The sequence below is a fragment of the Heloderma suspectum genome, chromosome 6, assembly GCF_057233095.1.
Source record: "Heloderma suspectum isolate Gila_16-S chromosome 6, 16-S_ref, whole genome shotgun sequence".
In the NCBI taxonomy this organism is placed as follows: Eukaryota; Metazoa; Chordata; class Lepidosauria; order Squamata; family Helodermatidae; genus Heloderma; species Heloderma suspectum.
The window spans coordinates 114,747,115-114,800,191 of record NC_139463.1 but is presented as its reverse complement, the minus strand read 5'-3'; the positions used below and the strand labels follow the sequence as shown (position 1 = coordinate 114,800,191).

Sequence of the window (53,077 nt, the reverse complement as noted above, 5' to 3'; positions counted from 1 at the left end):
TCCAAATCCAGGCCTGAAGCCCGATTGAAATGGATCTACTTAATCAATTTCATTCAAGAATGCCTGGAGTATTGTGTTGCTTTATTGTCATTTTTATTGCTATTTTTATTCCATTGTATCTTATATTCATGGCTTTGATACTTTAGTGAAAAGTGGTTTATGATTTGAATAATAAAGAAATGCAGTGCTTCAGCAAGAAAATGTTAAACTCTGGATACAATGGTCTTATGTCCCCCCCCCCCCGTCCTTTGGGGCTATGTGTATTGCTTAATGATGGCCACCAATTCTGATGAGGATTGGACAAATTCCTGGAGAAGGCTATCAATGGCTATTAGTCCTGATGGTGATGTGCTACCTCTAGTATCACAGGCAGTAGGTCTAGGTACACCATTTGCTTTGGAACATGGGCAGGAGAGTGCTGATGCACTTGTGTCCTGCTTGTGTATTTCCAGTCAACAGCTGGTTGGTCACTGTGTGAACAGAATCCTGGACTAGATGGACCTTGGCCTGATCCAGCAGGGCTCTTCATATGTACTTAACATCTCTCTCTCTCTCTCTCTCTCTCTCTCTGTGTGTGTGTGTATACACACACACACACACACAGAAATCTCTCTGTGTGAGACTACTCTGGACTTACTCTTGAACCTATGTTTTGATTCTTTGATTTGATAGGCCATGTAGCATGGAGATTCCAACAAAGATTTCATGTTCAACTAGAACTCTGCATGTGTGGATTTGTTGAGGACTTTTTCTAGAACCCTTGTCTTTGATTGCCTGGGATGGATTATGCCTGGAATCATTCAAGCCCCTTGCCTGTATTTTGTAAACCCTTGTCATGAAATGCCTGGGATGGATTACAGCAGGAATCTTTCCCTTGCCCTGTATTCTGAGCCTTAGAAATTGCAATGGGGAAACCACGTCATAAGGATCTGTGACCCGGTTATAGTTATTAGCTTTTGACTGTTCTGGAATTACATAGAGCCTATAGCTCACAGATTTCGCTGTCCTGTGCCAGAATGCCAGACTGTGCACTTGAAGGATTGGGCCAATGACAGTAACCTTGAGATGTTTGAAAAATGGAAAGTCTGCTTTTTCCTAAATTGTCATGTAAGCAACAATAATTGAGACCATCCTTGAACGTGAAACTCTGAACATTAGAATGGATGTGGATTTCTCTCTGCCATGGGCATCTTCCAGCTAAGGCTGGGGAAGACTGGAAGACCATCTTCTGGATTGGCATTTTCCAACCCTTGTTCTCCTGTGGCAGTCTGCATGTTTGAAATATTATGGTGGTATTTTGTCTCTTATGCCTCATCCCCAACTTACTTCTTTGTAGAACCACATCCCCCAGATTTCACACATACAAACATACACAGCAATGCACATTTGATCAATGAGTCCTGTAGATATTGAGACCTATGAGCACTTGAACAATCCTTCTGAACACATATTAAACACACTGTGTTAGCTTGAGAGATAGTTGAAGGAGACCCACTGAAATCAATGGGCCTACTTCAGGTATGACTAAATCTGGATCAACCTCAGAAGGTTTGGAACATTCCACTTCTCATACAAAGATCTGGAAACCCATATGGTATTTCAATTGCAACTCCATGTATTTCAGCTTCCTTTCCTTCCCTCTCCCTCTGTACCACTCCATCCTGACAAATCATCAAACTGCTACCAGTAAGAGAGGAGAAGTGTGCATTACAGGGGAGTTTGGGGAATCACCATGTGCTGATCCTACCTGTGGAACCTTGTAAACAGGTAAGATGTCTGCCATGCATGAGGAGATATCAGAGCTAAGTCCCCCAATGACTCCTATGACATTTTTCTGAAAGCCACATTTATAGTTGGGGAGAAACTGAAGGGAGTTACAGAGAAAGTCCAAAGTGTTGCGATAGGTCATCCTTGAATCAGTGTAGCTGTCATAGATGTGGAACCCGAGAGTGACATTGGGCAAGATGTTGGGATTATCATTGATCTCGTCAATGGCAAACACGAAAGCCAGGATGTGCTGGTAGAACTTTGTCACCACCCTGCAAAACAAATGATATCATATTTCATGGGAGAGTTAAAGGATGCACAAAATCATTTTATGTCAGTACAGATCCACTTGAGATCTGAAGTAGTCAGCTGCTTATTTATTAGGAGAGGACATAACCAGCAAATTTCGTCAAGAAATAAGTTGTTTTGGAAAGAAGGACAATGTGGCTACATTTTGCTGGATTGTCGTTTTAGGCTTGTATAGCCTCATATTAGGCACGTCCAGGTCAATGTTCAGCTCAGATCATATTTTTAATGTCTCAGATCACATATGTTATGGAGACATCTAGGTAGAATAGATCAAACATTTTCTTGGATTTCACTGTTTTCACTTTCAGTATTTATTTCCATGTTGTTCTCTATTAAACATTATATATTTTCAGCTACAAACAACCACTGTGCCACTGCATTATGTGCCAGTTTTTTTTAAACCATTGCCACATTCTGAGTGCTCCCAAAACTGCATCTGCTTCATACACTTTGAGAACTCTTTGTACCTTCCGCATCCAGCTTTTCCTAGTTTTTAATGAATGAACCTAAGAAGGGATATCAGAAGTTGGCCTATACAGATGTTGCAAAGATATCTGTGTCATCATCCAAGAACATTTTGTGAATGGTAACTGCTAGGGCAATTGTGATTGTCCTTTTCTGCTTGTCAATTCTGTTTGACAACACAGTATTCTGCTCCCCCACCCCACCCCCCACATGTGTGTATAGATTTGCCAATTTGAGGTTTACACTTTATCCACATGATAAGGTATACCGTGTCTGTGAAAGCTTATGGCAACATAAATATGTTCAGTTTGAAGGTGCTACAAAACCCTTTTGTTTTTGTTTTTCCTATAGCAGACTAAGTCAGCTACCCATCTGGAAAGCAGAGAAATGTTATTTATGTGCTTCACCAGTGAAGTAATACAGATGGACATCTACAGGGCTCCCCATAAGATCATTAAGTCTAGCATGTAAAACATCCTAGCTCCACCGCTGTGAACTTTGAACTTAATAAGGTCTTGCAGATCTACTGTATATTCACATTCCTTCTTTTCATTTAAGAATGGACGATGAAGGTTCCAACTTGTCACATCACCCTATGGAAGAGGCAGCCCGTCCAACATCACCCCATTTTTCTATTTCTTTAAAAAGATCTACTTTATTTACCAAGACCATAACTACTTTGTTGTCAGTCATAAAAATATGAAGAGCCACTAAAATAAAAATAAATATTTCAGTGCATGTGTGTGTGTGTGTGTGTGTAGAATTCCTCACATGGGTAAGTTAATCTTCTCCTGAGAAGGATGTCTGATGAATATAACTTTGGGGGGAAAGTATTGGAGATGAGACGTCATCCCACCGATGAGGAAGTCACCCAGCTGATACCACTGATGTGGAATAGATGGAGGCTCATCTCCTCTGCACTCAAAAGCATGCACTTTCCACACTGCATTTGACAGTAACAGCAGCAGCACCATCCTCATGGCAAATTCTCCAGTACACATCGGATCTCCTGTGTCTCTCTCTACATCAACATCATTAACGTCACCAGTCTAACTTGAACAAGGTGTATGGCCGCTGATGCTGAAAACGCAACTTAGAGAAGAGACTGGTGTCCTCTGTATCCATAAGCTCAACAGGATAACAAAAGCAAGCCTTCAGTGCCAACTGGGAGTCACCATCTGATGCTTGAGGTGTACAGTGGTGGAGGGAACACAATAAAAGTGACAGAGCCTTTGTTGCCTTTTCTCATGATTCTTAGCAATCAGGGAGCAATCTGGAGACTTATAAATATGTCAGACTTGCCCAATTATTTTCTTTTTCCTAGAAAGCTCTTTGAGCAAGTTAATCAATCATTGCCATTTTGATAATTACAGAGGAGAGCAACACTTCTGCAATGTTTTTGGATTCCATGATGCAACGTCAGTAGGAGATGTGGTGAAACAAACATGTTTGTCTGATCTCCCTACTCCATTCTGCTGTTCTGTAATGGCAAGGAAGGAATAGCAAGTAAAATCATGGAGCTGGAAGGGACATCAAAGCTCATGTAGTCCGACCCATGCCAATGCAGGAAATCTGCTGTACTTTCCTGTGTGTGTGTGTGTGTGTGTTTGTGTAGAGTTCACCTAAGTTATGATGAGCCACAGTGACTCCTAGAATGGAGTCAATGTGGAGATGTGCATGCTTGGAATAGAAATGCCACTCATTCAACTGACCTCTTCCTCTCTTTGGAAATATAAAACAAGTAGCAACTATAAAACAAGACAAAAGAACAAGAGAAATATAATAGAACTTTATCCTAATCCTGCATGTGAACTGACATTAAATAAACAACAACCCATTAATTTCTTCGATGCTTGCTTGTAGGTTTATGCCAGGAGAGGCACTCTTTCACAAAGTGCAGTCCTGCACCATGTAAGGCTTTATAGGTCAAAACCAGCACATTTTATGAGGCTTGGGGCTATTCAGGCCAGCCATTGAAGTGGGCCAGAATTGGTGTTATACATTCAGAACTTCTGGTCCCTGCTATCTATCTGGCTGGAGCATAGCTGGGCCATTGGCCAAAGTTGATAGAAGCTACTCCATGTCAGTGAAGCCACCAGAGCCTTAAGTGACAAGAATGACTCCAGGAGATCCCCCAGGTTATGAACCTGCTCCTTAAGGACGAGTGCAATCCTATCCAGAACAGGTTGAACTCCCACCATCTTGTCAGAAGAACCACCTACTAACAGTAACTCAGTCTTGTCTGGATTGAGCTCCAGTTTATTAGCCCTCATCCAGTCCATCCAGACAAATGGAAGTGACTGGCTCACCTGCCCACTCCCCCAGCCCCATCACACACTTTTTTGGAGCAAACACTGCTGGGGTCACTGTACTTCAGTGAATTTATTCAAATCTCCCCTACAGGTCTTTTAAATAAAAGCCTTATAAGGTGGCTGTGTCTTGGAGTTTAGGAAATAGCTGATCTTGCTTTATTGGACTTGCTGGGAAGACATTTTAAAAAAATGTGAATCCAACTCTCTTAAAACAATATAAGACGTCTTATTATGAAATGAAATACCAAATGTTAATGAAAAATAATTAAGAATTTGAAAATGTAAATAAGTAAAAGTATTTTATTAAATTCTATTAAAGAGAAGCCAACACAGAGACACAAGTAAGTTCACAAGGAATTCTGGGTAACTGGCATAAAAATAATAGTCAAGAGGACCTGGGTGGTATCCAAAGAGAAAAGGTTGATTTAAAACCCTAGCACTTGGGTCAAAAAGTTATTTGAGTAATGAACAGGTGTAAGACTGCAGTATGCCAGGTCAAAAGTGTACTTAATGTTTTTGCTTATTCATCAATGAGCAAAAAATATTTTGTAGTGTATATACATGAGAAAGCTTGATATACAGATGTCTAGAAAAAATATAGAGTTAAATTTAAATGGCAAAAGTATAATTCAAAACTGATCTTATGTAGCTTGAAAGCTGCACGTTGTAAGCCTTTTATTTATGTTCTAATTTTTAAGAACGTTTAAAAACAATGAGATAATTAAGACTGTGAGCCCTCAGTTATGGGACAGTAGATAATATTAGTTATGAGGAAATTTCTGCACAAAAAGGTACGAATATGTGCTGATTTTAGAATTTATGAGCTTTTTATTAGAAGCTCGCCAGGCCTGTGTTCCTGTCAGCTGAATAGTCTATTCAGAATTGAACAGGGAACTTGGTACTTAGAGTGAGAGCTCCCTTTTCAAGGTATTAAGACTAAAAGTCTAAGAAAAAGAAATGTTGAGGAAATTGTATTTCTTTTTGGCTGTTAAGATCTAGGGATCTTTACCAAAGCTCTGTTTAACAACAAAAACTGTTTTTATATGCACAATATATTTTGATGTGATGTTACAAGCATACCGTATTTTTTAAAAATAAAAAATGAGAAATAGATCAAAAAGATTTTCCTTTCCTAATTCATGTTAGTACAAAACCCAGACTGGAACACACCAAGCAATCTTAGGCGTACACTTTGTTGAGAAGTATTTTTATCTGCTATAGGGAGTAAACAGGCAGCGAAAGGCTCCCAAGGTACTGAACTATAGACAGATAGCTCAGACAATGTTAAACCATAACAGCTGAACAGGACAAGTGAGTGTAATTACTTCTGGCATGGGCACCCCACTGTCAGCTTCATCAGGACGTGGGGAGGAGTCAAAAGGGGTGAAGACACTGACAAGTGTCAGGTCAAGGCACAATAGCGAGAGGACGGCATTGCCAAGTGGGAGGGATTGCCCCCATCTTTGGCTCAACTTTTTGAACTTGGTGCACTTTTTTTTTTTTTTTTTTACTTTTTCAGCTCTTCTGAATTGCATAATGGGCTCATACTTTCACTATTTGTGTCCCTTGGTCCCTTGCAAGTACTGTAGCTAAGTCTATGTGCAGTCTTGCCTCATCAATTACCTACTGACCAAGAAAGAGATCTTGGGATTGTGGTAGAGAGCTTGATGAAAATGCTGACCCAGTGTGCAGCTGCTGTGAAAAAGGCAAATTTCATGTTAGGCATAATTAGGAAATAATTGAAAATAAGTTTCAATTTAAGTTTATTACCTACTACACTTCAAGGCTTCCCTCTACAGTTGTATCATACAAGAAAATAGACAAGGTGAGATGACACGTAGAGAACAGGCGAATCTGCGCACTTGTGAAGACTGGAAAAAAATACTAACAAAAAAATTCTGGACCCATTTGTGTACTTCTGAAACACCCCCTCCCCCCGGGTGGCCCCTTAATGGTTGGGACTAGGTTTTCTGAAGGATCGCCTCCTCCCATATGTGTCTGTCCAGACCTTAAGATCATCATCAGCGATCCTTCTCCTTGAGCCCCTGTCAAAGGAAGTGAGGCAGGTGGCTAGTAGGAAGAGGGCCTTTTCTGCAGTGGCACTCCAGCTGTGGAATGAGCTCCGTAGGGAGGTTCGCCTGGCACCTACGTTGTATTCCATCCAGTGCCAGGTGAAGAACTTTTTATTCTCCCAGGGATTTTAATATTTCAGCTTTCTAGTCCTTTAGCTTTGGTGCTTTACATCTGTGGTTTAAATCTCTGCATTGTTGCTAGGTTTTATTCTGGTTTTATTCTGGTTGTATTGATACACTGTGGTTTTAATGCTTTTATATTTTATATTGTTTTATCCTGCTTTTTTTTTGGTGTTAGTTTTTGTGAATCACCCAGAAAGCTTCAGCTATTGGGCGGTATAGAAAACAAACAAACAAACAAACAAACCAACCCTGAGTTCTGGTCCTTCTACAGTGCCATTTCAGTGTAAGTGGAAGAGCAGACATCACTGTCGAGGGAAGAGGAAGGCTGGAGGTGGCACTGGTGAAACTGTGAGGCACAGCATGGACTTTTTGGTGCTCTTTCCAGGCAACTCTATAGCTGCTTGGGACTAGCCACAGTGCCAGGTTTGGATGTCATAACAAGCCACTGTGAGAGCAAGCCACCCTCAACAACCCAGCAACAAGCCGTGGGTTCTCAGGTGTCTCGTGTGTGGTTAACCAACCACAGCGAATAAGACATGTTGAGTTCACACATCAGTGTAAAACACACTGACTAACAAGGCTAGAGATGTGAGAACTCCCCACTGCTCACCTCTCCTCCTGTTCAGCGAAGCACTCAAAGGAACGACCATCACTGATGACCACCCCCAAGAAAGGATAGCATCTCCGACAATTTTTTTTGACTCAGTGATTAATATGTGCAAAAAGGGGGATGTTCACACACAAAGCCTCGAATTTGCGCACTTTTAAATCTCTGAAATGCGCACTCTCAGCTACATCTGTGCAACATTTGTATACAGTATTGCTCAATCATCCGTTCGCCATTGCAGTGACTTTGAGGGGAGGGAACACGAGGAGTGTTGAGTTGTTGCTGCGATGTGCTAATTTTGTTTCCCGATCAGACAGATGATGTGAGTTAGGTCCCCGTGTTTCCCAATTAAACAATGATCTTTCCATGTAGTGAATGAATCTGACCATTTTTCATTCTGTAAGCCATTAGCATGATGAGTCATCTCTATGACTCACTCACTGATTCTGCCATGTCTCCTCCCCTTTGTTTTGCTAATGCATTGACATTTGACAAGGAGCCTCTGGGACACTGGGCACTTCAGTCTTTTGTTGCCTGAGAATATGCACAATTATGTGCTGGAGGGAGGGCTCAGGGGTCAGTTCAGTTTAGTGCTGTCGCAGATTAGCAGACATGGGAATTTTTAGAATGAAGCTCACTGGGTGACTTAGGGCCAGTCACAGACTCTCAGCCAACCGACCTCACAGGGTTGTTGTTGTGAGGATGAAATGGAGAGGGGGAGGTTCATTAGGTAGAACATGGGAAGACCCACTCGCTCAGAAATCAGCAATACTGCTCATCTGCTAACTGAGGGCAACAAGCAAAACCACCTCTCCCTCATTTTAAGAATACATTTCCTTGATAAAGGACGGGCCGGGGCAGGTGACTGAGTACCTCATTCATTTAGCTGACTGCCTGGGGATATAACTGAATGTCTATCGACTACGGTCAGTCAGAGATTCAGTCACATGCCTTGCTGTGGACAGGGCAGGGGGCAGGGGGACTGATTTAGGTGCATGCTGGTGCTGCTGTGTCTGAAAATGGAATACTTCTGGTCCAGAAGATGTGTGGGTTGCAATGCACACTAGCTCCTGTCTGCACAAGAGGGCTTCAGCCAAGAAAATATATTGCTTTCATTTGTTGGGAGGAGGATCTTACAAATTGTTGCTTCCTCTCCACCTACCCCTACTTTTCCTTCTCTGTGTGTGCGTGCGTAGGCTTCAGGCTACAGAACTTGGCTGCTTATCCCTATTAAATGTCATTCTGTTGTTTTCTGTCTTCCAAAGTATTAGCTATCCCACCCAATGTTGTGTCATCGGCAAATTTGATCGGCATTCCCCCGTCCTCCAGGATTTCTCAAAGACAGTAGACAGTGGTTCTGAGAGCTCTTCTGCCTGTCCCTTTATTATGCTAGGCGCAGATGCAGAGCAAAGAGAGAGAAGGCAGGGGCAGAACTTAGATGGTCTATCTGATTGGCCTTGTGTGAGAAGCTGCTCTCAGAAGCCTCATGGGAGAGAGGTTCCTCCCCCCCTTAAATTAGGCTAGTGAGACTGACTTTCCCTTCAAACAGCGGACAACTCTGAACTACCTTTTGAATTGCGCTGAAGGCATTCCTTTGTAGACTGAGAGTCACTGAGAATTTACATCTATATGACACTGTGAAGTAATTGGATTAAAAGCTGTAGACCGAAGCCTTTCATCTGTGTTTGACTTCGGTATTGAAATAAAGTGGGGGCTAAAGGAATCCTGACAAAATGGGAATCAAAATGGCAAATGCAGTTCAATTAAAGCAAGTGGGAAATCATGCACATTGGGGCAAACAAATCCCAACTTCAAGGATGAGCCGATAGGATTTGAGTTAGCAGTTACTGACCAAGAAAGAGATCTTGGGATTGTGGTAGAGAGCTCGATGAAAATGCTGACCCAGTGTGCAGCTGCTGTGAAAAAGGCAAATTTCATGTTAGGCATAATTAGGAAATAATTGAAAATAACACTACTAAGATCATACCACCCTTATACAAACCTATGAAGTGACACCACTTTGAATAGTGTGTACAGTTCTGGTCACCACACCTAACAAAGGGAATTGCAGAGTTTGAAAAAGTGCAGAAAATGGCACTTAAAATGATTAAGTGGATAGAGCCACTCCCCTATGAGGGAAGTTTACAACAGCTGGGATTGTTTAGCTTAGAAAACAAGCTGAGTCATGGGAGACATGATAGATGTGTAGAAAAGTATGCATGATGTTGAGAAAGTGGAGAAGAAGACATTTTTCTCCCTCTCTCTTATAATACTAGAACTCAGGGTCATCCCATGAAGTGGATTGGTGGGAGATTCTTGATGGATAGAAGGCAGTACTTCATACAGCACATAGTTAAACTATGCAATTCGTTACCTCAAGATGTTGAGATGGCCACAAATTGGGATGGGGGTTGGAGAAATTCCTGGCGGAGAAGGCTACTAGTCCTGCTGGCCATATGCTGCCTTCACTATCTGAGGCAGTATGTCTCTGTATACCAGTTGCTGGGGAACATAAGGGGGGCGCTATTTCACTCATCTCCTCCTTGTGGGATTCTCACGGGCAGCTGTTTGGCCACTGTGTGAATAGAATCCTGGACTAGACAGACTTTGGCCTCATCCAGCATAGCTCCTCTGATGTTCTTATCTTCTCAACACTGATCTTTATATATATTTTTTAAAATCCTATGAAATCTCACTGTGTGTGAGATTACTCTGGACGTTCTCTTGAACCTATATTTTGACTTTGGATTTGATAGGCATCCTATCCATGCTACCCATCCATGCTACCCATGGATGACTTTGACTTATTTTGACTTTTGACTTTTAATTATTATATTTTGACTTTGGATTTGATAGGCATCCTATCCATGCTACCCATCCATGCTACCCATGCATCCATGCTACCCATGTAGCAAGGGTTTCCAACAAAGATGTCAAGGTTGGACTAAATCCCTGCATGTGTGGATTTGTTTAGAACTTTTTTAGCATCCTGGACTTTAATTGCCTGGGATGGACTATGCCAGGAATCATTCAAGCCCCCTGCCCTAAATATTGTAAATCCCTGTCTTTCATTGCCTGGGATGGATTTTGCCAGGGATCTTCTGAGCCCCTCGCCTTGTATTCTGAGCCTTGGGGATTGCAATGGGGAAACTGCATCATATGGATCTGTGACACTGTTATAGTTATTAGCTATAACTATAATGTTTTTCATAATTTTTGTGAACCGCCCAGAGAGCTTTGGCTGTTGGGCAGTATAGAAATTGAAGTAAATAAATAAATAAGCTCTTGACTGTCCTGGAGTTACATAGAGCCTATAGCTCACTGACTAGGGTTGTACTGTGTCAGAATGCCACACTGTGTGCTTGAAGAATTGGGCCTATGAAAGTAACCTTCAAGTGCTTGTAAAATGGAAAATTTGTTTCTTTTGTATATGCCCCCAAAATGGAGACCCTCCTTCAACATATCTCAAAAGAACTGGAGATAGAAGGAAACTTTGGACACAAGATATTCCAATTCAGACAAGGAAAGGGAAGTAATGCTGGGGCAAACAGGAACAAGTAATAAAGATGAATAAAGAGTGTCAAATTTAGATGGAAAATTTAAGAGGACATGCATCTATAAATGAGGAGTTCTAGCCAGTAGGTGAAAGAAACAGAATGGATGTGAATTCCTCTCTGCTATGGTTCTCTTCCAGCTAAGTCTAGGTCAGGCGGGAAGACAATCTTCTGGATTGGCATTTTCCTACCCTTGTCCTCTTGTGGTAGTGTTCATGTTCAAAATGTTATGTTGTGTATTCTGTCTCTTATCCCTCATCCCCACCTTACTTCTTTGTAGAACCACATCCCCCAGATTTTACACACACGAACATACACAGAGATGCACCCTTGGTCAATGATTCCTCTAAATATTCATTCCGATCACCACTGGAACCATCCTTCTCTACACATGTGAAACACACAGTGTTAGCCTGAGTTTTCAAAGCACACACACTGAAATCAATGGGTCTACTCTAGGCATGGCTAAATCTGGATCAAATCCACAAGGTTTGGAACCTCCAACTTCTCAAACAAAGATTTTTAAAACCCATGGGGTATTCCAAATGCAACTCCTTATATTTCAGCTCCCATTCCATCCCACTTCCTCTGTACCACTCCATCCTGCGAAATCATCAGATTGCTACTGGAATGAGTGGAGGAGTGTGCATTATGGGAGAGTTGGGGGAATCACCATGTGGAACCATGTAAACAGGTAAGATGTCTGCCATGTGTGTGGAGGTATCAGAGCTCAGTCCCCTGATGACTCCTATGACATTTTTCTGAAGGCCACATTTATAGGTAGGGAGAAACTGATGGGAATTAAAGAGGAAGTCCAAAGAAGTGTGATAGGTCATCCTTGAAACAGGGTAGCTGTCATAGATGTGGAATCTGAGAGTAACGTTGGGCAAGAAGTTGGGATTCTCACTGATCTTATCAATGGCAAACACCAAAGCCAGGATGTGCTGGTAGAACCTTGTAGCCACCCTGCAAAAGAAGTGACATGCTGTTTAATGGGAGAGTTAAATGGTGCACAAAATCATTTCATCACCGTACTGGTCCAAACTAGATCGAAAAGATTCCGCTTCTTGTATATTAGGAGAGAGCATTATCAGCAAATTCAGTCATCAACTAAGGCCTTTTGGAAAGGACAATGTAGGGATGTCAGAGAAATCCGCTCAAAAGTCAAATGGGACTGAATTCAGACACATTCAGCCCGCTGAACCCTCCCCCAGGACAGGGTGCCCCGGTCTACTCGAACTGGAGTTCACTCGGTACTTTTTTTGTTTTCTCTGCCGAAACTTTTAGGAAGGTATTTATGAAAGAAACTTCGCAAATCAGGACGAAAGAAGGCGAAAGGGATTTTACGAAACTATTTAATAAATATGCAGTTTCCTGCTATGACGCGGCTTTCTTTTGCTGGGAGGGACGGGGTCACGAAGTGCACGTAGCCTGCCTGAGGCTGAGTCATGAACTGCACGTAGCCTCATCTTTTTTTTATTGTCTGTGTGTGAAGGTGAGGTCAGGTTCAGGTCAGGTGAGGTCAGGTGAGCAAGATGCCTCCAGGCCACCCCCCCACCCCACCAGGAAGATAACGTCATGGACAGCACGGGAGGGAATTCATCGACATTTATCCCGCCTTCACATAGGACGGCGGTGTGTCCAGCAGCCTCAGTTGCTCCAGTCCAGACTCCACAGTCCAGACTAGAGAGACCAGAGGTGCTGCTGCTGCAGACAGAGTGTCCGTCTCCAGCAGCTGCAAGGAGTGTGTTTCTGCATTCCCCCGTTCTACAGCACTGCAGTTCAACGTTTATTACAGTGAAGGTATGTTTACTTTACCTGAATGTGCCCCTATGCTTAGTGATTTTGGGATGGGTTGGAGGAGCAGGGGGAACTGGGAAGGCATCCTCCAGCAGCCTTTATTAGGCCTGCCAGGAAGGACTCCATCCTCCATCCTCCTGGGCTTTCCAGGATTAATCCATGTGCTTTTCACCTCCATGTGTGTGTGCCCCTATGTATTTCTGAGTGGGTTGGGGTGGGGGGAACTGGGAAGGCATCCTCCAGCAACCTTTGTTTAGGCCTGCCGGGAAGGACTCCATCCTCCATCCTCCTGGGCTTTCCAGGATTAATCCATGTGCTTTTCAACTCCATGTGCATGTGCCCCTAGTGTTTCTGAGTGGGTTGGGGCAGGGGGAACTGTTAGGCCTACCGGGAAGGATTCTATCCTCCATCCTCCTGGGCTTTCCAGGATTAATCCATGTGCTTTTCAACTTCATGTGCATGTGCCCCTATGTATTTCTGAGTGGGGTGGGGTGGGGAGAACTGGGAAGGTATTCTCCAGCAGCCTTTGTTAGGCCTGCTGGGAAGGACTCCATCCTCTATCCTCCTGGGCTTTCCAGGATTAATCCTTGTGCTTATGTATTTCTGAGTGGGTGGGGTGGGGGGTACTGGGAAGGCATCCTCCAGCAGCCTTTGTTAGGCCTGCAGGGAAGGACTCCATCCTCCAGCATCCTGTGTGTACTGTAGGCTTGTGTTTTTCAGGCCACATGGATGGACTACATCCTCCATCCTGGGCTTTTCAGCCTAATCTGCTGTACAATATGCCCCTATTTATTTAGCATTGGATGGCTGGATTGGTGGGTATCTACTTCTACACTGCACTGTATCTGCGATTGTAGGCTGTTCACATGATTTCAGCTTTGCCACATGCATTTATGTCTCCTTCTGCCCAGAGACATGAACATGGAGAAAAGAGGAACCCGTAGTCAATCCAGCACTCAAAATAGGCGTGTATGCCCGGTGAGAACATACACCGCTGAGGTTGCATTTCAGCGGTATTTTAAGAATGAGATGGAAGAGGAGGAAGCCCAAGGTGTGACCAGCAGTGACAGCAGACCCAGCCCCAGTCCACCCTGCACCCGTAAGCAGTGCACACCACCAATTTCTGCTACAGAAAGTGGCACAGGCACAGCCAGCCACAACTCCAGAGGAAGAGGAAGAAAGTTCATGGATGATGAGCGGAAGGGCAGTGTCTCCAAAGCGGATGAAAATGTTCCCAAGGAGACTCTACAGCGGCGGAATGAAAGTCAAGATATCTATATCATTCCAAAGGATGAATCTGGTCAGACTCTGTCATCACAGGTGCTTGTAAATATCTGGATACAAATAAATATCTTCGAATATTTGAATAGTCCCTAAATTAGCCTTCTGCAACCTGCATCCTTCCAGATGTTTTGGGCTACAACTCCCAGCATTATTGACCATTGGTCATGCCGGCTGGGCCTGATGGGAGTTGAAGTCCAAAACCTTTGGAGGGGACCATTTGGGGAAGGGATCTTCTTCTTCAACATGACAAAACATACACGACTGTTTTACATTCATTCATATTCATTGCTGTGAACATATTTCATATTATTTAAATGTTACATGGTACTCCAGTACTAAAGAAAACCCCAACCCTTTAAAAGAACTGCAATACTTTCTCAAACGATACACCTTTTCGGTGGGAAAACACTTCAGTGTTTTGTGCTTGCTTTGTTTCCAAAGCCATTCATCATAGTTTGCTGTCCTGTTTAGCCTTGATCTCTTTTAACTAGAGCTGCAATGTGAATTGATTAAGCAATTACATTTCTGAGGATGGTTTTTAAAAGAGGGCCTGACTAATCAGGCACTGCTCCTGGGGGACCACCAATTCACCCCGGAAGAAGGCGGAGGGATTTGCCAAGTATGTGCTCAGGACCAGCCCTATCATTAGGTAGCAGCGAGGTGTTGGGGCACAGAACTGTGGGTGCTCCTCTGACTGCCTTGTACCTCCTCAGCCAGCTTGTTGTCCTCTGGTGTGGTGGAAGAGGCTCTCCCATTGTCACTGTTCAAGTAAGATTCAGCTATCGCTCTATGTAGGATGGAGGGGTGCCATTTTATCCTTTGCCTCAGGAAGCAAAATGCTTTGGGCCAGCCCTGTAGGTGCTGAGTCCCACGCAGTGGTATAATAGAGCTGATGCAAAGGAGTGGACCTTGCAAGGGAGCCAGATATCTCCTCCCCCATGCTTTTCAGACATTCACCAGTGAGGACACGTTTAGATAACTCTCGTTGAGTTTCGAAGTCTGTACAGTACATTTTTTTTGCACCTTGTGTCATGTGTTTTCGCAGTGCTAGCTAGTGCAGTAGTAGCTTACATCTGCACCTTGTGTCATGTTGATTGATCGCAATTCCAAGCTATGTTTCATAGATTTCTACAACTACACCGTTTTATTCTCTTGCTATTACTCATGTGTAAAAGTTGCATTTCTCATGAAACTCTGCTTCTATCTATTTTGAATCTTTACAGAGACGCCCACAACCATCCTCCCTGCATCAGATAGCGGAAGTGGAACAGGTGAACCATGTCCACAGCTGCCTGCTGATAATCACCTCGTGGGTGGCGGCTCATGTGTTTTTGAAAAAAAGGCCAGAGGACTTAGTGTCATCAGTGATCCGGACAGCGAAGATGATGAGGAGCCCTTCTAGATCAACGATGTCCCTGCTGAGACTGGGTCTGACTCTGTTTTCCACTTCCAGCCATCTGGGTTCTTTGGGAGCAATCCCAAAACTCAGGAAGAAACATCCCCTGCTAAGCATTGGTCAGTGCCATCAACAACAACAACAACAACAACACCATCCACAGATGAGCAGAAACATGCAGCTCCTGATGCCACCTCATCTGGAACCGAAGGCCCCATTCCCCAAAGAAGAAATGGTGGTGGCAGGGTGAGCTCCTATGTGTGGTGCTTCTTCAAATATGCAGAGAATGACCACTATGTCGTCCTTTGCGATATTTGTAGAAGCCGTGTGCGGCTAGGAAAAGAAGGGGGCTGTGCATGAGTGGGCACGTCTACCATGAGGCGACACACAGGAGGTGCATCATCTGCTTCTTGTGCCCAAAGATAGCAACGGGAAGCCACAACCATCCAAAAAGAACAGTACCGCCTTCTTTGCCTCATTTTCCAAAGACCTCACGCAAAGTGGTCCGGGTGAGAAGTAGGGATGGCGGAGAATTTCTCCATGAATCTTTGGGAGGCCGAGCACCGAGGCATTCAGCCCCCCCCCTCGAAAGTGTTGGGGAAATTCTCCGCCAGCCCCCTGCCCCCCCCGGGATGGGACTTACTGTGGCCAAATGTCCCTCTCGGTGGCGGGTCCCATCGGTGGTTCGGCGGCATTTCGTCTGGGGTGGGGGCGGCGGCCGGTCTCCCGACTGGCTGCCACCGCCACCATTACGAAATAAAGAAGTAAAAAACAAAACAAAACAAAACCACACACCTGTGATAGGCTACGTGACGATTTACGTAGCGTATCACGGCTAGATTTCCAAAGTCAGCCGTGATAGGCTACGTTAATCGTCACGTAGCCTATCACGGGTGACTTTGGAAAAAAAAAAATGTGTACGTAAATGGCGGCGGCCCATGGGCGCCGCCGCCATTTCCGTTCCTAATTTTGGCACGTCTAGTCTACGTAAAGATTTACGTAGACTACGGCGAAAATAAGGGCAATGCAGCATTCCCTTATTTTTGCCGTAGTCTACATAAATCTTTACATAGACTAGACATGCCAAAATAAGGAACGGAAATGGTGGCGCCCATGGGCCACTGCCATTTGCATACGTGCTTTTTTTTTCTTTTCCCAAAGTCACCTGTGATAGGCTACGTGACGATTAATGTAGCCTATCACGGCTGACTTTGGAAATCTAGCCATGATAGGCTATGTTAATCGTTACGTAGCCTATGGCGGGTTTTTTTTTCACTTTCTCTTTCGTGGCCAGGGAGACGGGGCGCTTCTCCCCAGCCTGAATTTCGGCTGGGTGAGATGGGGTGCCTCCCCCCCCTCACTGAACTTCAGGGGGAGAAGCGAGGCACCTCCCCCCACCGCGAAGCAAGCTGTGGGACAAGGTAAGTGCCTTTCGTACATCCCTAGTGAGAAGGGCACAGAAGACAGCTTCGCTAAGAGGCAGGCGTCACTGGAGAAATGCCTCACACTGACACAGAAATTCCCCCCTGACAGTGTCCAGGCATGAAGGTTGAATCAGGACCTGACAGTGGTCATTGCAAAACGTATGCTTCCCTTCTCCCTGGTGGAAGATGAAGACTTTGTGCGCTTCATGAAGAGATTGTGCCCTCGGTGGGATGTCCCCTCTTGTCACTACATTAGTGGCATAGCCATTCCAGCCCTGGCTTCTGAAATCAGAAGGGTACTCCAACAGGATTTGAAATGTAGGGATGTACGAAAGGGACTTACCTTGTCCCGCAGCTTTTTTGCGGTGGGGGGGAGGCGCTTCGCTTCTCCCCCCGAAGTTCATGCAAGGGGGGGGTGTCTTCCCGCCTCGCCCGGCCAAAATTCAGGCCGGGGGGGAGGCTTTCCTCCTCGCCTGGCCGAAATTCAGGGCAGAGAGAAGCGCCCCGTCTCCCCGGCCACGAACTTCAAAAGAAAAGTAAAAAAAAAAAAAGCCCCGTGATAGGCTACGTAACGATTTATGTAGCCTATCATGGCTAGATCTGCAAAATCAGCCGTGATAGGCTACGTTAATCATGACATAGCCTATCACGGGTGACTTTGAAAAAAAAAAAAGTGCGTATGCAAATGGCGGCCCCCATAGAGAGCCGCCATTCGCGTTCCTTATTTGGTCCCTGTAATCTACGTAAAGATTTACGTAGACTATGGCGAAAATAAGGGCAACGCTATTATTTCTCCCCGAACCTTCAGAGGACTGAATGCGTTGGCACTCGGCCCCCCGAAGTTTCGGGGAGAAATTCTCCCCCATCCCTATGAATGTGCAGTTGGAGGAAATGTACATTTAACGAGTGACACATGAACAAGTAACCAAACAAAGTCTTATCTGTGTGTCACCGCGCAATGGGTATCCATCAGTGTGAGCAGCTGACTGACTAGCAGAACAGTGACATTGTCCCTCACAATGCTCTCAGGGACACACACAGCAGAAAACATCAGCAGTAGCATCAGTGGTGTTGTTCAGTCCTGGTTGGCCCCCTTAAATCTAACAGTGGGCTGTGTAGCAACAGACAATGCCTCCAACTACCTAAAAGCCGCCCGCATCGCACGGCTAAACCACGTTCAGTGCGTTGCACACTATTTGAACCTTGTGGTGCGTTCCGGATTGAGCAACGCATCTCCTAAAATAGGCAAGCTACTTAAGGTGGCCTGATCCATTTGCACCCACTTCAGGCAGTCCTGCTCAGCAATGGAGGCAATCGGCACCATCCAACATAGCCATGGCCTTCCAGAACACAAATTCATTTTGGATGTGTGCACACACTGGAACAGCACATTGCATATGCTTCAGAGACTCTGTGAGCAGAGATCAGCTATAAACGACTACATTACTGAGAAACAACACTACTCCAATTTTTTTGTCACACCACATCAGTGGCTCTGGATGCAAGACCTGGTGGACATTTTAAACATATTCAATGAATGCACAACACTACTGAGTGCAGACTATGCCACACTGGGCCAAGTTCTACCTGTGCTGAAGGTTATAGAGGGGGTGCTGACAAAATGCCATGCTGAGCTTTGTGAGCGCACCAGTGCTGTAGGCAGTCAAGTCCCCAATCCTGCAGTTAGGCTTGCTGAATTCCTTCTGCAGGAGCTGGGCACCAACAAACACATCACTTGGATGAGGGGGGACATGAAATATGTTGCTGCTGCATTCCTTGAACCACGGTTCCGGGATAGCACAACAAGGGCGGTGCTGCCAAACCAGAACCCTGACTTCCAAAGTGTAAAAACATATTTGACTGAGAAAGTCATGGAGTGCTGCCGCAGCCAGAGAGATGGGCTGGATGAGAAGGAGCTGGGGAAGAGTGAGGCTAGTAGGACTACTACCTCCCCTGAAGATAATATCTGCAGCAGTAGCACCATCACCAGCAGGAGGGGCGATGATGATGCCACAGCAGCTGCACCACCAACACAACATACAGACACAGGGGCATCTTGTCGAAAGTTCAGCTTGTACTCCTCAATGGCAGTGGAGCTCGGTGTAAGTGGGAGCAGGCAGGGGGAATGTGCCAAAGCAGCCAGGAAAGGATCAGCTTATGATGTGGCTATCCAGGAACTGGAAGCTTATGCCAGAGAGAGTTTCTTGGGAATGCAGAGCAGCCGAGAGAGAGTGATCGTCTCCTATACTGGGAGACAAAACGTGGCATTTGGCCAAATCTGACCAAAGTCGCCTTTTGGCATATATCTTGCCCTCCCTCGAGTGTGTCCTCTGAAAGGCTTTTCTCCACCACTGGCAACATTGTCACCACCCACCGAAGCAGACTCACACCAGAACATGTCTCCACCCTTGCCTTCATATGCATCCAACAGGGGATGGATTCCCGAGGAGCACCTCCCTCCACCACCACCAGCTGTCAGCAGAGTAGAGCAGTCATCAAGTGATGAGGAGGTAGGGATGTACAAAAGTCACTTAACTGGTCTCGCAGCTTGCTTTGTGGTGGGGGGGGAGGTGCTTCGCTCCCCCCCCAAGTTCAGGCAAGGGGGGGGAGCCGTCCCGCCTCGCCCGGCTGAAATTCAGGCTGGAGGGGAAGGCTTCCTGCCTCGCCCGGCCAAAATTCAGGCCAGGGAGAAGCGTCCCGTCTCCCCGGCCGCGAACTATGAGAGTAAAAAAAAAAAAAGACCCCGTGATAGGCTACGTAATAATTTACGTAGATTTGCAAAGTCAGCCGTGATAGGCTACGTTAATCGTTATGTAGCCTATCATGGGTGACTTTGAAAAAAAAAAGCGTGTACGCAAATGGCGGCCCCCATGGGGTGCCGCCATTTGCGTTCCTTATTTGGTCCCCGTAGTCTATGTAAAGATTTATGTGGACTACGGCAAAAATAAGGGCAACGCCATTGGGGCCGCCATTTGCGTACGTGCCTTTTTTTTTTTCAAAGTCACCCCTGATAGCCTACGTAACGATTAACGTAGCCTATCACGGCTGACTTTGGAGATCTAGCCATGATAGGCTACGTTAATCGTTACGTAGCCTATCACGGGGTTATTATTTTTTTTTACTTCAGTTGTAATGGCGGCGGCGGCAGCCATTCGAAAGACCGGCTGCCGCCCCCGCCCCCGCCGAAAGCCCGCCGAACCGCCGCTGGGACCCGCTGCTGGGAGGGACATTCGGCTACGGTAAGTCCCATCCCGGGGGGTGGCGGAGAATTTCACCGCCGATTTCGGGGGGCCAAATGCCTTGGCAGTCGGCCCCCTAAAGATTCGGGGAGAAATTCTCCGCCATCCCTACGAGGATCCCTGGGATGATGATACTGCTGCTAATGTGAGCCAGAGTTCTGAGGGACAATGAGGCAGAATGATATAATTTGTGAGTGTGGTCACACTGAGGTGTCCCTCATAACTTTGTCCAAACAAGCAGTCCCTGTCTGGCCTGGGCAGAGCCCAAAGCACTGGCGATATGTGGCGGAGCTTTATAATAACTCACATGCAGAGTCCAGTTGCGCTGCCCGACTGTGTGTGGCGGACTATGCAACAGCGTATATCCCTACTACACACACACACACAGAGTTTTCTATGCATCCCAGTGTACTTCGCTATCGACTGTATATGTGTATCTTTACCCCTCTGAATGTTAGTATGATTCTGATTCCCCAAATGTATGTATAGTTCTAATTCTCTTGATGTGTGCTTTTAATTCATTTAAAATTCTTTCATAAATCAAGGAATTGCTTTCAAAGACCTTGTTGTGGTCTCTCTCTGGACTCCCTCAGCTTTTGGGTTTTCCTAAGCACCGAGAGTTCTATGTGAAAAGATCCCTCCGGTATGCGTCCAGTTTACATGTATGTGATATGCACCTCCATGTAAAACAAAGCATACTTCATAGAATCATAGAGTCATAGAATCATAGGGTTGGAAGGGTCCTACAAGGCCATCGAGTCCAACCCCCTGCTCAATGCAGGTATCCAAGTCAGAGCATCCCTGACAGATGGCTGTCCAGCCTCGTCTTGAATGCATTCATTCATAACATCAGGTATGCTGACTGACCATCTCCCTATGAGGGAAGCTTACAGCAGCTGGCCTTGTTTGGCTGGGAAGGCATTCTTGTTGTGGTTAACAGTAAGCAAACACAGAGATCATTGTGTACAATGATCTAGATTTAAAAAATTATATCTGTGGGTTTGAACCAACGAATTGTTACTTTTTTCTTTTTTTTTAGAAAGAACTTTATATACAAACAGAACAGATCAAAACAAAACACAGAAACAACTGTAATGTTGGGCTGGGCACTGGCTGGCTGCAGGCCTCAGTTCGTAGGAGGATGCAGTTCCCGCTCCATGCATGGCCTCCACCCTTCTTTGAAGGTCATCACCTGTGTGTAGAAAGAGAAGAATAAAGCACAATGGTAATATGCATCTTGCAGGCAGAGTTGTTAGCTCAGGTCAGGTGCCATTCTGTAGTACTACTTACAGGTCCTCCTGAGCTTCTGGATGTCTCTCATCAGACGCATCAGGAGCACAAGAGGAGGGGCTTCATCTGTGGAAGAAGGGTGGCCTTCCTCCACAGATGCTGCTCCTCTTGCTGCTGGCTCTTAGATCTCCTCCTCCTCCTCCTCCTCCTCTCTCCTCTCCCTCTCCACGGCCCTCAGTGCCTCCTCTGCCAGCAAGGCACGATGCGCAGCTGTGGGATGTCACAGTAACAGAATGAATGTATTTATATATGTGGTGAGTGAACAAAACCACAGTCATTGATTGATCTGTCTATCACCATCCCCACCACCATAAGAACCACTGATTCTGTCCTCCCACCACAAGGTCTAATGATGAGGGGATAATTAGGGAGGCAGATTATACAGTACTGACAGTTTTGGTGTGATGGGGACTGTTGGACTACTGTAAACATGCACAGGATTGCACTTCTAGTCACCCCATTTCTACATTTGCAATGCCATGGTATTTATTTATTCTATTGATGCATTGCATAAATGCCACCTTTTTTCCTAGCGCAAGGAACCCTAGGCAGCTCACATTAGCCTCTTCCTCTCCATTTAACGCTCACAACAACAACACTGAGGTAGGCTGGGGCTTTCTGACAGGGCCAAAGTCACCCAGTGAGCTTCCATGGCTGAGTGTATACTATACTATACCCAGATCTCCAAGCTCTCAGATGAACACTTGCTCATGAGTTGACTTGAGTGCCAATGTCTTGGTAGAAAGGTGGGGTGGGTGGGGTGCAAAAATTCAGCAATCACTACATGAAGAAGGATGACGTGCACACACTGAGAGGCTGGTCCTGTTGCTGCTGGGCTGGTGCCAGTAGGGGTGCACGAAAGTCACTTACCTGGTCTCACATCTTTTTGCGGTGGGGGGGAGGCGCTTCGCTGCTCCACCCGCGAAGTTCAGGCCGGGGGGGAGGCTTCCCGCCTCCCCCGGCCGAAATTGAGGCCGGGGGGGAGGCTTCCCGCCTCGCTCAGCCAAAATTCAGGCCGGGGAGGAGGTGCCTCACCTCGCCCGGCCGCAAAATTAAAAGTTAAAAAAAAAATGCCCCCGTGATAGGCTACGTAACGATTAACGTAGCCTATCACGGCTAGATCTGCAAAGTCAGCCATGATAGGCTACGTAAATCGTCACGTAGCCTATCACGGGTGACTTAAAAAAAAAAAGCGCGTACGCAAATGGTGGCCCCCATAGGGAGCCGCCATTCGCATTCCTTATTTGGTCGCTGTAGTCTACGTAAAGATTTACGTAGACTACGGCAAAAATAAGGGCAACGCAAATAGCGTTTTTTTTTCTTTTACTGGAATGGCGGTGGCAGCAGCCGGTCAAAAGACCGGCTGCCGCCCCCGCCCTGGACGAAGACCCGATGAACCACCGGCCGGACACGCCGCCGGGAGGGACATTCGCCAAAGGTAAGTCCCGTCCCAGGGGGGGGGGGATGCGGGGGATGGGGGGGTGCAGAGAATTTCTCCCCGAAACTTGTTCGGGGGCTGAACACGTTGGCGCTTGGCCCCCCGAAGTTTTGGGGAGAAATTCTCCGCCATCCCTAGGTGCCAGTCCCCCTGTGTGCACTGTGCAGAGACTGGCAGCAGCAGCATTTCCCTGGAAATGGACAGCGTGTCAGTGTGTAATATGACTTGTAGCCAGGCCCGCATAATCCTATGCATGTGGTTGTACAGGAAAAAGCAATGCAGTTCCCAGCATCCCTTCAACCTGCCAAAGTGGCTGGAAGATGATGGGACCTTTTTCTGTCCAAGTTCAACAAGCATAGGATTGCAGGCTAAATGTCAGGATTTGTTTGTTTCCACATGAGACCACAAAGAGATAGCTTCATTTTTGGTACACATCCTTGTCTTCATATTTAGTTAAGCTTGATGATGGGATGGGATAACTATAACTTACCAGGCATATACCTCTGCAAAAATGGGGGCTGGCCTGCTTGGACCCACACTCTGTGGATGCGCCAGTAGTAGGTGGGGGGGGGTTGGACAGCGGTGCCCTCCTCTCGGCAGCAGCAATCCCCTCTCTAATGAAGGACTGCTTTAGTGCCTTCCATCTGGACCTCAATTGTCCAATTGTGTGATGGTGGCCCGCTCGCTCCATCCTCCTCTTTATCCGGGCCCAATAAAGTTCATTGCGGCAGGAGCAGCTGCCAAACAGCACTGCCACCGCCTCGCTGCTCTTAATGTTGATGAGGAGGGCCTTGGTCTCCTTATAGTCCCACCTCCTGCCACGCACTGGTGCAGCCATTTTAGAGCAGCCACACTACTACTACACACACACACACACCAGACAGCCACGCACAACCACCACTTAACTACACACACACAGACCAAACCAGACAAAACCACCACAATGCACAAACAACACTGATACAAGGAAATCCACTAAGCACCACCACTAACACACCACCACCACCACACAACAGACCTCCACCCACAAATCTCCACGCAGACGCAAACGCATATGCAGATGACATTCAGGAAGTTAGCAGGAAGTTGACGACAGATTTTGTGGAAGCGGAACTGCAGCCCCATTTTTTTAAATTTGTGAGGCGGTTAGGTTAACAAGACAAGTAAACGTGAGGGTCATCAAGCACAAATACACAGAAATTAATAAAATCACAGTCCCTGTCCCTGTCCGAGAAAACAAGACAGCGGGGGAGCGCACAGAGGGCAGGAAACATTTCGGGCAGCAACAAAAGAAAATATGTAAATAATTACAGAAATAGTGCAAGGCAATCCCAACAATGGCGAGAGTGTGGCGGAAGCTACAGGGGGATTCCCCCCTAGGGAGGAAATACGTAAGCAATCCCAACAATGGCAAGAGTGTGGCAGAAGCTACGGGAGGATTCCCCCCTGGGGAGGAAATACGTAAGCAATCACAACAAGGGAGAATGCGGCGGAAGTTACATAGGGTCAATTCCGGCCGACGGAAACTACGTAAACGTTTGCGACGAATAGTCTTTCGCAGAATGGCGGAATGGGACGTGCGGCTGTTGGGCACGGATAATTTTTTGATGTTTGCTGCAATTTTATTTACGTAACTTTCGAGGCGGGAAAAACCCCCACTGTATTTCGGGGGGTTGCGGACAGCGGGACGGGACAGAGGACGCCAACTGCGAAATTCAAGCGGGACGGTATGAGCACAGTTCGTACATCCCTAGGACAATGTGGCTACATTTTACTGGATTGTGGTTTTATGCTTGTATATCCTAATATTAGGCTTGTCAGGGTCAATGTACAGCTTAGATCATATTTTTAATGTCTCAAGATTTCATACTTTACAGAGACATGTATGTAAAATAGATCAAATATGTCCTTGGATGTCACTTATTCCACTTCCAATATTTCTATCCATGTTGTTCTCTATTACCTGAGCTACAAAGAAATCGCATCAGACTTTCAAGGTTTTGGATGGAAATTCAGGAACTTTGGGGTCCAGATAGTTTTCTCATCCAGCCTTCCAGTAGGTAGAAGAGGGATAGAAAGGGGAAGAAAAATACTCTGGGTAAATGATTGGCTATGAAGGTGGTGCTGATGCGAGAGATTTGGATTCTGGGATCATGGGCTATACTTCCTGGAAGATGGACTGTTGGCAAATGATGAGTTGCACCTGACAAGGGCTGGGAAGAATGTGTCCTGACCTAAAATGGACAGGACCTTACAGAATTAATGTGGGAGATTAGTTTGTAACAATGCTGGTCACCACTCTAAACTGGATGTTTTCAGACTCTGATGTTGTGGGCAATTCCACCTCCACTGGATAGACAAGGTAGAATGCTATAGATTGCCTCTGTGAGCATGGCTATATAGCCATGGATTTTCCTTTGCTATACTATTGCTTGTTATGATGTTTCCTTAGTATTTCAATCAGACCTGAAAACCCATTGGATTAATTTAGTATGTGAGTTTCCCATTTGTTCTGAGACTGTTTTAGACACTAGATTGATTTTAAGAGTGTATTATTGTTGAAGAATGTATTGCTGGCAATTGACTGACTTAGTGTATTGGGAAAAGGAGTGGGACCACTAGAAAGGCCAAAGGAAGAAACCCTTGTGAGTTAAGATGTCAGGTTAGGGAGATTTGAGGGCTCCATGTTGTTAGATGCAATGCCTGATTTTGGATTGGAATGGTGGTGAAGAATACCCCGTTTCTCTTTTGAGATTGGACATAGGACCCCTGAAGGAAATAAAGGGCCTGTTCTCCTAACTGAAATGAAATGTGTGTACTTCAGAGCAATGGCTCATTGTCTGTTTTGCCTATGGGTCACTCCATGTGGCATTTCCCAGCAGTAGAGGTGATTGTCAGTCAGATTTTCACAACAGCATTTTTTTGTTATAGCAACAAGACAATTAAAAGAATGAAGAAGTCAACAACTTGAATATGGGGCAAGTAGGGGTAATAAGGAAATGTATAAAATGAATATGCAGATCGTCTGATTAGCAAATGGCTAGGGGAACATGGCAAGCTTAGTCTATCTGATGCACAGGTGCATTTCTATGAAACAGTACAGTTCAGTCCTAGAAAAATAATTGAAACCCTATAGAGAAATTGTCCCCTTCATGGATCACTGCCTTGTTGTGGCGAAGGGGCTTCCATAACTCAATGAAGCCATAAATGATGCTGTGCAGGGCCACCCAAGATGGCCAAGTCATGGTGGAGAGTTCTGACAAAATGTGGTCCACTGGAGAAGGAAATGGCAACCCACTCCAGTATTCTGGACAAGAAAACCCCATGGAATTAGGTATGTATGAAAGGGACTTACCTTGTCCTGCAGCTTTTTTCGCGGTGGGGGGGAGGCGCTTCGCTTCTCCCCCCGAAGTTCATGTGTGGGGGGGTGTCTTCCCGCCTCGCACGGCCGAAATTCAAGCCGGGCGGGAGGCGCCCCATCCCTCACCGGCGAAAGTCAGGCCAGGTAGAAGCACCCCGTCTACCCGGCCGTGAAAAAAACAAACAAACCACCCCCGTGATAGGCTACATAATGATTAACGTAGCCTATCATGGCTAGATTTGCAAAGTCAGCCGTGATAGGCTATGTTAATCATTACGTAGCCTATCACGGGGGTGGTTTTTTTTTTTAACTTTCCTTCTAATGGCGGCGGCGGCAGCTGGTTGAAAGACCGGCTGCCGCCCCCGCCCCTGATGAAGACCTGACGAACCGCTGCCGGGACCCACCGCCAGGAGGGACATTCATGAAAGGTAAGTCCCATCCCGGGGTGGCGGGGGGGTGGCGGGGTGGCGGCGGAGAATTTCACCGCCGATTTTGGGGGGCCGAACGCGTTGGCACTCAGCCCCCCGAAGTTTCGGGGAGAAATTCTCCCCCATCCCTACGAATGTATCACAAGGCTAAAAGATATGATGCCACAAGATGAGCCCCTCAGGTCGGAAGGTGTCCAATGTACTACTGGGGAAGAGCAGAGGGAATTTCCAAGTAGCGCCAGAAAGAGTGAAGCGGCTGGGCCAAAGCCAAAAAGACACTCAGCTGTGGATGTGTCTGGTGGTGAAAAGAAAGTCTGATGCTGTAAAGAACAATATTGTTTAGGAACCTGGAATGTCAGATCAATGAATCAAGGTAAGCTGGAGGTGGTCAAACATGAGATGGCAAGATTGAACATCGACATCTTGGGAATCAGCGAACTAAAATGGACAGGCATGGGCGAATTAAATTCAAGTGACCATTATATCTACTACTGTGGACAAGAATCCCTTAGAAGAAATGGAGTAGCACTCATAGTCAACAAAAGGGTGGGAAAAGCAGTACTGGGGTACAATCTCAAAAATGACAGAAAGATCTCAGTACGAATCCAAGGCAAACCATTCAACATCACAGTAATTCAAGTCTATGCCCCAACCACTGAGGCTGAAGAAGCTGAGGTTGATCGGTTCTATGAAGACCTACAACACCTTCTAGAACTAACACCAAAAAAAGATGTCCTCTTCATCATAGGGGATTGGAATGCTAAAGTAGGAAGTCAAGAAATCACCGGGATAACAGGCAAGCATGGCCTTGGTCTACAAAATGAAGCAGAACAAAGGCTAATAGAGATTTGCCAAGAGAACACGCTGATCCTAGCAAACACTCTTTTCCAACAGCACAAGAGGCGACTCTACACATGGACATCACCAGATGGTCAATATCGAAATCAGATTGGTTATGTACTTTGCAGTCAAAGATGGAGAAGCTCCATACAGTCAGTAAAAACAAGACTTGGAGCTGACTGTGGCTCAGATCATGAGCTTCTTGTTGCAAAATTTCAGCTTAAATTGAAGAACGTGGGGAAAACCACTAAACCATTCAGGTATGACCTCAATCATATGCCTTATGAATATACAGTGGAGGTGAGGAATAGATTTCAGGGATTAGACCTGATAGAACACCTGAGGAACTGTGGACGGAGGTCCGTAACATTGTTCAGGAGGCAGCAACTCAATCCATCTGAAAGAAAAAGAAATGCAAGAAAGCCAAGTGGCTGTCTGATGAGGCTTTACAAGTAGCTGAGGAAACAAGGGAAGCAAAAAGCAAGGGAGAAAGGGGAAGATATATCCAACTGAATGCAGAGTTCCAGAGAATGGCAAGGAGAGACAAGAAGGCCTTCTTAAATGAACAATGCAAAGAAATCGAGGAAAACAATAGAATGGGAAAGACTAGAGATCTCTTCAAGAAAATCGGAGATCTCAAGGGAATGTTTTGTGCGAAAACGGGCATGATAAAGAACAAAGAAGGCAGGGACCTAACAGAAGCAGATGAGATTAAGAAGAGGTGGAAAGAATGCAGAGAAGAACTATACAGGAAAGATCTGAATGTCCCTGATAGCCATGATAGTGCAGTCACTGAACTTGAGCCGGACATCCTTGAGAGTGAAGTCAAGCGGGCCTTAGGAAGCATTATTAACAACAAAGCTAGCGGAGATGACAGTCTTCCAGCTGAGCTATTTAAGATCCTAAAAGATGATGCTGTTAAAGTGCTGCACTCAATATGCCAACACATTTGGAACACTCAACAGTGGCCACAAGATTGGAAAAGGTCAGTTTACATTCCAATTCCAAAGAAGGGCAATGCCAAAAAGTGTTCAAACTACCGCACAATTGCACTCATTTCACATGCCAGCAAGGTGATGCTCAAAATCCTACAAGCTAGGCTTCAGCAGTATGCAAACCAAAAACTACCGGAAGTACAAGCTGGGTTTCGAAGAGGCAGAGAAACTAGAGATCAAATCGCCAACATTTGCTGGATCATGGAGAAAGCAAGAGAATTCCAGAAAAACATCTATTTCTGCTTCATTGGCTACGCTAAAGCCTTTCATTGTGTGGATCACAACAAACTGTGGCAAATTCTTAAAGAGATGGGAGTACCAGACCACCTTACCTGTCTCCTGAGAAACCTGTACGAGGGTCAAGAAGCAATACTAAGAACCGGACATGGAACAACCAATTGGTTCAAAATTGGGAGAGGAGTACAACAAGGCTGTATATTGTCACCCTGCTTATTTAATTTATGTGCAGAGTACATCATGAGAAATGCCGGGTTGGATGAATCACAGGTCGGAATTAAGATTGCCAGATTGTTACTGGAATACCGGGTCTCGGAGGGAGTCCTGCCTTGTCATACCAATGGTTCACCAATGACAAAATTTCAGTTTGGGCAGTCACCACATCAGCTCTAGCAAGCTAGGCCAGGTAATTTCAATTCGGAACCCTCTTTGGCATTGAGCGGTCCCCAAGGCAGCCGCTTCAGGTTTGTCTCACAGGCACGTTATGGCGATGGGATGATGGTGCTTCAAAGCATTCCAGCCTGGCCTTTGCAATTTGACCGCTTTCTTCCTGTTGCAATTTTCCCTGCGCTTTCCCTAATGTTTTTTTCCTCAGACTGTCGGACACGACATATGACAGTACGGGTGCTCTTATGTGGGCACAGTATGGTGTTTTGGGCTGCACAAAGGGCTTCTACGCTGGCCTTTGGATCTCAGTTTCTGCTACCCCAGCACACTATGATCCAGTGACTTGGCAGACAGAACATGCAGTGGGAGTCCCCCGCTCCTCACCCTGTTCCACCAGGGTTCTGTCAGTCTTCCTCCGCAGGTCCAGGTGCTGCATGATGGAAGGAACGACTTGGGCTGTAAACCAGGCAAGAACCTGATCGAACAGGCCTTGATTAATGTGCAGGTGGTCCGGCATACCTGGCTGGAAGTAGCCCTTGTGGTTCTCACTGCACCCATGGATCAATTGGAAGGCTCGGAATGACGTTGCCGTTGGCAGGGCACGTCAGAAAGTGAACGCAGAAATGGCTTATGGCCTATGTGAATGGGGTGATGGATGCTCCACCCACAGTAAATTCTTTGGACAAGGAGGGAGCATTACAGGCAGGATGGTGTCTGCCTGTCTAATGTAGGGAATAGCATATTTCTGTCTGATCTGCAAAGGGGCCTGCGGGAAGTTCTGTGCAGGTGGGGGGAGTTTCACAAGCTCTAGGCTTGTGACTCCTGTGGCGACTAGGATGGGCAAAAGAGGAAAGAGATTAGGCATGGTGTGCATGCAGAGGCACCTTATGGTGACAGGTGATGCCTGAGGCCCCCGAACGGATTGTGCTGCTCGCCGGGGGGATAAGGGTTGCCTGGGAGACCAACCCTCCTCACTCACCCAGGTGTTGTGCGGCACTGGGTTGGGGGTGACACCGGAAGGTCTACCTCCCCCAGAAGGGGCAGTCTGGAGGGGCGGCGAGATCAACGACGCCCCTCAGGCTGGGTGTGCTTTTGCCCGAGAAGTGCCGGGTAGTCGCTGGCACAGTCAGCTGCCCGTCCTAGGTTCCCCTTTGCAGATATTTTCAATAAATGTGGCCCAATTTTCAACCCAAGCCTTGTTGTCTGACTCTTCTTTGACCTATCTCCACCCGTAAATGCCCTAACCCTGACGCCAGCTTGTCTGGAAAAGGGTGGGAGTTGCGAGTGGGTGGGGTGAGAAGAGGTGGCTGCTGCCCATTGGGTGCCCACCCCATGGCACCACCAGGCAGGGGAGGGGTCAGCAGAGCCCTCTTAAGCTCTGTGCCCCTTCCCAAACCAGCTCTCTCGCTCTCGCGGCTCCCTTCCGCCCTCCCTTAAGCAGTGTGGGTTTATGCCGGTTGCCCTTTGGGAGCCAGGAATTTTTGGCTCACAGTTAAAATTGGCCTTTTACTGTGTGTCTTTTTGCCTACTTCACACTGTAATTGGGACTAGGGTGTGTCCAGTAGGCGAATACAGTCCAGTCTCTCATAGTTCACATTTCAGTTGGCGGCTAGGATGGGCAAAAGAGGAAAGATTAGGGATGCTGTGCATGCAGAGGCACCTTATGGTGACAGGTGATGCCTGAGGCCCAATCGATAGAGATCGATGACGCCCCTCAGGCTGGGTGTGCTTTGGCCCGAGAAGTGCCAGCTAATCACTGGCACAGTCAGCTGCCCATCCTAGGTTCCCCTTTGCAGATATTTTCAATAAATGTGGCCCTATTTTCAACCCAAGCCTTGTTGTCTGACTCTTCTTTGACCCATCTCTGCCCGCAAATGTTTGAACACCCTCCATCTGGTCAGAAGAACCACCCACAAACAGCAGCTCAGTCTTGTGGTGATTCAGCTTCAGTTTATTAGTCATCCTCCAGTCCATTGTCACCATCAGGTACCGATGTAGCGCACCTACAGTGTCACCTGAGGATGCTGAAAAGGAGGTACTGGGTACATACAATGTCTTATTCCTCTGCTACTACTTCTCCCTTCTCTTCTGAGATACGTTTGGATATTTTCCATTTCCTCTGTACTTGGTATGGCTTGCCTGGAGAGAACTGGAACCTTTGCCTCACTGCACTGGCCATCTCTGATGGAGGCAGAATTCCCTGCACCACACTGATAGATATGCATTTTGTCTATTGCCTTGGCTCATTCTAAGAATAGTTTATGGATTGGAGGGAGATGCAGGCTTAGGATCAGGTCTACAACTAGCAGTCAAAGAAATCAAATCTCATTCATTGGTTTGGTACTGATATTTCAACACCATTCATAATTATACTATTTATTTTATTTGAAGCTACTTCCATCCTGCTTGACACCCAATAATTAGAACTGGTTTACATAAAATCATGCGTAATACAATATGAAAACTAATATACACATAGCATAAAACAATGAATATATTAAAAATCTTACAACTAAAGCAATAAGTCAGGGAAAGCCTGAGTGAACAAATGCACTTTCAAAAAGCAGTTCAAGGTTGCCACAGTGTGTGTCTCTCAAACCGCATGAGGGAGAATCCACCAGTGTGTGTGTGCTATAACCGAGAAGGCCTGCTTATGTGCTGTTGTCTGGCGACACATTTTTGGCCATGAAATGACCAATAATGCTTCCTTTGGATGTCTGAGAGGTCATTTGGTGTATATTGGGGAAGCTATGACATCCCAGGAATTAGAACTGTTTTACATAAAATCATGTGTATGTATAAAACCCAATATACACATAGTGTAAAACAATACATATATTAAAAATATTAGGTTGATTTGGTGCATATTGGGGAAGCTATCTTAAGTATATCCTTGTGAGGCCTTTCCTAACCCATGTGTTGTGTTTTTCTGCTGTGTTGTTTTCTTTTGACCTTTTCTGAGCATTTATAATATTTTCTGAATAGCAATGTTACTATGTTTTCCAAAGTAATAACATTTTCTATATGAAGAGAATATTATTTAAAGCCTAGAATGTCAATAAACTAATGGATGTGTTTCTGTCAAAATCTTGACTAGTCATGCTTAACCATCTGACACACTGGGTGGAAAAGGTACAAATGTGAACTCAGATTAGACCACCAAATCAATAAATGCTAGCTTCTGGGCCACTCCACGAGGCTGGCAGCAACCTTTCTTTTGACAAGAATACAGCCTATTCTGTTTGGGTCCCCAAACCTGCCAAAGAGCTTGAGACGTTTCTTCCAGTCAATTGTCTCTGAGCAGGTGTGGGAAAACTAATTAACCAACTGTGTAGTTTATTCTCTTTTAACAGAAATACTGGCTTGATGGAATGATCACTTTGCCTTAATGTAACTGTGAGGAGAATGATAGGTCTCCTCCCACATGGAATGATAGGTTCCACATGGGTTTTTAACAAGAGCTCCAACTGTAGCTAGAAGCACCCCAAAGAAGTAAAACTGGGGTTTTACCGATTTGAGGCCTGGCAATGAAGGCAGCGGCTCACCTATGGATTGCATCAATTTTCCAGCTCACCTCACCATTGCTTCATTCTGCGTTTGAAAAGATGAATTACGTGGCCAGGTCATGGTCAGGTAGAATGGGACAGAATGTGACCCAGATTGGTTTCACATATGAATGTCTTTTATCAAAGGGTGATGACGTGGCCAAATAGGTCATAAAGCAGAGGATAGCAGGTAGATCGTGGCAAGTGAACACAGCCAAGGTGGCTAATCGGAGAGCAAATGAAATATATGCTGGATTGCCAGCTACATTTTATCAGGTGGCACATTATCTGGCAGACTCAAGTCCCTATACATTACAGGCTCTTATGACTAAATGTCGACTGAACTGTATTCCCTTGAGGGAAGAAGACGGAAAATTTCAAAATGGGCCCAGTCCATGTTGGCTATGTCTGTTCGGTTGCAAGACAGTGGAAGATAGAATTCACTTTCTGCTAGAGTGTGCTAAGTATGATGATTTGAGACTCAAATATATTCTTTGACTCCTAAAGAAAAAGAGGTTGGAAACATGAAGGGATAAGGTACAGATGTCATTAAATAGATTGGATTATTATGCTGCTTTTAGAATGGCAAAATATATCAAATCTGCTCAGAAAGTGAGAAAAGGGGCTTTGAATTCAAACCCAGAAAGTTTGTTTAGTTCAGTGTATGACAAGCCAAGATGGTTTGGCCTTAGGTTTTAAATATTAAATTTTGAGGGTTGTTGTATTTCTTGATGTAACCAGTGACTGTATGTTAGTCAAATATGTTTTAGTCACATGGACTGGTTCACTCTTTTACAAATGACATGTTGTCCACTCATTGAAATTGAACAGAATAAAATTTCCATTACTTTTATCTTTTTCTACAGGATACCAAGAACATCCATGAAACCACAAACTCTTCCTTTATTTATATCCTTCTACAAATTAGCTTTTCTCTGTTGTTCAGCTCAGGTCTCAGCACAATGATGTAGCATTTGGGGAAAAATATGCAGCACAGTAACCCAGTGCTAGAGGCCAAGATGGAGAAAATCTCCACAGCCACCATGTACTTTCCTCTTGTGCTGAGATAGGTTGGAACAAAGGACACCCACACACTGCAAAAGACCAACATGCTGAAGGTGATGAACTTGGCTTCATTAAAACTGTCAGGCAACTTCCTGGCCAGGAAGGCCACGGTGAAGCTGACGGCGGCCAAGAGGCCCATGTAGCTCAAGACACAATAGAACATGAAGATTGACCCTTCGTTACACAACAGGACAATTTCTTCAGTCAGAGAGTACGTGTCCAAATCTGGGAATGGGGGAGATGTTGCCAGCCACAGAGCACAGATCTCTGCTTGAATACTGGAGCATGAGATGACAATAGAATATGCCAGCCTTTTCCCTACCCATTTCCTCATCCGGGATCCTGGTTTGGTAGCCACGAATGCCAGAACCACAGATACAGTTTTGGCCAAGATGGTAGAGAGTGATACAGAGAAAATGATGCCAAAAGCCGTTTGTCGAAGAAGGCAGGTCACCTGATGAGGCTTTCCGATGAACAGGAAGGAAGAGAGGAAACACAAGAGGAGGGAGATGAGGAGAATGTAGGTGAGGCTTCGGTTGTTTGCTTTGACTATGGCAGTGTCCCGGTGCCTAATGAAGATGCCAAGCACCAGAGCTGTGATCAGACACAATAGAAGCGCAGAAGAAATTGAAACAATGGCCAATGTCTCTTTAAAAGCGAGGAAGTTTGGAATCTTAGGAATGCATTTGTCGTGGAATTTGTTTGGATAGTAACTTTCTGGACAACTGACACAACTTTCTACATCTGAGGAACAAACATATATGAATGTATAAAAAACAAAAAGAAATATATTCTCACAATTAAGGCAGCTCTACCAGACATTCAGCTAACACCCAGTATTTTATTGTTTACAGTGGGAGGATGCATAAACCTCCATACAATGTGCTTTATAATGAATGGATAATTTTGACCTTTGTTCCATGAATGACAGGTGTCTCTGTTGTCATCTTGGATTCTTTCCTTTTTCTGTGAATCACTTAGGGATGACAGAGAATTCTGCCATGGATCTCGGTGAGGCTGAATGCCGGTGCATTCGGACCCCCGAAATTGATGGCGGAAAGAAGCCCCTGCCCCCCAGCCCATGAAAGGCACATGAAACAGAGCACTTACCTGCTGCCGTCCGTGCTGACTTGTGAACGGCAGCCGCGCTGCATCCGCCATTCTCTTCCTCATCATAGCTGTGATAGGGTACGTAAATACTTATATTACGTAAATACTACGTAAATACCTTTTGCGTCCCTGCGAAGGCCGTGATAGGCTACGTAAGCATTTACGTAGCCTATTACGGCAAGCCAAAAAACCAACAACAGTGGAAGCAAATGGTGGCAGCTATGGTGGCTGCCATTTGCGTCCCCCCCCCCTTTTTTTTTTTGCTGTTTTAGGCTATGTAAATATTTATGTAGGCTATTACGTTAAAAAAAAGGGGAACGCAAATAGCGTAGTGGGCACTATTTGCATTCATTTCCCCCCCTCTGTAATAGCTTATGTAAATATTTATGTAGGCTAAAACGGGGGGGGGGGAGGAATGCAAATGGCACTCACTACGCTATTTGCGTTCCTCTTTTTTTCCCGCCGTAATAGCCTACATAAATATTTATGTAGGATGAAACGGCTAAAAATAGGGAATGCAAATGGCGGCTGCCATAGCCGCCACCATTTGTGTCCGCTTTTTTTTTTGTGCTTGCTGTGATAGGCTACGTAAATATTTATGTAGCCTATCATGGCAAAATGCAGGGACACAAATGGCGGCGGCTACTGTAGCCACCATTTGCGTCCCTGCAGGTGGCCCAGTGACCAGATGTCCGGCTGAGGGCGGCCCCAGCCGGCAGCCTGGTGGAATCTCTGTGGAGCACAGCCGGCCAGACAGAATTTCAAGAGGAGGGACACCTCCCCCCCTGCGATGTCACTTTTCGAAAAGGTAATTTACTTTCGTACATCCCTAGTCACAGCTACCGCTATGTGAAATGAGAGAACATTCTGGCATTAGTCTAAAAGTTTGGAGCCAACATTGGTTATTTTTCTGATTCACTCTGGCTCAGTTTATGAGTGGTATTGTCGCATTCTCTTTTTTGGTGATTGTAGCATGTGTTCCACACCAAACCTTTGCACATTTGTAAAAGATCCGTTTCTAGTTTTATAAAAACCTATAATTACAGAAACTGCATTTGCTATCATTGGAATTCGTTTTGTTTTGGAGTGATCTGCCATGCACATCACATTGCATATGCATCGATTTACTCGAATGGTTATTTTGATGCCCTTTTAACCTCTCTTCAAGCAACTTCATCCCTACAGGGATGATCACTTCTTTCCCATCCTGGCCTTGCCATTTGCTTTTTGTTGAAGCTCTTTCATCTCATGCAATCTGGATTCGGGTGTATCTAATTGTGCATGGACCCCTAGTTCCACACTAATACCACTAATATGTCAGATAAATCCTTCCTTTAATGCTCTCAAAATGTTGCCACAGTATCCTTCATCGAAACTGCTTATGCAAACTTTTGGAAGTAAGTGGAGTACATGCTGAAAAAGGTATATCACTGCTTTGGTGGATGGTGGGGTACCCTTGTCCTGGGAGCTCATGTGGGGGATGAGAGGCAGGCCTGGCTAAGGGTCAGGGGAGGGTGATGAATTAAGTGGCTTACAAAAGTCTCTATTTTCTTGTTCATTTCCTTCAGAAGCTCAGCACCATCTGACTTTCCTATGGTCGTTGATTGTTACTGAGCATCATAGAGCACTGTTAAAATGCCGGTGACCAAGACTGGATTGGTAGATGTAGCCTTCACTGATCTGGAGCTGAGGTTGTCATGCTTTGGTAACAGTTGGCAGTTTCAGTGCAGGTTCAAGGGGAAGATAACCAGATATCAAAATGTGATGACTATCTTGAGGCTAGGAGTGTACGAAAGTCACTTACCTGGTCTCGCAGCTTGCTTCGCGGTGGGGGGGAGGCGCTTCGCTGCTCCCCCCAAAGTTCAGGCCGGGCGGGGGAGGCTTCCCGCCTTGCCCGGCTGAAATTCAGGCTGGGGAGGAGGCGCCTCGCCTCACCTGGCCGCGAAATAAAAAGTAAAAAAAAACAAAAAACGCCCCTGTGATAGGCTATATGACGATTTACGTAGCCTATCATGGCTAGATCTGCAAAGTCAGCCGTGATAGGCTACATTAATTGTCATGTAGCCTATCACGGGGGCGTTTTTTTTTTTTTTTACTTTTCTTGGAATGGCGGCGGCAGCAGCCGGTTGAAAGACCGGCTGCCGCCCCCGCCCCTGTCGAAGCCCTGCCGAACCGCCGCCGGGACCCGTCGCCGGGAGGGACATTCGTGAAAGGTAAGTCCCATCCCGGGGGGGGGGGTGCGGGGGACAGGGGGGGTGGAGAATTTCTCCCCGAAACTACTTTGGGGGGCCGAATACGTTGGCATTCGGCCCCCCGAAGTTTCAGCGAGAAATTCTCTGACACCCCTAGTTGAGGCCCCTTTAAAGGAGAAGGGAGGCTTCCTCAGACCTGCTCCTTCAAAGACAAGAGGCTTGAGGGAATAGTGAAAGGACCTCCATGTGAGGCATGGCCAACACACTGACACAAGGATGCAAGACCTGGTCATGGGGACGAGGTCGGCAGAATTTCTTCCGCAGATCCATGTGAGGTTGGTGAGGGAACAATGCTATGTGTACGGCTAGGTGTAGGCCTGGAGCTGGGGAGCTTGTTCCAAAAGGGCTGAACTAGAAGGACAAAGCTTCAGTACTATAGAACGATAGAGCACTCCCATTGGAGGGAGGGAGTTTCTTATTATGTTTACTTTCATACTGTGGCAATCTCCAGCAAAACTGTTGCTCATTTGAAAGTCCAAAGACTCCGGAATCTTCTCTCTTCCTTTGGGTTGCAGGTGCAAACACCTTCTTTAATCTCTTCTCCACAAAGGCCAGGAATGTTAATACCATTAATGGAAAGTAATTCTATATCTTCCTGCTCACACAGGAGCAGCTATGACTACTTTAGAATTCTCTGGTAACTTGAGTTTTATTAATGCTAAAATGCATTAGCTCTGTTTCTAAAACTGTTTCCCTGAAGAGGGACAAGAGAAAATTTCAATAAAATCACATGTATCAATTTGATCTTTAAATAAAGAGTTCAATGCACAATATATGGCATGTTCAAATCTCTCAAAAATGTAATTGACAACAAAAGATGGGGAAGGGTTGCTTGCAAATAAAATGCATCTTGTTATCATATGTCCTACCATTCTGGTTTGAGAACATCCCATCTGGACATGGAGCACAATCATAGCAGCAAAATTTCTCCCCCTCTTTCTTTTTCTTGCTGTAACCAGGAGGGCAGTTGTCAGTACACTGAGAAAGAGGTGGCACCTATTCAAAGAGCTTAGTATTAAGAAAGGTTTGAGGAATCCATTTCACATCAGAGAATGCACCAGTAAACAGGAAGGCCAGTGGTCCTGCATAGATGGCACATGAAGTGCCAACGTCTCCTGTGAACTCCAGAAGATTAGAATTTCCATTCCTCGTCTGATCAATGATACAACTAGCTTGGATTCCATTTAGCACCATTAACTAGATACATGTCTCAGAATTCACATGAAAGTAATGATGGGCAACATGATCCTTTCTTCCTTCCACACCTTCTTTTTCTTACTGCAACCAGGATTGCAGTAGACATTAGACAGAGAAAGAGGTGGCACCAGTCCAAAATTATTGCAAGAGCACAGTATGAAAGAAATGTTTGTTGAACCCATCACACCTTCAGATCTTCTACCAGTAAACACAAAGGCCAATGACATGGAATGTTCGATGTCAAAATGCCCAGGTAATACATTCAGTTGGAGGATTATCCATTGTTGAAAGCAAATGGAAGATTTGAATGTGCATTCTTAGGATGTCTGAGATTTCACATGAAACTAATGATGGGGAACATGATCTCTCCTGTGTTAGCTATTAGTCTATCTTAAGCAAACATGTCCCATCTAGATATTGCAGTCTATTGCAGAGAATCCATCACACCTTCAGATCTTCTACTAGTGAACACAAAGACCGATGGCATGGGATGTTAGTTGTCTAAATGCACAGGTGGTGCATTCCATTGGGGGAATAGCCATTGTCCAAAGCATCTAGAAGATTTGCATTCCCATTCTTAGGCTGGCTCAGGTTTCTCATGGAAGTAATGATTGGCAGTAGTGTGGTGTAGTGACTAGAGTGTTGGACTGGGAGTCAGGAGATCTGGGTTCTAGTCTTCAGTCAGCTATGGAAGCTCACTGGGTGACTTTGGGCCCATCACAGACTCTCAGCCCAACCCACCTCATAGGGTTGTTATTGTGAGGATAAAATGGAGGAGGAGGATGATGTACACTGCTTGGGTTCCTTAAAGAGGAAAAAAGGTTAGATATAAATGTAACAAACAAACAAACAAACAAATAAATAAACCAACAAATCTCTCCTGTGTTAGCCACTAGACCATCTTGGTCGGTACATGTCCCATCTCAATATTGCATTTTTCTTACCTTGCCTATTTTTATGTGGAATACCCACCATCCCTATTTCAATGTACTCCTTCAAAAAGTGATGTTCCCTCTGTCTCAAAACTGTATTGCAGCGACTTTCAAATTAATGATGCATTTTCTAAAGAATGGCAGTCATTTCCCTACCTGAGTCAGGTCTCTGTGCCATTTGATTCTGTCCTCATGAATGGTGACCCCTTTGCTTGGAGGAGCGCGAGGATCCAGCTTTCCCACTTTGACCCTGACATAGGACTGATTTGGGAAGGTGACGATGTTTGTAATATCGAATCCCCCCTCAAATTCTCCATGTTCATTAAATGTAATTTCATCTCCAGCATTGTTGTTGAATGAGGTGGTCTGAATCAGTGAGTGGAGCTAGGTGGAGAGAAAAAGAGAATCAAATGGTCTATAAAGTTGTGTAATGTTCTCATTCAGATTGTTCAAATAGCCTGTGGAGAGAAGAGTATATCCACCTTTCACTAGTAGAAATAGGGAAAGACTGACAAATAATCAATCACCGTAAACTCAACAGGTGAAGGTGTTGCAAGGAGAACTTCGGAAAATATATGTCTTGGGAAAAATGGGAAAGTATGCAATACTTACATTTGTAGTGTGCTTTATAAATTTAAGGTCACCCTGTTGCTTTAGGAAAGTCATTCCCAAGTTGTTGACCTTCAGGCATTTTGGACCTCAGCTCCCATCAGCCCCACGTAACAAGGCCAATGGTCAGGAATGCTGGCAATTGCAGAACAACATTTCTGAAGGCACTAGGTTGGGGAAGGCTGCTTATTTTAATTAGGAACGTAGAATATATTACATATAAATTGGTTTGCCCATCAAATTATCATTACAATTGAAGACATGTAGAAGTAAATTCAGTAAAATTGTAATTCTTGCCTCAATAAAGTATATTTTAATATTCATTATACCAAACATGATAACTTCATGAGCAAAGCAAGTTATACATAATATCATGTAGGTGTAGGGGAGTACGAAACCCTGCTTACCTGGCTCCGTCGGGTTCTGCAGGTGGGGGGAGGCAATCTATTCCTCCCCTCGGAATCCTCGATGGGGGGGAGGCGATCCGTTCCTCCCCCACGGAGCCCTGCCCGGCTGGCTCTGCTCTGTGGCCAGGCCGTGGAGCCGCCGGCTGGGCCAACCCACAGCAGGGCGTCCAGTCGCTGTCAGGCTGGTGCGGATGCAAATGGTGTCATGCATAGGGGACACCGTTTGCGTCCCTACACAAGCCCATGATAGGCTATGTAAATATTTACGTAGCCTATCATGGCTAAAGCGGGAATGTAAATGGCGTAGGGGATGCCATTTGCGTCCCTGCTTTAGCCGTGATAGACTATGTAAAGATATACGTAGTCTATCATGGGCCAGCATAGGGACTCAAATGGCGGCGGCTACGACGGCCGCCGTTTGTGGCCGCAGTGGCCTGGCAGCAGCCGGAGCCACTGCCGCCACCACCCGAGCCGGAATCAGAGCTGCAGCCAGGTAGGCTCTGTTTCGCGGGGCTTTTGCGGGGTGGTGGGGTGGGGGGCTCCATTCTGCTACGGATTCTGGGGGGCCAAATTCACTGGAATTCAGCCCCCATGGGATCCGTGGCGGAATTCTCTAACATCCCTATTTAGGTTCCTATTTTTATGTCTGACCAAAGGGAACTTCAACAAATAGCTTCTGAAACATCTGAATCATCAAAGAGACTAGAAGAAGCAGGAGGATTGGAGGCACAGGAAGACTAGTTTACAGCATCTGTTCCTGTTTTCAAGCAAGTTTACAGAAATTCCTAAACCTTTTCATGCTTGCAGGGTACAGCTTAGGGAAATCTAATCTGGAGGAAAAGCTACTGTGATCAGATTTAACTGTAGGGATGTACGAAAGCCACTTACATTTTCGAAGGGTGACATTCGCAGTGGGGGGGAGGTGCTCCATCTCTCCCCCCGAAATTCTCTCCAGCTGGCTCTGCTCTGCAGAGCCGCCGGCAGGGGCCACCCACAGCCGGACATCCGGCTGCTGGGCAGCCTGCAGGGATACAAATCCCTGCCAGAGCTGCCGCCATTTACGTCCCTGTATTTTGGCGTGATAAATATTTACGTAGCCTATCACGGCAAAAAAAACCCAAAACAGCAAACGCAAGTGGCTGCGGTTACAGTGGCTGCCATTTGTGTTCCCTTTTTTTTTGCCGTGATAGGTTACGTAAATATTTATGTAGCCTATTACGGCCAAAAACTAGGGAACACAAAAGGCGGCCACTACGCCATTTGCGCCCCTCTCTTTTGCCGTAATAGCCTACGTAAATATTTATGTAGGCTATCACGGCCAAAAAAATAAGGGAACGCAAATGGCGGCCACCGTAGTTGCTGCCATTTGCGTTCCCTTTCTTTTGCCATGATAGGCTACGTAAGTATTTATGTAGCCTATCATGGCTATAGTGATGAAGCGAATGGCGGCCGCGGCCACCATTCGTAAGTCAGTGCGAACGGCAGCAGGTAGGTGTCCCGTTTCGCACGCCTTTTGTGGGGTGGGGGGGTGGGGGGAGGCTTCGTTCCTCCACAGATTTTGGGGGGCTGAATCCACTGGCATTTGGCCTCACTGAGATCCGTGGTGGAATTCTCTGACATCCCTATTTAACTGGGGAATATTCTCTCACTCAACTGCAACTGTGAAGAATGTACATTTTTATCCATGTTCTGATATGGTGACTTTATTGAAATGTTGGGAATCTTGGCATCACTTGGAGCATCCCTAAATGTCTATCATTCAAAGATACATTAGATCAATATGTTTAATTAGGAAAGGAAGAATTTATGATGCTGGGAATCTTGCAGAGAGGTATTTTAAAAATCAACCCTCTCATGTATTCATTACTTTCAGAAATATTGCTTCTCTAGCTTGCACAGCAAAGTTTTATTGCATGGTTTTTAGAAATTATTTGTGTGGGGGATGAAGGCTGAGTTGCAACATATAAACTCTAAGTCTTAGATATTGCATTCATCCATCCATCCAGATTTTTTGTTACTATCTAAACTTGATTAATTTTTCCACTTTTACAGAAAAAACAGAACAGAAACAGCCTTTGTGGAAAAACAAAACAAAACAGTAAATAAGTCGTTCTCCCCTGAATGTTTTCTGGTTGGTTTCCAGGACTTAACATCTCTAGTCTGGATACAACCCCCTGCCTGTCTGCTGTTCACATTTGGCAAGGAAGGGAAGAAAACTGAGAAGATGAGCAAGACATCCTGGGTGCTTTGTAGGGATTGCCAGCTAAACCATGTGCTACGTTTCAATGGATGGTGTCTGTATCTGTGTCCAGTTTTTATTGGAACCACCACAAGGGGAGAGGAAGTTTAATACTTCTCTCTCCAGAGGCAGGTTCATCCCCTTTGTACTTATGGAATATGGACATAAGCACCCCATTGGCACAATTTCCTTTTTGCTGAGTCCTATAGCTGTGGTGTGGGTGTGGGAGTTCAGAGAGAGATGACAGGTAAACTCATGGCCTGGGAGGGAAGGATTAACCATACCATTCCTGCATAATAATTCCAATAAATGTAAGACCCAACCCCAACAATAAGAAAAGGAAAAGAGATAGGTGTTATCTATACCATTAATGGAACAGAGTTTAGCATTTAGAGGTAAGTAGGACACTGACTACTGCATGTCACGCCATTGTCCAGTATCTAGACCATGACGTTTGACTTCCATTGATAAGGACAGGTTACCTGCCAGGGTTCTACACTCTGAGGAGAAAGTCTGACTCTGATCTCCATTGTTCTGTGGCTGACTCTAGCTGAGTAGATGGTGTGCAAGGCATGGGCCACAGCGTAGACAGCATTGTAGATACTGTAGCTGTGGCCGGTCATCCTCATTTCAAAAGTAACCCCAGGAAGGCTTTCCAGCATCTCCTCTCCAGTACATGTTTGAGCTTTGAGACTCATAATTGAGTTTGAAAGTGAACAACCAAATGCTTGTTCCCAGAAAAGACGAACAAAACCATCTTCATTTGCCCAGGAAGGATTGACAAGCTCAACAAATTCTGGGAAGTCTTGAAGCTCCCTTGATGGAATTGTAAAGGAGATAGCACCATGGAGCATTTGTACATCCAATCCAGCAGCTAGCATAATGGGATTTATATTGTATTCGATCTGGGCTGTTGTTATCCATACTTTTGCTGCAGAGAACCTCCCCTTATGCTGAGAAGGCTTTAGGGGCATTATCTTGCTTCCATATATAAAAAATTCCAGCCACATAACAGCTGGAGATTCTCCATATATTACAACTGCATTGGCTTCGCTCTCCATGATAGTCTTCAAAACCTTCACTTTGTCAGAGAAGATTTTAAGTATATCAAATATAAACACATTTTTTTCAAGCATTTCTATGAATGCAGAACAGATTTTGTTCTGGGAAAGCAGAGATTCCATGGTGTGCAAAAAATGGTCTCCACCCTCATCGTCCGTAGCCATAAGTCCAACCCAGTTCCATCTGAAATGCCAAAATAACTGGACAAGTCCTTGGTATTGAAGTTCTTCCTTGGGGGCCATGGAGTAAAAGGAAGGGAAACTGGCTTGATCATTCACTGCTGGCTCAAAGGAGCCATATGAAACCTAAAAAAGAAAAAAATAGGGATGTCAGAGAATTCTGCCACAGATCTCAGTGAGACTGAATGCCAGCGCATTTGGCCCCACATAATCCATGGCAGAATGAAGACCCCCACCCCACCACCCCACGAAAGGCGCACGAAACGGAGCACTGACCTGGTGCTGTTCGCGCTGCTTTGTGAGTGGCGGCTGCATCTGTAGCTGCCATTTGCTTACCCATTTTTGCCGTGATAGGCCACGTAAATACTTACGTAGCCTATCACGGCTATTGCAGGGACGCCATTTGCATCCCTGCGGAGGCCGTGATAGGCCACGTAAATATTTACGTGGCCTATCACGGCAAAAAAACAGGAACGCAAATGGTGGCAGCCGTAGCCGCCGCCATTTGCATCTGCAGGTGCCGCATGCCTGTGAATGCACCGGGCCGGCGGCTCCGCGGAGTTGCTGTGGAGCGGAGCTGGCTGGGTTAGGATTTCAGGGGGAGGTGCGGAGCTCCTCCCCCCCACCGCGAATCACCCCCTTCGAAAAGGTAAGTGACTTTCGCATATCTCTGGAAAAAAAGAAAGCAAAAGAAAGACAGCAGCAGACATTTCAGAATGGGAGCAGGGGTATCTGATGGTCTCGTCACTCATTAAAGGGGAATCACAAAACAAACTTTTCAGCAGTTAGGGATGGCGGAGAATTCCACCACAGATCTCAATGAGGCTGAATGCCAGTGCATTCGGCCCCCCGAAATCCATGGCGGAATGACCCCCCCGCCCCACCACCCTGCGAAAGGCGTGTGATTTTCCCCATAGCCTAAATACTTATGTAGCCTATCACGGCTAATGCAGGGACACCATTTGCGACCCTGTGGAGGCCGTGATAGGCTATGTAAATATTTACGTAGCCCATCCTGGCAAAAAAAAGGGACAAAATGGCGGTGGCTACAGTGGCTGCCATTTGCATCCCTGCGCAGCCCAGCAGCAGCTGAATTTCGTTGTGGGAGGCTCCGCCCGGTGGCTCCATGGAATCACCATGTAGCGAAGCCAGTCAGCGAGGATTTTGGGGGGAGGGACGGAGCACCTCCCCCCCACCACAGATGTCATGAAACGAAACGGGTAAGTCATTTTGTACATCCCTATCAGCAATTACATGCCTCTAAATTCTATTGCTTATGAAAATGACACCTGTTAAGCTAACAACCTTGTTTATGTGCAGATTGGGGAAGGGTGGTTAGGCTAGCCATGGTGCATGGTGGTTACCGCTAACCACCATGACTGTCATTGCCACACGTGCAGCTAACCAAATTCCGCAACATGGTTAGACTAACCATTCTCTAACCACCCTCTCCCCTGCAGCACCCTGAAGCCCTCCAGGCCGGCATCCCAGCAGCCTTTGTTCTTGCAGTGGCCATTTCAGCATTTGGTGCTGGCAGCGGATCTCCCCTCAAAATCGGAAGGGGTGGTGCTTGTGGGAGAAGGACCATGCCCATTGTGGCGGCAGCACAGGGCACAGGCAGGCACGAGCCACCACTCTAAGGGCACTTTTCTGCTGGTGCAGATGTGGATTGGCAACTGTGCCATGTGTTGCTAGGCATATCTTGACCATAGAGACCTGCCACTCAGGCTAGATGGGCTACTCCTTCTTTGGCCACTCTTGCCGTGGAGCACTATGGTGGCTGCAAATATATCACAGAGGGTGTTCACATGTCACACTAAGCCATGGTAGATCCCACTAACCATCTTGCTACAAGTACTTAGTGAGCGTGGTTAGTCCCTGGTTAATAAACTCCTGTGGTTGGGTCTGACCTTAGTTCAGATGTCACCCTAAGCCACCATGGTTAGATGACAACCTTAACCATCAGGGCTTAGCGTGAAATCTGAACTGGGTCAATAACTTGAAAATTTGTATCCGTGAACTTGCCAATGAGGCTACTATTGTGAATAGTGATCTGATAACCATGTCATCAGTAGCAAATTTAAAAGTGCTGAGAATTTACACATTTGTTGTGTTCACTCCAGTAGATACAGCTTGGCATATGATATATTTCTTTCAAAGTTTTCTGAAAGCTACTGCTGCATGGTATTCAAGCTTGCTGAAGAGCTGTGCCTTTCATTGGTATGGTGAAGTTCTAAGCAGTGGGTCAAACTGATTGATGTTTTTTGCACCATGAGAGCCTACAGCAGTAACTACTGGCAAAGTTGTGTTGGAAATGATCAGTTTCACGCTGAAATTAGAATACTGCAAGCACACAAACTTTTGAGAGAAATTCTCTTAGACAGGGTTTCTCCTACAAGGCCTATTCCCTTCCATTATGGAATGTGACATCACAAGGTTAGACTACATGTTACTACAAGGACTGGAAACCTAGTGTGTGTGTGAGGTTAGGGAGACTTTAATCCTCCTCCTCCTCCTCCCATACTGTGGTCCCAATATGGATTACCAAAAAGGTATCCGGCTGCATTGTAAATAGCAGGCAAAGTGTTAAAGCCCCTTAACCCCACCCCAGTGTCCTGATCCATATTAAGTTCCAGTGCTTACTTTTGAGGAAACCAAGGAAAAGAACAAACACTTTTAAATTAACATGACCCTGCGGCAGTTTGGGGATGGAATTTCTTTTCCATGTGGGGCGGGGGGAAAGATAGGGATTGGGGCTCATGGCTGACTGTTTTTCCCTGAAGGCTGAAAGTGTGAGGCCCAAATCCTTCTGTATGTTAACATGTGTTCATCAATTCACAGAAATGCAAGTTTCATTCAACCCAGATTGAGGTATAGACATCATTTGTAGCATTGATTTAGTTGGATTCTTGTACCTATGCAAACAGACGCCCAAAAAACTAGAGGGGGAACGTCTGAGGGTGCCACATGCTCCAGAGGTTTGCCTCAGGAGCATTTGTAACATTTGTTTGTTTATTAAATTTCTGTCCTGCCCAATAGCCAAAGGTATCTGGGAGGTGCAGAACAATTAAAAGCACAAAATACATCTTAGAAAACCATATGAAATGTAAACATTGAAACTACAGTATAAAAGTAGAACCCCCCTCACCCAGAAAAAGCTAGCAGGAATGCAGAGATTAAAAGTACGATAAGAGATTGAACATGAGGGAATAAAAGACTTGGAAAATTAACACTGGGACATTAAGAAAGTATAAGTAACACTTGGAAAATTAACTGATTAGAAGACTGGGAAAATTTCCTGGTGCTGGAAAGAGGACAACATAGGTACCTTTCTGGGAAACTCATTCCACAACTGGGGTGCCATAGCACAAATGCAGTCTTCTTGATAGCCACCCGCCTCACTCGCTTTAGCAGTGGCTCCCAGAGAAGGTCTGCTGGAGAAGACCTTAGGGTCTGGGCAGGTACATAAGGGAGGAGATGATCCTTCAGAGTACCTGGCTCCAAGCCATTTAGGGCTTTGAATGTTAAGACCAGTACTTTGAATCAGGCCCAAAAATAGACTGGCAGCCAGTGCAGATGGAAGAGTCCTTGCACAATAGGATCATGTTGGCCAGAACCCATTAACAGTCTCGCTCCCCAGTTTTGGACCAGCTGAAGTTTCTGGACCATTTTCAAAAACATCCACACGTATAATGTCTTGCAGTAAACCAGACAAGAGGTTGCTTAAGCCTGGATAACTGTAGCTAGGCTACCTCTGTCCAGATGAGGATGTAAATGGTATATCAGCCTCAGCTGATAAAGGGTGCCCCATGCCACTGAGTCAGCCCGTGCCTCAACTGACTGTTCTGGGTCCATGAGTACACCCAACAACACTGCTGGTGCTTTAGGAGGAGTGCAAGCTCTCCAGAACAGGTTGAACCTCACTTGGGCAGATGGACAAACCACCCATTAGCAGTACCTCTATCATGTCCAGATTGAGTCTGCATTTCTTAGCCCTCATCCAGTCGGTTACCATGCCCAGGCACTGATTTAGAACAGCCACTGCCTCACTGGGATTTGATGAAAAGGAGGGATAGAGCTGGGTGTCATCTGCATATTGATGACGCTTCAGCCTACATCTCTGGATAACCTCCCCCAGCAGTTTGGGTAGATGCTTAAAAGCATGGAGAATAGAACAGAGCCCCGTGAAACACCATAACCATTGCTGTGAAAGCACAGAGCAATAATCCCCCAGCACCACCTTCTGCAAGGAGCTGCAAGCATAACCGTAACCACTACTGTGCAGTGCCTCCAACTCCCAGCCCAGACAACCTATCTAGAAGGATACCACTGTTGATGATATTGCAAGCCACAGAAATGGTGCAGGAGAATCAACAGGGTCATGATCCCTGTCCCTCTCCCAGGAAAGGTCATCCGCTAGGGTGACTAAAGCAATGTTCATTCCAAAACCAGGCCCGAAGCCTGATTGAAATGGATCTACATGACCAATTCCATCCAAGAGTGCCCGGAGAACTGTGTTGCGTTATTGTTTTATTTATTGTTGTTTGTATTCCATCAGATCTTAGGTTCACTGCTTTGATACTTTTGTTGAAAGTGCTTTATAATTTGAACAATAAATAAACAAACACTGTGGTGCAGTAAGAAAATGTTCAGCCCTGGACATAACGGTCTCGTGCCCTGCTTTAGATGGCCATGGCACAGCTTTCAAGGAAACTTTGGATACAAGGTATTCCAATTCAGATAAAGAAAGGGAGTTAATGGTGGGGCAAATAGGAACAAGTAGAAAAGGTGTATAGAGAGTGTCAAACATGCACTGAAAGTTTAGGAGGACATGCATGTCTAAATCAGGAGTTCTAGCCAGTAGGCAAAAGAAACAGAATGGATGTGAATTCCTCTTTGCCATGGTCCTCTTCCGGCTAAGTCTGGGGAAGGCTGGAAGACAATCTTCCAGATTGGCATTTTGCTACCCTTGTCCTCCTGTGGTAGTGTTCATGTTCAAAATAGCATGGTGTATACTTTGTCTCTTATGCCTCATCCCCAACTCCCTTCTTTGTTGAACCACATCCCCCAGATTTCACATATACACAGAGATGAATATTTGGTCAATGAGTCCTCTAGATATTCAGTCCTGTCACCAAAGGACAATCCTTCTGTACACATATGAAACATACAGTGTTAGCTTGAGATTTAGTTGAAGCAGACCGACTGAAATCAATGGGTCTATTTCAGGTATGATTAAATCTGGATCAAGCCCACTCCTCATACAAAGATTTGGAAACCCATGGGGAATTCCAAATGCAACCCCACATATCTCAGCTCCTTTTCCTCCCCCCTCCTTCTGTACCAGTTCATACTGACAAATCATCAAATTGCTACTGGAAAGAGAGAAGAGTTCATTATAGGAGAGTTGTGCTGATCCTACCTGTGGAACCTTGTAAATGGGTAAGATGTCTGCCATACGTGAGGAAGTTTCAGAGCTAAGTCCGCCGATGACTCCTATGACATTTTTCTGAAAGCCACATTCATAGTTGGGGAGAAACTGGTGGGAGTTAAAGAGGAAGCCCAAAGTGGTGCAATAGGTCATCTTTGAATCAGTGTAGCTGTCAAAGATGTGGAACCCGAGAGTGACGTTGGGCAAGATGTTGGGATTGTCATTGATCTCATCAATGGCAAACACGAAAGCCAGGATGTGCTGGTAGAAATTTGTCACCACCCTGCAAAAAAAGTGACATCCTGTTTCATAGGAGAGTGCACAAACCTCGTTCATGGGAGAGTTAAACGGTGCACAAAATAATTTTAACTCAGTACAGGTCTACTCAAGATCTGAAAAGTTCAGCTGCTTGTTTATAAAGAGGGAGCATAACCCGCAAATTTAGTCATAAATTAAGGGCCTTTGAAAAGATGGACCAGATGGTTACATGTTGCTGGATTGTGCTTTGGGGCTCCTAAGACTAGGCATGTCGCTGTCAATATTCAGCTCAGATCATATTTTAATGTGTCACATATCATTTTTTATGCAGACATCTGGGTAGAACAGATCAAACATTTTCTTGGATTTCACTGTTTTCACTTCCAATATTTCCATCTATGTTGTTCTCTATTATATATTTTCCACTACTAATATCCACGGTGTCACAGCATTATGCTCCAGTGTTTTGACCATTGCCACTTTCTAGGTGCTTCCGAAACTGCATCTGCTTCACAGAGTTTGAGACCTCCTTGTACCTTCAGCATCTAGCTTTTCGTAGCTTTAAATGAACGAATCTAAGAAGGAATACAGGACGTTGGCCTATATAGGTCTTGCAATGATGTCTGTGCTATCCCCTATGAACTTGTTGTGAATGGAAACTGTTAAGGTAATCATGCCTGTTGTGTTTTGCATGTCAGTTTTGTCTTACATCACAGTTTACATCTCTCCCCAGCCCTGCAAGCATATACAGGTCTGTCAGTTTGACGTTAACACCTCATGGACATGACAAATTGGACAGTGTCCATGAAAGCTTATGCCAGGATATGTGTATTCAGTTTTAAAGTGCTACAAGAATCTTATGTTTCTGTTTTGCTGCAGTACACTATTCTGGCCACCCATCTGGAAAGCAGAGAAATGTTATTTTTGTGCTTCACAAGTGAAGTAATACAGATGGACATGTATAGGTCTCCCCTATAAGGTCATTAGGTCCAGGGTGGAAAAATTCCTAGCTCCATCACTGTGAACATCAAACTTCAGAAAGTCTTGGGAACCTATTTCCACATTCTCCTTTTCACTTAGGAATGGACAAAGGAGATTCCGACTACTCACATCACCCTCTGGAACAGTCTGCCTATGCAACACCACACCATCCTGGTATTACTTTAAAAGATCTACCGCTATGATTTTCCAAGATCATAAGTACTGTGCTGTCGGTCATATAAAGACTCACTCAAATAACCCTAAATATCATCTTGGGATGGGTGTGGGGGGAGAATTCCTTACAGGGGCATGTTAATCTTCTCCAGAGAAGGATGTCTGATGAATAAAACTTTGGGGACCATGTAGTGGATATAAGATGCCATTCCACCAATGAGGAAGTCACCTGGCTGGTACCACTCGTGTGAAATATACAGAGGCTTGTTTCCACTGCACTTAATAGCATGCATTTTCCAGACCACATTTGGCAGTAGCAGTAGAGGCAGCAGCAGCAGCAACAGCATCCTTCCACACATCAGGGTCTCCCGTGTCTCTCTCTACATCCACATAATTACTACCATCAGTCTGACTTGAACAAGGTGTGTGGCAGCTGACTCTGAAATGCAACTCAGTGAAGATACAGGTGTCCTCTTTATCCTTAAGCTCAACAGGGTAACAAAAGCAACCCTTCAATGCCCATTGAGAGTCACCATCTGAAGGTTGAGGTGCACGATGGAAGAGGGAACGGGATCAACATGACAGAGCCCTGGTTCTCTGTTCTCATGATCCTTAGCAGTCAATGGCCCTTTGTCAGACTTATAAATATTTCAGACTTGCCTGATGATTTTTTTTTCCCCCTAGAAAGCTCTTTGAGCAGGTAAATCAATTATAGCAATTTTATTAATTACAGGGGAGGTAAACACAAGTGCAATGTTTTTGGACTCCATGATGCAACATCCGTAGTAGAAGTGCTGAAACAAACATATTTGTCTGATCTCCCTGCTCCATTCTGCTCCTCCCTAATGGTGAGGAAGGAATAGCAGGTAGAATCATGTACTTGGAAGGGATATCATAGGTCCTTTGGTCCAACCCATGCCAACAGAGGAAATTTCCTGTACGTTGCTGGTGGTGGTGGGGAGTTCACAGGAGTAGGAACATTTTCGATGACCCACAGTGACGCCAAGAATGGAGTCAATGAAGAGGTCAGCATGCTTGGAATAGAACTTCCACTTCTACAATTGATATTTTTCTGTCTTTGCAAGTATAAAACAAGACAAATCAGAAAAGTAAAAAAAGTAAAAACAGTGAAGCCCTATCTTAACCCTGCAGTAGAATGTAAATTTATTAAAAAAGGAAATGATGCATTTATAGGAGTCATGCTGGATGTTCTCTCTCTCTCTCTCTCTCTATATATATATATATATAGTTCCTAGTCTACTTTGCAACTGCAAGAGTTCACAACATCCTCTGTTCCATCTAACATTGACCCTTCTTGGTATCCCCCATTGTGTACTAGTCACTGGAGTTTGGGACCTATGTTGAACAGGATCCTAAAAGCAAGGGAAGTTGTGTTGGCCATAGGGATGGACAAAAGTCACTTACCTGTCCTCGAAGCTTGTTCGCGGTGGTGGGGAGGTGCTTCGCTGCTCCCCCCGTGAAGTTCAGGCCGGGGGGGGAGGCTTCCCACCTCGCCCAGCCGAAATTCAGGCCGGGGGGGAGGCACCTCGCCTCGCCCGGCCGCGAACTAAAAAGTTTTAAAATAACAAAACGCCCCCGTGATAGGCTACGTGACGATTAACGTAGCCTATCACGGCTAGATCTGCAAAGTCAGCCATGATAGGCTACGTTAATCGTCACGTAGCCTATCACGGGTAAGTATATATAAAAAAAGAAGCACGTACGCTAATGGCGGCCCCCATAGGGAGCCGCCATTCACGTTCCTTATTTGGTCGCTGTAGTCTACGTAAAGATTTACGTAGACTACGGCGAAAATAAGGGCAACGCAAATAGCGTTGCCCTTATTTTCACTGTAGTCTACGCAAATCTTTACGTAGACTACAGCGACCAAATAAGGAACGTGAATGGCGGCTCCCTATGGGGGCCGCCATTATCCATATGCGCTTTTTTTTTTAAAGTCACCCGTGATAGGCTACATGACAATTTACGTAGCCTATCACGGCTGACTTTGCAAATCTAGCCGTGATAGGCTACGTTCATCATCACGTAGCCTATCACGGGGGCGTTTTTTTTTTCTTTTATTGCAATGGCGGCGGCGGCAGCCAGTCAAAAGACCGGCTGCCGCTCCCACCCTGGGCGAACACCCGCCGAACTGCTGGCCAGACCCGCTGCCGGGAGGGACATTCGCCAAAGGTAAGTCCCGTCCTGGGGGGGGGGGGTGCGGGGGGCGGGGGGGTGCGGAGAATTTCTCCCCGAAACTTGTTCGGAGGGCCAAACACGTTGGCGCTCGCCCCCCCCGAAGTTTCGG

At 45.6% G+C, this 53,077-nt stretch overlaps 2 protein-coding genes and 1 long non-coding RNA gene across 3 annotated transcripts; 1 reads left to right on the top strand and 2 right to left on the bottom strand.

Moving 5' to 3' along the window:
- The first annotated feature begins 12,723 nt into the window (after nt 1-12,723).
- LOC146342635 (uncharacterized) lies at nt 12,724-16,443 on the top strand. Its single transcript, XR_014784147.1, has 3 exons — nt 12,724-13,012; nt 13,921-14,329; nt 15,517-16,443. It is a non-coding gene; the product is annotated as an uncharacterized LOC146342635 (long non-coding RNA).
- Nucleotides 16,444-31,269: 14,826 nt separating this feature from the next.
- LOC146342634 (vomeronasal type-2 receptor 26-like) lies at nt 31,270-41,407 on the bottom strand. The gene is made up of 4 exons (XM_084808623.1): nt 41,334-41,407; nt 39,586-39,813; nt 38,170-38,296; nt 31,270-34,682 (listed from the first exon to the last, which is right to left on the bottom strand). Exons 1-4 carry the CDS (start codon nt 41,349-41,351, stop codon nt 33,781-33,783), a joined length of 1,275 nt encoding a protein of 424 aa, XP_084664749.1. The 5' UTR covers nt 41,352-41,407; the 3' UTR covers nt 31,270-33,780.
- Nucleotides 41,408-46,139: 4,732 nt separating this feature from the next.
- LOC146342633 (vomeronasal type-2 receptor 26-like) lies at nt 46,140-51,128 on the bottom strand. The gene is made up of 3 exons (XM_084807949.1): nt 50,899-51,128; nt 49,348-49,639; nt 46,140-46,268 (listed from the first exon to the last, which is right to left on the bottom strand). The coding sequence occupies exons 1-3, from the start codon at nt 51,126-51,128 to the stop codon at nt 46,140-46,142; spliced, it is 651 nt and encodes a 216-aa protein (XP_084664075.1).
- Nucleotides 51,129-53,077: the final 1,949 nt, after the last annotated feature.

Bases quoted from the DNA above. Each gene is read 5' to 3' on its own strand.
- LOC146342634 (XM_084808623.1), bottom strand. The intron at 38,297-39,585 runs GTAGGGAAATGA...CTCTTTGAATAG, and splicing joins GGCACAGAGACCTGACTCAG to GTGCCACCTCTTTCTCAGTG. The intron at 34,683-38,169 runs GTAGGACATATG...TTTGTTCCTCAG, and splicing joins GATGTTCTCAAACCAGAATG to ATGTAGAAAGTTGTGTCAGT.
- LOC146342633 (XM_084807949.1), bottom strand. From the start codon at position 51,128: ATGTGTGGAAGGATGCTGTTGCTGCTGCTGCTGCCTCTACTGCTACTG. The intron at 49,640-50,898 runs GTAAGGAATTCT...CTTTTTTTGCAG, and splicing joins GAGAAGATTAACATGCCCCT to GGTGGTGACAAATTTCTACC. The intron at 46,269-49,347 runs GTAGGATCAGCA...GTGTGCTTGCAG, and splicing joins CCATTTACAAGGTTCCACAG to TATTCTAATTTCAGCGTGAA.